Below are 62,358 nucleotides of genomic sequence, written 5' to 3'. Positions count from 1 at the left end.
TTTTCATTACAGGTCTGAAAATACTACATTTTAGTAATCCACTATTACAAAACATTACATTTCAGGAATTACATCACATTTACAAAACACATGTGCAGTGGATTCATTAATATCCCTATTCCCTAAAACTCTGGATTTGATAGTGTGGTCATTCTATTTCATGCTCTAGACCTTCTGGTTGGGGTTAGAGGGGCGTTAATTCATCTGGGTCTCTGTGGCTGAGTTTACACAATTATTGGCAAAAGATCTGATCTGATTGGTCAAAAGACCAGTAATTGGGCAAAAGATCAGAATTGGGCTGCCTGTGTAAACGCCACTTTATTACTTAGTTTTTCACTTGTGTTCACTAAGTCTCGATTGCCATCGGTGAAAATTCTACTTAAGCGGAAGTTAGGATTTGCCCTGATGTGAGCAAGTGGAATGAGTTACAGTAAAAGAGAAATGGAATTGGGCTCTGGGGAGGTTTCATACAAGACTGCCATCTTGTGGCCTCTCTTGTTACCCAAGCCTCAGTTTCTGATTTACTCAACAGTGGCATTCATCAGCCTCTCATCTTATAGGTGTGCTTCCTAGTCTAAATTTGCTTCTTCTTCTAATGGGAAAATCTCAAGCTGACACCCAGCCACGGCTCTTCTCTTGTATGTGACTAAATCATAATGTATATAATGTTGTGTTTTATTGACTATGTTGTTATGAGTTATGTATTAATTTCAACATTATTTGTACAAATTGACCAAAGGCTGCCTTATGGATTCCAATTCTATACTAGATTCCTTGGAGTGTTTTGTCAGCACTTCTCAACCATGTCTTGTATAGTTACCTACTCCTCCTTGTAGCAGATTGGTTTAGCTCCGGGAGCTAACATGAGTCTTTAGTTCTCAGGCAAGGTCACTCATCACACATACCGTAAAGTTTGTTTTTGCACAGTCAAAGGACTGGTTGCACTTGGTGTAGACCTACTGCCTGTACACGGGTAATCTCGATTAATACAACTCTACAGCAAGTGTGCAGCCTGGAGAGATTGGCATTTCTCCCGTCTGAGTGTATGCAGGGTGAAGCAGCTTGATGTACAAGATGGCCCCCAGGACATGGGGTCTGTATATAGAAACATTGGTCTCCCAGCAGGGCTATACCATGTGTTCCCTGATAGCGATACAAGTAATGTGAATAAGTGGTCCAAACAGCATGTAGTCAGAAAGTCAAATGTTGGGATTCATATTTCTTTTACTTGGTAATTTCCAATTCTGACAGCCACATCCATTTTTATTTATCTCTGTGACATATCCTACGAGAATTAGGGTGTGCTGTCCTGCAGTCTTACCATAAAGCTTGAGTAGATAGGAGTCAGTACTCTGTGCTGGAAATTACAACAACCAACACTCCAATTGGAATGATGTAGATGTAATTTACTGTAATATCCTCTGACTATGATGTTGCTTAGGTAAGAGTCATGGAGGAGTTGAGCAAGAAGGATTGGTTACTGTGGAAACGGGGGTAAATGTGTGTTGTGCAAGACCATGACATCAACTTCAAGAAATGCGAGACAACACTGCACGCCAAGCTATTTTGATAAAAAGTCATCCTTTTCTCAGCAGACCCAGAAAAAGTATGTTCTAAAGGATATGGTTCATCCCAACCCTTCCTTCCTCTCTCCCTCGGAATTGTTAAACAGACACGCGTTCTAGTTTTTAATGTACCTACTGACTGTACTGTGTACTGTATGGACATTGAGTGATTTCATCTGAGTAGACTAATGTGCATACACTTGCCAGTCTTGTTCAAACTTATCCAAATAAATTGCTCTCTCGTTGCAAAATCGACCCTGAGACCTATACAATTGGTGTGGTTGTCATTATTGGAGTTTTTTTACTCTGCCATCCACTTACGCATACTCAGGGACAGGGGAGCTGTGATGTACCAATAGAAGGGGAGAGAGAGTGGGGAAAAGGGAAGTGAAAAGGCTGCATCTCAACAGTCTTACACAGCTTCCTCGTCTGGTCTCCTTTCTTTCATTCACTGAAAGAATTAGACAGGTGAAAGCACATTTATTTTAGGCATCCACCATATTGCTTTCATGGGCTTCCAGATCATCATACAAGTGAAGGAAAGCAGACAGGGAGAGGAAGCAACTCTAGACTATTGAGATGTACTCAGGGACATCCTCACTCACTCCTCGTCAATAGCCTTCACTTTAGGCCGGAAGAGGAAACAGTCTGTCCATCCAGGCCCTGGTTGGAAACATTTTAATCTGCAACCCAATGCCATGTGGGGCTGCGGCGCTGCGCTCTGTGGGATTGGATGAGTAACCTTATCCCCACTTTGTGTCCCATTACCCAGCAGTTGTAATGCTCACACCAGTGTAACGTGTCTGGGGGTAGCGGGCGGGGCAAGGTGAGCTGATCTGGCCTGAAATGTAAATGAACCACAACGACAGCTACTGTATGTGCTCGGGAACACGGCGGTGTTACATTACACATATGCCACCCCACATACTCACAAAACAATACATCCAGATACACAAACGCACATGCACAGGCTCACACACACACACTCATTTGTGTTTGTTTACTCTACCACCAAGCCCCCCCCCACACACACACACACACATACCACAGGTGGCTGGTGGCACCTTAATTGGGGAGGACGGGCTCAAAGTAATGGCTGGAACAGAATACTATTGAATGGTATCGAACACATCAAACACATGGTTTCCATGTGTTTAATACCACTCCATTCCAGCCATTATTATGAGGCGTCCTCTCCTCAGCAGCCTCCTGTGACACACAGACAAGTATGTTACTGGGGAGGGCAGGACTGGCCAGCTAGCTGTGTGTGTGTGTTAGGATATGTCAGCGAGGGAGGCTTAACATCTATATTTCAGAACCTCCTGCTCGTCATGGGAGCCTGCTGTATTTGGGCTTCCTTGAGATTAGCTCTGTCAGGATCAATAACACTGTCCTGTAAAGCAAACTCAGCCAGGAGGAGTGCTGTGAATAGAACGCTGATGCACCAGAGAATCTATGTGCTCATATCAAAGCAAACAACTGATAAAAGTTCTTCCTTTTTAAAGTATGTCTTAGTGTCTTTGAGTTTGCCCTCTAAACTAAGTAAAATATAGAGCAAAATGGATGAACAAGCTACTGGTGAGAGAGGACTCTTAAAGCTGAGGTGTTGCCTAAGGGACTAAGGAAGTGTAAGGCCACAAAGATCATCATACACTACTGGGCAGCTCAAGGGCACTCGGAGAGAGCTCTACCCAGACAGGACACCTCCTGGCCAGGCAACACGGAGAGGGCTAGGTGGTCCCCCTTTTTCCTCCTCACCAACAGAACAGGGTCACCCAAGTTGAAGGATTTCTTCCCAGACTTTTTCTCAAGTCTTTTTATGGCCCTCATACATAGTTTATTGGCTTGTTCTACTCTGGAGGCATGTTGTGTTTTCGACCCTTGTTGACAAACCCAGTTACAGGGTTTGCTGCTCTAACAGCCAATTTCATTATTCATCATCGTATTCTGTGTTAAATCTCACCAGTTCCTGTCGAATAGACACAAATGCAACATTTTATATGGTGTTCCTTTACTTGTCCTAATAAGAGATTCAATTAGGTATTTTGTGTCCTTTGTAACCTGCATAGTAATAATAAGGTTATTTAACACAGATAGGAGGTTTCCTTATTCCATCTTGTTTTAATGACTGGTTAAGTTTAGGCAAGAAATTCCAATTGGTTAAGATTAGGTTTAGGGGTTGGGCTACGTTTAGGTAAGACATGTGACTGGTTAAGTTTAGAGTTAGGATTCGAACCAGTGATGTTTTGTGTGGCAACCCACAAGCCTATTGTTTACTTCACTCCTACTGGGCTGACTGTCGAGCTTTCATCCAAATAATCACATTCCAAATGAATAAGGAAGCCTCAACTGAGCATGTTAAACAGGAGTTTCCTCTTGGTTTACCGCTTGCTGTGTCTTGTTCAATCTCTCCTTCTCATCTTCTCTTTCCTCTCCTACACAATTACACAGAGGGGAAATGGACATGCATTTCCTTGTGCCTGAGTCTGTCCAATTAGGCAGTTCATATCTACCACAGCAGCAACTGGATCAGCAGGTCATGGTCCCTGCAATGCAGTTTGAGAAGCCCCAGGGAAACGGCCTCGGCAGACGGTCTGGCTCCCACCATGACTCCAGGCTCTCTCAGAGACACTAGGGGGAAGAGGAGAGCAGGAGGCATCCCAATAATCTAGAGATAGCTTCCTATACCTTGTCTCTTTTTATTTGTGATATGTCTGGGCTGTTTTCCTGATCATTTGACCTTAACCTGGACATTGACCATAACTAGATTATAGGCTATAACTAGGGCCCATAATTTATCCTTGTCAGCGCACATGGTCACCAGTGCTCTTAATGGATCGAACATTTATCCCGTTCTTGTACTTATCAGTGGTATCTAAAGGGAGATATTCAAGAGTATTGGGACAGAGCCCAAGATTAGAATATCATTAGCATTTTCTGGTTTCAGGTTGGCAGTCAGTTTGTGTATTTCAGCTATCAGGTAGACTGACAGACTGGACTGACTATGTCCTACACCCCTGGGTAATAATACGTCAGTCACTGTGTTTCCCTTGTCGAAGAACAACTACGTCAGAGTATCCCAAACAATCTCATATCTCATCTCTTTCTGTTTCTTGGAACACACCACAAGGCTCATTCTGCTGAATAATCAAACTCACACAAGGGCAAGTTATTATTTTTTTTAAAAGCCCTTCGCTTCCAAATATTAAACTTCTGAATGTGTGTATTAGCTCTTATTGCCAATTTTAGTCCCAGTGGACTCAGCCCACAGTTTTGGAAGTGTTGTGCTGCGCCATGATGTGTGATTAATGCACTGTAAACCCCCACAGCAGGACCTTAATGTGCACTTTACAATACGAGGAAACAGAAGGGAACTAAAAGGAACACAGTAGGAGCACATTTTCTCACACTTGGGATGATTTCTGTGTGAAGGATCATTGTGCCCTGGTGTGTAGGCAGGAATGTTCCTGCCTGTACTGGCTGTTTCATTGTCTTGATGAGAATAACCAAAGTTTGTTACAGTACAGCTAGGAGGGGTTTCCTGTACAGACCTTCTACTACACTGTACATAACAGCAATGCAGCTTGTAGGTGTACTGTTTTATAGGTGTGTGTGTGTGTGTGTGGTGTGTGTACATCAATCAGATCTTTTTTACCGGTATGAGTGTTTCATTGATTAATGAGTATCATATTCTAGTACAGTAGCCTGAATACAACATTGACAGACTCAACTGATGGTCCAGTTCACACATGCACATACATTTGCTGAGTTTCTTGAATTTCTTGGAGGTAAAAATAGACCATTTGAACCAACGATAATTTGAAAAGAAACCCATGGAATACATTGTTTTATTGTAAAGAACTACATTTCACTGTTTATAGACCGTGTATACTGTATGGATGTTGTATGGAAAACAATAATTGTACATGGAAGGATATGGAGTGACAGAGTTGTTCATAGTATGTGTTGCTGCATGTTGCTATCCTGTTGTTCTGTTTGCTGTTTGATATGGCCAAAGGACCCTTCACAGGCCCCCTTTTGATAAGAGTGCATCAAGGTTCATGCACCACTGGATAAATCCAATTTCATCCCTTTTAAATCCCATTCACTCAGCCAACACAAACTCTTAAATGGGCCACTCCTGGTTTAATTATTCATATGGGTTACGTACAGTGCCCAGGTCTGGATTGGCTTCCTGCATACATGGACACGAATCCTAGTGCCGCCCACCTAACAGCCACACAGAACTCTCCTTGGCTGGCACTGAATGGCCTGAAGTGTGGGTGCAGCCAGGTTACGGCCCTATAATAACCACCTCCTCTGGCAGACTTAGCCCTCCAGCCTAAACTCCCCTCTGGGTTCTCCTGATCCTGGGTTATACCACAGTGCTGACGGTAGAAGAGGCCTTGGACAGGCCCGGCTTGGTGGGCAGAGACTTGAGGTACTCCAGGTGGCGTCGGGCGTCCTCCGTGTTGTGCCGGACGTAGTAGACCAGGTAGGAGATAACCATGGTGAACCAGCCGAACATGGTGACCAGCATGGCCACGTCCGTGGTCTTCTTCATCACCACGCACAGGTCCAGGTCCTGGGCCAGCAGGAAGGCCACACCCTCTGCCCCCACGTCGGGCGGATCCGACGTCTCGCACACGATGCCCGTCAGCGAGAGCGGCTCCAGATCAATGTGGGGCATGGCCATTTGCAAGCTGCAGTCGCAGTGCCATGGGTTGTTGGTCAGGTTGGCACGCGCCCGCAGCCCCTCGAAGGCCTCGGGGTTAAAGTTGACCAATTTGTTGGAAGACAGGTCCAGGAAGGTGAGTGAGGGCCCCAGGCCCCTGAAGGCCCCTCGCTCCAGCTTGGCCAGCTTGTTGTTGGAGAGGTCCAGCTCGCTGAGCAGGGGCAGACCCTGGAAAGCATTGCTGGGGACCTCGGTGAGCAGGTTGAAGTCCAGGTAGATGCGCCGCGTGTCATTGGGCAGGTCCTGGGGGATCTCGGTGAGACGCAGGTTGCTGCAGCGCACCGTCTTGCCGCCGCCGTCTCTCTCAGAGCAGTAGCAGCCCTGGGAGCAGCTGGTGGCGGCGTGGGGGAAGCAGAAGGTCATCAGCACCAGGCTGTGCAGCAGAAGACACATGACCACCGAGTGGCGCAGTAGCCAGCCGCTCGCCAGCAGGGGCATGGTGGGATATGGGCATGCTCCACGGAAGACCAACCTGGGCGAAGGGGCGGAGCCAGTGTCAACCTCCCCAATAGCTGTCAAGCCTATGGAGAAACAGGAAGCAGGATTGGTGGAGGGAGACAACACAACCCACTGATAGGAGAGGTACAATTGTTGCAATTGGTCACCAACCATGCAAAACATCTATTATAAATAGCAGATGTGCTCAAGAAAATAATGTGTTACTTCAAACACAGATGCAGGATAACTAGCGTAACTGTGGTGAGGAGGCGGAGGGGATATTGCAGTCTTCAGCACAGTTGGCTGACTAAACCATGTTTGATCCTTATGCTTTCCTTAAAGCTGTAAGTATAAAGAGTGCCATCAAGCAAAAAGTGCTTTGGTGTCAGTGTGACTATGATAATTGACATCCCTGCAGTGCTGGCCTGTTTCAGTGCATCAAATCAAATCAAACTTTATTTATCCAGCACATTTCAGACATTGAGTGCAACATAATGTGCTCTACAGGAAAAAAACGAATAAGAAAACAATGAAAATAAAAGCTGAAATATTAACTACACAAAAAACACAAGACAAAAAACAAAAGATTGACACAAACTGAACAACTTAAAAAGCACCCTGAGGAAAAGCAAAGCTAAAAAATAAGAGATCTCTTTTAAATATGTCCACAGTTTCAGCTCCCCTCAGGTCCTCTGGCAGGCTATTCGAGAGGCTGGGGGCATAATAACTAATAATAATACCCTCTCCATGCCTCTTGGTCCTAGGCTTTGGGATAGTTAAAAGGCCAGTGCCAGAGGAGCTGAGGGACCTACTCAGTACATAACTTGAAAGCATGTCTGACATTTATTGGGGTGCACAATCGTGGATTGATTTAAAAACCAATAGAATAATGAATTCTAAAACTCACAGGCAGCCAGTGCAGAGACCATAAAACCGGTGTAATGTGTGGTCTCCGTCTGGTCTTGGTCAGTACCCGTGCTGCAGCATTCTGTATGTTTTACAGTTGACCAGGAGAGCATTACAGTAGTCATACCTGCTTGTAATAAAAGCATGGATGAGTCTGACTGTATCCGCCTGAGAGAGAAACGGCCGCACATTGGCAATGTGGTAAAAAGCTATTTTAGTCACATTCCTAATGTGTGATTTGAAATTGAGTTAAGAATCTAAAATAACACCCATCTTTATTGCACGTGAATTAAAATGTGCCGCCAGATTCTCTCTCTGTGCTTTGGCTCCAACAATAAGTACCTCTGCCTTGTCTTGATTTAGCTGGAGGAAGTTGTGAGCAATCCAAGTATTTAAATCACTAATACAGTCTAATAATTGAAATAGGGTGTAATCATTAGTCCAACAGTTGCAAACAAGAGTTTCTATTGGACAGATTCAGGTATGTTTATCCCCGTTTTGTTCCGTTTGCTTCCATTTAAGAAACGTTTTTTAACAGAATCGGCAGAATGAATACACCCCTGATCACGCGTAAACACAGTTCACTTTCATAGCAGCCACGTTGTATTCCTTCTCGCATCTATGCACTCTTGTCCACTCACCTCTTCCCTTCGATTGTGGACTTCAATGCACAACACATCAGCTGTATGTGACCAGGCGAAAATGTATGTGACCAGGTGAAAAAACCGCTACACGCAGTCTACATCGTTGTCACCATATTAGCTAAAGTAACGTCATAGTCAGCATAGCTAATAGAACTAAAGCGTTAGTAAACCTGCTACAATCATGCAGTAATGTTACAGTGTATTAATTTGTTCAAAACTGTTCAACTACTGTTTTTCCCTCTCTTTGAGTCAACTACTCACCACATTTTATGCAATGCAGTGCTAGCTAGCTGTAGCTTATACTTTCAGTACTGGATTAATTATCTGATCCTTTGATTGGGTGGTCAGTTCATGCTGCAAGAGCGCTGATAGGTTGGAGGACGTCCTCTGGAAGTTGTCAGAATTACTGTGTAAGTCTATGGAAGGGGGTGAGAACCATGAGCCTCCTATGTTTTGCATTGAAGTCAATGTACCCAAAGGAGGACGGAAGCTAGCTGTCCTCCGGCTACACCATGGTGCTACCCTACAGAGTGCTGTTGAGGTTACTGTAGACCTTCTTTGCAAAATAGTGTGTTTTAATCAATTATTTCGTGATGTGATTATATTTAGTATAGTTTTATCTAAAAATGATAACTTTTTTAATGTTTATCAATAAAAAAAAAATATGAAATTCACTGAGGAGGATGGTCCTTCCCTTCCTCCTCTGAGGAGCCTCCACTGGGTAACATATATAAACTGAACAGTACCGGACCTAAAATATTACCTATTTTCTCTGAGCTACAGTGAGGGATAAAAAGTATTTGATCCCCTGCTGATTTTATAAGTTTGCCCACTGACAAAAACATGATCAGTCTAAAATTGTAATGGTAGGTTTATTTGAACAGTGAGAGACAGAATAACAACAAAAAAATCCAGAAAAAAATGTATTTGTATTTTAATAAGGGAAATAAGCATTTGACCCCTCTGCAAAACATGACTTAGTACTTGGTGGCAAAACCCTTGTTGGCAATCACAGAGGTCAGACATTTCTTGTAGTTGGCCACCAGATTTGCACACATCTCAGGAGGGATTTTGTCCCACTCCTCTTTGCAGATCTTCTCCAAGTCATTAAGGTTTTGAGGCTGATGTTTGGCAACTCGAACCTTCAGCTCCCTCCACAGATTTTCTATGGGATTAAGGTCTGGAGACTGGCTAGGCCACTCCAGGACCTTAATGTGCTTCTTCTTGAGCCACTCCTTTGTTGCCTTGGCTGTGTGTTTTGGGTCATTGTCATGCTGGAATACCCATCCACGACCCATTGTCAATGCCCTGGCTGAGGGAAGGAGGTTCTCACCCAAGATTTGACGGTACATGGCCCCGTCCATCGTCCTGTCCCCTTAGCAGAAAAACACCCCCAAAGCATAATGTTTCCACCTCCATGTTTGACGTGGGGATGGTGTTCTTGGGGTCATAGGCAGCATTCCTCCTCCTCCAAACACGGCGAGTTGAGTTGATGCCAAAGAGCTCGATTTTGGTCTCATCTGACCACAACACTTTCACCCAGTTCTCCTCTGAATCATTCAGATGTTCACTGGCAAACTTCAGACGGGCCTGTATATGTGCTTTCTTGAGCAGGGGGACCTTGCAGGCGCTGCAGGATTTCAGTCCTTCATGGCGTAGTGTGTTACCAATTGTTTTCTTGGTGACTATGGTCCCAGCTGCCTTGAGATCATTGACAAGATCCTCGCGTGTAGTTCTGGGCTGATTCCTCATCGTTCTCATGATCATTGCAACTCCACAAGGTGAGATCTTGCATGGAGCCCCAGGCCGAGGGAGATTGACAGTTCTTTTAATAATAATAATAATAATAATAATAATAATAATAATAATAATAATAATAATAATAAATATGCCATTTAGCAGACGCTTTTATCCAAAGCGACTTACAGTCATGTGTGCATACAGTCATTTCCCTCATTAAAATGCAAATCAATTTATAAAAAAATGTACATGCTTTTTTCTGGATTTTTTTGTTGTTATTCTGTCTCTCACTGTTCAAATAAACCTACCAGTAAAATTATAGAATGATCATTTCTTTGTCAGTGGGCAAACGTACAAAATCAGCAGGGGATCAAATACTTTTTTCCCTCACTGTATGTTCACCAAGGGTGACAAAAAACTCTTGACCGCTTAAATAGGTCCTAAACCAATTTAGAACTGGACCGGAGAGACCAACCCACCTCTCCAGTCTGTCCAGAGGACATAATGGTTAACAGTGTCGAATGCAGCACTTAAATCTAAGAGTACAAGGATAGAGAGCTGTTTGGCATCTGTGTTGGCTCTAAGATCATTCACCACTTTAACTAAGGCTGTCTCTGTGCTGTGGTGGGCACGAAAACCAGATTGGAATTTTTCTAAAATACAGCTGGCACTTAAAAAATTATTTAGCTGTTTGAACACCAGTTTCTCCAGAATTTTCTTTAAGAATGGAAGGTTGGAGTTTGCTAAGAGCTGAAGAATCTAGATGACTTTTCCTCAGAAGGGGTTTCACCATAGCAGTTTTTATTGCAGTGGGGAAAGTGTATGTGAACAGGGAGTGATTAACAATAGCTTGCACTTCTTCAGATATGCAATTAAAAACAGTTTTGAAGAACGTTGTGGGGATAGGATCGAGAAGGCAGGTAGAAGGCTTAAGTTGTAATATCACATGTCTGTGTCAACCAGGGAAAATAAATCCATAGTCCCTTTGCGTGGTAGGCTAGGGTACATATCATCAAACTTCTCATCAGGTCTTGCTTGCCTAATGTTGGTTATCTTATCTCTGAAATATGCCGCAAACTCATCACATTTAGATGTGGAGGAAAGTTTACATAGGTTTGCGGGGGTACGATTTATCAGGCCATCAATGGTCGAGAAGAGCACTCTCTAATTATTCTGATTAATAGTGATCAAGTTAGAAAAATGAGCCCGTCTGGCATTTCTAATTGCACTGTATACAGTGCCTTCGGAAAGTATTCAGACCCCTTGACTTTTTCCACATTTTGTTATGTTACAGCCTTATTCTAAAATTGATTAAATTGTGTTTTTGCCCTCCTCAATCTACACACAATACCCCATAATGACAAAGGAAAAACAGGTTTAGACATTTTTGCTAATTTATGACAAATAAAAAACGGAAATATCACATTTACATAAGTATTCAGACCCTTTACTCAGTACTTTGTTGAAGCACCTTTGGCAGCGATTACAGCATTGCTTCTTCTTGGATATGACGCTACAAGCTTGGCACAACTGTATTTGGGGAGTTTCTCCCATTCTTCTCTGCAGATCCTCTCAAGCTCTGTCATGTTGGAGGGGGAGCGTTGCTGCCCAGCTAATTTCAGGTCTCTCCAGAGATGTTCGATCGGGTTCAAGTCCGGGCTCTGGCTAGGCCACTCAAGGACATTCAAAGACTTGTCCCGAAGCCACTCCTGCATTGTCTTGGCTGTTTGCTTAGGGTCGTTGTCCTGTTGGAAGGTAATCCTTCACCCCAGTCTGAGGTCCTGAGCGCTCTGGAGCAGGTGTTCATCAAGGATCTCTCTGTACTTTGCTCCGTTCATCTATGCCTCGATCCTGACTAGTCTCCCAGTCCCTGCCGCTGAAAAACATCCCCACAGCATGATGCTTCCACCACCATGCTTCACCGTAGGGATGGTGCCAGGTTTCCTCCAAACGTGGCACTTGGCATTCAGGCCAAGGAGTTCAATCTTGGTTTCATCAGACCAGAAAATCTTGTTTCTCATAGTCTGAGAGTCTTTAGGTGCCTTTTGGCAAACTCCAAGCGGGCTGTCATGTGCCTTTACTGAGGAGTGGCTTCCGTCTGGCCACTCTACCATAAAGGCCTGATTGGTGGAGTGCTGCAGAGATGGTTGTCCTTCTGGAAGGTTCTCCGATCTCCACAGAGGAACTCTGGAGCTCTGTCAGAGTGACCTTCGGGTTCTTGGTCACCTCCCTGACCAAGGCCCTTCTCCCCCGATTGCTGTTTGGCCGGGCGGCCAGCTCTAGGAAGAGTCTTGGTGGTTTCAAACTTCTTCCATTTAAGAATGATGGAGGCCACTGTGTTCTTGGGGACCTTCAATGATGCAGAAATGTTTTGGTACCCTTCCCCAGATCTGTGCCTCGACACAATCCTGTCTCGGAGCTCTACGGACAATTCCTTCAACTTCATGGCTTGGTTTTTGCTCTGATATGCACTGTCAACTGTGGGACCTTACATAGACAGGTGTGTGCCTTTCCAAATCATGTCCAATGAACTGAATTGACCAAAGGTGGACTCCAATCAAGTTGTAGAAACATCTCAAGGATGATCAATGGAAACAGGATGCACCTGAGCTCAATTTCAAGTCTCATAGCAAAGGGTCTGAATACTTATGTAAATATGGTATTTCTGTTTTAATTTTTAATACATTTGCATACATTTCTAAAAACCTGTCTTCACTTTGTCATTATGGGGTATTGTGTGTAGATTGCTGAGGAAATTGTTATATTTAATCCATTTTAGAATAAGGCTGTAACAAAATGTGGAAAAAGTCAAGGGGTCTGAATACTTTCCGAAGGTCAAAAGTGGTCAAAAGTTTTGAGAATGACACAAATACTAATTTTCACAAAGTCTGCTGCCTCAGTTTTGATGATGGCAATTTGCATATACTCCAGAATGTCATGAAGAGTGATCAGATGAATTGCAATTAATTGCAAAGTCCCTCTTTGCCATGAAAATGAACTTAATCCCAAAAAAACATTTCCATTGCATTTCAGCCCTGCCACAAAAGGACCAGCTGCCATTATGTTAGGGATTCTCTCGTTAACACATGTGATTGTTGACGAGGACAAGGCTGGAGATCACTCTGTCATGCTGATTGAGTTAGAATAACAGACTGGAAGCTTTAAAATGAGGGTGGTGCTTGAAATCATTGTTCTTCCTCTGTTAACCATGGTTACCTGCAAGGAAACATGTGCCGTCATCATTGCTTTGCACAAAAAGGGCTTCACAGGCAAGGATATTGCTGCTAGTAAGATTGCACCTAAATCAACCATTTATCGGATCATCAAGAACTTCAAGGAGAGAGGTTCAATTGTTGTGAAGAAGGCGTCAGGGCGTCCAAGAAAGTCCAGCAAGCGCCAGGACTGTCTCCTAAAGTTGATTCAGCTGCGGGATCGGGGCACCACCAGTGCAGAGCTTGCTCAGGAATGGCAGCAGGCAGGTGTGAGTGCATCTGCATGCACAGTGAGGCGAAGACTTTTGGAGGATGGCCTGGTGTCAAGAAGGGCAGCGAGGAAGCCACTTCTCTCCAGGAAAAACATCAGGGACAGACTGATATTCTGCAAAAGGTACAGGGATTGGACTGCTGAGGACTGGGGTAAAGTCATTTTCTCTGATGAATCCCCTTTCCGATTCTTTGGGGCATCCGGAAAACACCTTGAGCGGTGAGCGCTACCATCAGTCCTGTGTCGTGCCAACAGTAAAGCATCCTGAGACCATTCATGTGTGGGGTTGCTTCTCAGTCAAGGGAGTGGGCTCACTCACAATTTTGCCTAAGAACACAGCCATGAATAAAGAATGGTACCAACACATCCTCCGAGAGCAACTTCTCCCAACCATCCAAGAACAGTTTGGTGACAACCAATGCCTTTTCCAGCATGATGGAGCACCTTGCCATAAGGCAAAAGTGATAACTAAGTGGCTCGGGGAACAAAACATTGACATTTTGGGTGCATAGCCAGGAAACTACCCAGACCTTAATCCCATTGAGAACTTGGGGTCGATCCTCAAGAGGCGGGTGGACAAACAAAAATCCACAAATTCTGACAAACTCCAAGCATTGATTATGCAAGAATGGGCTGCCATCAGTCAGGATATGGCCCAGAAGTTAATTGACAGCATGCCAGGGCGGATTGCAAATATTGACTCTTTGCATAAACGTAATGTAATTGTCAATAAAAGCCTTTGACACTTATGGAATGCTTGCAATTATACTTCAGTATACCATAGTAACATCTGACAAAAATATCTCATAACACTGAAGCAGCGAACTTTGTGAAGACCAATACTTGTGTCATTCTCAAAACATTTGACCACGACTGTATATGCCAAGTTGCTCTCTCAGAATATCATAATGGACCTGCAACTTAGACTTTCTCCACTTCCGCTCTGCTTTTCTGCAATTTCTCTTTAATTGATTAGTTTCTTCACTCTTCCAAGGGGCTCTCCATTTGGATGTGGTCTTTTTCAACTTTACTGGAGCTATGGCATTAATAGTTGCCCTTAGTTTTCTATTAAAGTTATCAATTAAATCATCACGAGGAAGGCAGAATAGGTGGTGGAGTATTGTTCATACACTCAAAATCTGTAGCAAATTCAGAGGTAAAATAGCGTTTTTTTATAATGCGTTCAGTATTACCCTGTGCTATGGGCAACAAGGTACTAGAAAATACACAGAGGTGATCAGATAAATCAACATCAACAATAGAGGATATGTCAATAGAAAGCACCTTGTTAATAACCAGGAGAGTATGGCCGCGGTTATGGGTGGGCCCAGCAACATGTTGGAAAAGTCCATAGAGCTCAAAAGATTAATACATTCAATGGCCTTGGAGTCAGTTTCTTTGTCAACATGAATATTGAAATCGCCCAACACAATGATTTTATCATAGTTCTAAAGGACAATAGACAATAGTTCAGATAAATCAGTAAAGAAATTGGGGCAGTGCTTTGGCGGCATATACAGGGTTATGGCCAGCACTGGTGGCTGACATTTAAACAGTATAGCATGATGCTCAAAAGACCCAAAGTCACCTAATGAAACGTCCTTACAGCTGAGAGCATTAGTAAAAATAGAGGCTGGCCCCCCACCCTTTTCTGATAGAGTATGAAATCTGTAGTCCAGGGGGAGGCTTCAATAAAAGCGGCACTACAGTCTGATGACCGCCATGTAAGAAACATGCAATCAACTTTGCACTCAGTAATGAGGTCATTTACGAGAAAGGTTTTGTTTGTGATTGCTCTAACATTTAAAAGTTTCACTGGGCAATCTGCCTCGAGATAACCAATGGAATAACAACCAAATGATTAACGTTACAACCACATTTTCTGACAGTCTCCAATCTATCACAACGGTAGGAGATGACAGTTTGTATAAACTCACTAGAAGGTGTAGTTAAAGGAACATAAATCAGGTTACTCACAATAACCATTGTGCCATTTCTACAGGAGTATGCTTTCCATGTCCTCTGTTGCTTATTCTGACAGGGAGAACTGGAGCACTACCAGACCCTGTCCGTCAGTCTCTAAAACAGTTTGCGATGTTGCTGGAAATAATCCTGGAACCCCTGTGGTTAGGGTGAATCCCATTTCTTTTAAAAAGTGCTGGTTGTAGAGCTGCTGGTTCTATTAACATAGTCCATGTTTGCACCACAGTGACAGGGATATGAACTAAATGTTATCATCCTTAGACATATTTCAGTAAAATACCTGCCACATTATATTATACACAATGGGTATACCGCTTGTACTGTACCTCTAAATTGACATTCTACCTGCAAGGACTCCAGAATCTATAATTATCTTTGACCTGTATACTCTTTGTGCTATGATGAAATTGTTTACAGTATTTAGCAACACTGACAGAGCCGTTTGGCCATTTGGTCATTCAACGCCACAGCTGTGTTCAGTAGGCTAATCCATAAACTGTTTACACACTCAGAACCGGGGTCAGCGCAAGCAACACTGAGGTAACAACTTGTTTATGTGTCCTGTAATTTACACTTTTTATTTAGCATGTAAGCCTCTAAAAAATAATCTGTCCTCCTACCCTAACACCCTTCATTAATACCTGAACACCAACCATCTGCTATCCCATTACTAATCCTCTTAAGGAAAAACTCACTTTACATCAATGGAACGTAATCGTATTTTGGCCACCCAACAGCATTGTAAAGATAAATGCTAAAGCTAAAAAAGGCAACAAAGGCAACCCAAACAGCCTTTGCATGTTGTGCTAGCAGCTATATCCTCTCCTGTAAAAACAATTGAACTTAAACTCTCTGACTTCGGCTGGTTCTTTAAAATGGCTGGAGACCAGAGCAAGATCCACTTACCGAGATTAAAAAATGAAATCGATCTCTAAGTACCTCTTAGTATCACATGACCGGGGGCGTCGTCTAAGGGACACATCCTAATAAGTCTCATTGCAATAGGCCAGACCAACTGAAAGATCAAGACCGTCCCTATCAGCCCTGAACTTCCAAAAGACACATTCAGATGATTATCCCCATTTCTTCATTAGAGCCAAACAAAGAAGATATAGTGGAACAGCACTGACTACAGATAATACCAAATGCCCAGGGATATGAAAAGGCTGCCTAAAGTGTTACTGTGTAAGAGAAGTAGTAGTTTTCCCATCATGATCCATGCTGCCCTGAGGAGGCGGGGGTGTGGGGAACCAAGGAAATTGGACACATGAGGAGAGAGAGAGAGAGAGAGAAAAAGAGAGAGATTTGAGGAGAGGAGGTAACATGACAATGGAGAAGAACACAGAGGAAGGCCCACTGAAGAGAGATTAATGAGATGCATCGAGGAAAGCGGGAGATATTAGCATGTCATGGGCTGAGGAGGACAGCTGTTAATGAAAGGTGGATGGAGGGATGACGGAGGGAAGGATATGGTGATGGAGAGATGAAAGTGAGTGAGGGATAAAGCTATGGGACAACAAGAGGAGAGAAAGAGAGCAACAACAACCTCATTAAATCAAATGATCAATAAATCAGGTTAAGTTATAAAGACATCAACAACCCAACTATAAATTACCTCTCCTGCTTTTAATTTACACTGTGCTCAAGACAAGTGCCCAAAGGTCAGTTTTGGCAGTTCATTAATTGACTGCAGTCAATATTAGAATAATAGGCTACATCTCAGTCGCCAAGTGCGCAAGAGCAATCATTTAGACAGGTCCTAAATTTGCTTCAGAACTCAGCAAAACCATTATAATCCTGAAGGAATAGAACAACAAAGTCCTCAAAGCAAACGATTGTCAAAACTGTTCATGTACTATTTTGTTGTGATTGTTCATTGAATTATCCTTCAGTCCAGACAACCAATGATAGGTCTAAATTGGCTATGCAGGTCATGAGGATGAGACAGAGACAGAGACAGAGACAGAGACAGAGATAGAGAGAGAAACAGCTTTGAGGAAAATATCTAAATGTTATGTTAAGATGCAGACACTTAGATATGAGTCTAACCGTATTACCATGCTCTCCCAACACCCCTCTTCTGTTCCTATCCACCCCAATTACGAACACATTTCTGTCGGATTAGGGACTCAGATTATTGATGCCTGCCTGCCTGATTTCCATTGAAAGCCCTCATGCATTTATTCCCAGAATAATATATTCTAGTACTGGTGCTTGCCTAGCCAGCCATGTGTTAGAGGAACAGGAACACACGTTTTCATTAAAGGGGCAATCTACGGTTCAAACAATAACTAGGTGCGTCACCCAGCCACTGTTTTAGTAAAGAGCTGAGGGATGGGGCTGGAGAAATATAACCAGTCTCAAATTTATAGACAGACCTATGGATGCAAGGACTGGCCATCCTTAATATCAACATTATAGTTCTAACCATGTTTTGAGGCTATACAGTGTTTGTTTACAATTACATTGTTTACAAACAATGGTGTAAAACAAGCTTATAGTTTGGGATCTGATGGGGTAAGACAGTTTAACTAAGCTCATGAGGCATTTATACATTATATTTCTCAAGAACCAATGGGTACATATCATTAATTTAAAAGTCAAAAATGTTATTTAGCAATCGCAGATTGACCCTTTAAGCAGAACATAATTTTGATTAATCGACGTGACAATTTAAAGCTGCAGGAATGAATTTACATGTTTAACTATGTGGTATCAACTCAAATGGAAGCAATAATTAAAGGATTAATAATCACGTTTCTTTTATTTAAATTCAGTTGTTCACTTTGAAGGGAATTCAGATATACAATAAATTAATGAATACAAATAATGTTTAGACTATTACTTGGCTATTAATCTACTACTGTTACTTACACACACAAATATTTTACCTACTCCTTTTCTTTGGTGTATTATTCACTATTTTCATTGTAAGCAACAAGCGTGTCAATAATAAACTCTTATTGAGTGTAGGCTACACCAATGCCTCCTGGGGAATTGATAGCCTTTTGAAGTTAGTCTTCTATCTTGTCAGGCTAAATATGGTAGGTAATAAGTTCTGTTCGCCCCATTCTTCAACAAGCATTTTTGGAGCCTGAATGTATTAAACAAGCTGCAGTTATTTCCCGTTATTTCCACAATCATAAAAGCCTTATAAATAGCCTATATCACCGCGTGCTGTATTTAAAAGTAGATGTAAATGTATGTCTATCAAATGCATGCATTTTGAATAAGAACATGCAGAAGCATTACTTACATCTTTACCGTTCTCCCTCTACTTCGCATGGCGTGTGTCACACAACAGAATCACTTTAGTTTCAAGACGCCCACTTTCAAATCTTCAAAATAGATCATTATTCATTCCACTCCAAACTGCAATTAGGTCACTATTTTCGGTCGCTTCCATGAGGTCCTCTGTTGCAGATCGCCCAAACAACGGCGCGCAATGCACCTTGATTTGAGTGCTCGCTCAATGCAGCCTTTTAGTTTCCACGCAACCAGAACACTAATATTGCTGTAGCCATCGGAAAATTGGCAGGGACACAACACGCAAGGGTACCCGCCTATGGATGGCTTCATCCAAGTGTGATCCTGCCAATTATGACAAATAATTATACTGCAAGTGCAGCCACGGAGCGCAATGCATTTTAGACACTGAAAAGACGTAGTCTTCTGAAATCTGAAATCATTGTCCTAAGTGGGCACATAATAATGAAACCCCATTTGTTTGGTATTATACTCTTGTCTTCCATGAGCTTGTGTTTTGACCAACAGTTTACAGATTTCAATATATATTTGAGTTTTATTAGAACACACATACACAAAGACACACAATATAACTTATAAATGCCTCATGAGCTTATTAGTTCAACTGTCATTCCCCATCAGAACCCAAAATATAAGCTTGTTTTACTCCAATGTTTGTAAATAAAGTAAATGTAAACAAACTGTATAGCTTCAAAACATGGTTCAAACTATCATTTTCATCTCATGGATGGTCAGTCCTTGCATCCATAGGTCCATCTATGAATTTGAGAGTGGTTACAGTATGTTTCTGCAGCCCCATCTCTGAGCTATTTACCAAAACACTGGCGGGGTCCCCACTTTGTTATCGTTTGAACTGTAGATTTCCCTTTTAAGAAAGTGGGGTTTGACTAATCATGTTTGATCTGCAGGTTGTTGTTTCAGTACTGTGTTGCCAGTGCTGTCTATCTTTGGCTGTCTCCGGGTCTCTTCCTGTGTGCTGCCAACCGATAAGGAAGCCATCCAATCAAAACCACAGTGTGATAACAGACACAGGCTGGGGTCCGAGAGTGGCTGCCAAGCAAAAAGGGTATTAATGGAATTTAAATCAATTGAAACACCCCACCTAAGTCCCCCTCAATGTCCCCTCAAACCATCAAATCAATGTCAATGACAGGATGTGTGTGTGCGTGTGACTGAGTGATGAATGTATGTTGCTTTTGCATAATAGCTCAAGAATAGACTTGATGGGAATTAATTTGTGTTTTATCACCCGGGAAGACTAAAGATGCTATTGTGATGTATTGGCCACATAATTACAGTGCTCCGTGAGAGTGGATTATGCAGTTTTTCCTTGTCAATTAGATACGGATTAGATATGAGGACGAGCTTATGAAGATGAAACAGCAGAACATTTGACTAGTTTTTTTATCATCGACAGGTTTTATCATCGACAGGTGCTGCGTCCCAAATAGCACCCTTTTCCCTGTATAGTGCACTACATAGGGAAAAGGGTGCCATTTGGGATGCAGAGGGAGAGGAGGAGATAGCAGCACTTCCAGTCAGTCAAATGCCTTGCCTTCATCTTCTCCATGCAGCATCAGATTACTTCAAAGGCTCGCAATGGTGGACGTAGTCATCCTGCATTAACAGAGTATACCTAACAGTGGAGGCTGCTGAGGGGAGGACGGCTCATAATAATGGCTGGAAAGGAGCAAATGGAATGGCATCAAACACATGGAAACCATGTGTTTGATGTTGTTTTTACTGTACCTTTCCCCCTATTTCGCTCCAGCCATTACCACGTGCCTGCCCTCCCCAATTAAGGTGCCACCAACCTCCTGTGATACCTAATACTGATAGACTACACTCCAAGTGTTCCAACTCCTTCAAGTGAATCAAAGTTAATTCTCCCCTCTCCGATCCAATCAGCTGAGCCCCTAAGGAGGAAGAGTAGCCTGGATCGCTCACTCCCATCAACATGGTGGTGCTGGAGTGCTGCTAAGTGTGAACTCAGCTGAGGTGCATACTGTATGTGTTAGGACATCCCTGGGAGGTTGCTGTAACGTTGTATTAACAACGGCATGGGAACGTTGTGCCAAGATTAGCGAGGCTACGCTTCGCTCTCTCTGGCACAAGAACAAAAGGAGAGTTATTAATGAGATCCAGGGTCTGTGGTCCTCCCCTCCGTCTCTCCCTCTCTCTCTGCTCTCTCTCCGTCTATCTCTCTCTCTCTCTCTCTCTGTCTGTCTGTCTGTCACTCTCTCTCTCTGTCTCTTTCTCACTCTCGTTCTTTCTCTCTCTCTCCCTCTCTCTGTCTCCTCACTGCTCCCAGCTCACTCCAAGATCAAAGCCGTGGCTTGTCTTTGTGAACATGACATTACTTCCAACTTATTTATTTATTTCCCTGGATGTTTCACATTTCTTTATCAAAAGCGACAAAAGAGTATGTACAAATAATTCCCCCCACCACCTTGGGGAACAGAGTTACTCCAGGTCAGCCTATCTGTGAGGAACGCTCGCATCAAAGTCTACAATGCAGTTAAACAATGCACCTCACTGTGAAAATTGGACATAGTTATACTTAGTTTCCTTTGAGTTGTTATATGAATTCCCCATTGAGGCGTTGAGCAATCTAAGTCTTCTTCCAGATGTGACAGAAATAATATGCCATTTAGCAGACGCTTTTATCCAAAGCGACTTACAGTCATGTGTGCATACATTTTTACGTATGGGTGGTCCCGGGGATCGAACCCACTACCCTGGCGTTACAAGCGCCATGCTCTACCAATTGAGCTACAGAACTAGAATTACATTGACAATGTCAGCTACCATGTCAGCCATATTGAGTGTAAGGCTATGGTCTAAGGGGCTTTACCCGTTCTAGTAATTCTATATTTATATGGGATAGAGCGACCTTGTTCCTAGATAGTTTATCATATCTCAGGATGATTCCTTCATCACAAGGGAAATGTTCAGTGTGCTATATGACAAGCTTATGACAACGCTATTCAAACTTCTGCACATATGACGTGAGAAGCAGAGGCAATCAGGGTTGGGGTCAATTTATTTGAAGGCAAACTGAAATTACAAATGAATAATTGAAACAAGGGCATTTATTTTCAATTTCTCATTTAAACTGAAAAGTAGAACCTATTTAATTGAAATTATTTTAATTCAAATCACTTCCTGAATTGACTGCCTTTAATTCAAATTGACCCCAACCCTGCAGGCAATGTAAAAATGATGGAGACCCGAATGGATTTGTGAATCAAGTGTTGGTGTCTTATAGTTTGTTAAGGGCATGTAGAGATGGGGATTCGATTGACACAGACACGATGACACACGCACACATCCACTCCCAGACTGTCTAATTTAGCTTCATCTCCCTCCGAGCCTTAGTCAGACATAATCTGTCAACAGGAGTGGAGGGAAAATGTTTGTCAAAATGTGTCAAAATCAATGCAAAACAACGTCTGATTTTTCACTTCTATATTATGGCCTTGTTGAAATCCAGTCCATGCACTCGTGTTATGTTTAAATAGTGGGACAACAGTAGGCTTATGTGGCTAATGGACTTACATTGACTGGGTTGGTTTCAGTATGGGTCTATTATGTAAAGAGTGACTGAGGTTGTAAGCTAGTGCACAGTACCTCAAAGGTGAAATTATTATGGTAGCCATTGCCATCGCCTGGCCCTGTTTCCTAATGCCCTTTCCTATGCGCATTGTGTCAAGCATATTCACAAAGGGAGGCAGGGAGGGGCATGCACTTCAAAGGTCACTGCATGCATACCTCTCCAAATATACTTATTCTGGGAGTGACTTGGTCAAAACAGGAGTGGGACTTAAAATGTTGTCAGGTCAGATTTCAGGATGTATTAACTTTGTATATGATATTGGATAATTATCTATTTACAATGGTACTATCTACATGACTCTGTTAAAGAGTGGAGACCCTCGTGTGAGCTGAATTACATTTGTACACACCCTGAACTTTTTTCATAGACATTTCTGACATGTTTCAAAACTGCTCAGTAAAACGCTTTTGGAGAGTTCATTGCAAGCAGATGCTTAAAAAAACGTTGGTCTACCTCTATCCCCAACACCCATTATCCTTGTCTGACAGAGGACATCAAGCAACTCCAGAGATCGCTGTTAGACAGCTATATCCAGCTATCCGCAGATCTGCGACAAATCCCATTTCCGTCTCCCCTGCTGCTACAACAGTCAGACTGCATCAAGGCCCAAAAAACACGCCATCAATAAGTAAACAGGAAGGGAGGCAGGCAGCGAGTGTCCATCTCACTACATTACCAATGTGCCTCTTCAACTTCAAATGGGATTCTATTTTCAGATGCTTAGCGTGCTTCTGTACTCTGAAGTCTACCCCCTGGTCTGTGTCTGTGAGAGACTGTGTGTGTGTATGTGTGTGTGTGTGTTTTTGTGTGTGTGCTTTTGTGCGTGTGTATGTGTGTGTCTGTGTCTGTGTGGGTGTTTGCCCCTCCAGTATTGGTTCATTCAGAAAGTGGATAGTCTGTTGTACTGATTGAAACAACCACACACGTTGCCACTGAGTACACAAAGTCTCACTGCACCACTTTATACATGGACATGCCAGCTAACATTCTGTAGGTGAATAATTAATCATGCAGTTCATTTACAGCTGCTAGGGGATCCTTAAGGACCATTAACAAATTAGCATCTTGGAGTTTCTCTTGAGTATGCAGTCTGCATCATATCTGTGTATCTACAGTATTTTGTGTTGCACAGGAGGTTGGTGGGACCTTAATTGGGAGGACAATTAAGCGGAATTGGTGGAATGGTATCAAATATATCAAACATATGGTTCCATGTGTTTGATGCCATTCCATTTACTCCATTCCAGACATTATTATGAGCCGTCCTCCCCTCAGCAGCCTACACTGTTGTGTAGGTAGAACCTGCACTTTCAGCCATATATACAGTATATACTGTATTATATGGGTCACAGCATCATCCAGTATAGTCTTCACTATAGTTCTGATATAAAATAAAACATTGCCAAGACTTTGACATTATAATTCTTAGCAGGAAAACAAACCATGAAGCCATGGCCACTGACTACTAGTGAGATAAACCCATTTAGTACTGAGGGGCCTTGAGCCATGGGTAAAAGCAGAGGCTAAAAGGGCTCCCTCTCCTGGTCAGGCAGCACTCACAGTAGGAAACAAACTAGGAAACAAACTCACTCTCTGAAGATTATTTGTAGGCTTCAACAGTAGGTTAACTAAACATTGGAATGCAATTTCTGGTAATTTGCACTCATGTAAAGATAATGTCCCCCTCCCTACTATCTAAAGAACAAGTGCCTAAAGTCCCTGTCAAGTGATCCAGTACCTTTCTTTACTACTACTGCTAATTTATCGATCCTGAATCGAAGGCATTCGATTGATGTGATATTCCAGTCTCACTGATTGGGCGACAAATTCAAAGTAGGTGGAGTTTATATTTTCCCTCATTATTTTAACGTTCTTTGTTCTAGAATTGGGCGGTCCAGTGATGCTCCTGGTTAGAGATCATTGGCTTACGTTGGAGGGAAAAAATCTTGGATCTGATAGGTCCATCTTGTTGGCGGGAGCAAAAACGTTCGAAGTTTGAACATTTCAAATGTGCTGAGGGAAGGAATACAAGCGCACGTTAGAGTTTGCAGATATTAAGTACAGAAAGTGAATAACGTTTAGGGATATAAAAACTAGCTAGTTAAATAGGTCAGAGGCTCAGAAAATTCAAGTTGTCAAGCTTACGGGACAGAATACAGCAGAAGAATGGCTGAACCATTGAAGGTAAGATAGTTAACGTTAGCTAGCCAACTCGTGTTTGAAGGTTGATACGATAGGCTACAACTTTAAACACGATGTACATGTATTTTGCATGAAAGTTAATTTCTTTCCATTTTAAATTGTTCATGGCTTTTCTGATGACTTACTACATTTTAGCTAGCTGGTAAGTGGTAGTTAGCTGGCTAACTATTATTGACAGTAAAGTAACGTAAGCTAGGTAGCTAACTAGTCATCTCAGTAGCGACAGTAACGTTAGCTTTATGTATGGCATAAACGTTTGTTAACTTTATGTATGGCATGTTTTGACCTGATGCATAACAGTCTGGCCCATCTAAGGTAACCAGCTAAACAATCAGCCTGGCCTCAGACTAGACGTAACACGGTAAACGAACATCTGTGACACTCACATTAACATATGTTACGTTTGGTATGGTTACATAAGACTAGGGATGGTTATTTGAAATTAAAGTATTCGAATTTCTAGTTTTTATTTTATACTTCAATGGAGACTTGCTCGAACGACTCCTCTGCTTGTTTCAGCAGAAGGGTGGGGGAGGGGCGAGAGAAGAGCAGGGGCCAGTGTGTTACTGTACAGTCTGTGGCATGGGGGGAGAAAGAACAGAGACAAACCGACTCGCGCTAGTAACACAAACTTCGTGCAGCCATAACGTACCTATCATGCCATCTAGTGCCTGTCTTGACTGCATCAAATCGTTGTAAAGAAACTAGCTTCAGTAGCCATCAATAGCTAAAGTGGCTATTTTTCTGCGCTCCCTGTTTTTTATTTTGTATTTTATTTAACCATTATTTAACTAGGCAAGTCAGTTAAGAACAAATTCTTATTTGCAATGTATACAACTCCATTCATATGAAACAGGCTACCTACCTGTTAGTTGATCATTGTAGCTTAATCCTTCTCATTTAGCCAGCTAAATTTAAATTCCATTTAGCATTGATTAGAAATCTCCCACTTCACTTCCTACACATGGAGCCTCTGACTGTAGCGCCCCATTTATTGACGAACAATAACAACAAGCGAAATGTGTAGGCTACAGGTACTTTTTTTTAATGGGGTGCACGCATAAAAAACGGTATAAACCTGTTTTATAAAAATGGCGAATGGAATGGTCTGCCCTTGTAGGCTTTGTAGCCATGTCACTGATCATTTTAGACGATGCCCCCCCCCCCCTTAAAAAAAACGTATCTCCCAAGTAATCGAATACTAACATCCATTCGGATAACAATGCCCATCTCTACATAAGACCGAATGTTACTTAAGCCCCCCCCCCATTGATTTCATACAGAGCTTGTTTGAGAACAAGGCGGTAGAGAAGACCAAGAAGAACCCTAACCGCCTGTCAGTGGAAAGGATATACCAGAAAAAGACTCAGCTGGAGCACATTCTGCTGCGTCCAGACACCTACATCGGCTCTGTGGAGCCTGTCACACAGGTAACGAGTGCCACACTGCCTCAATTTTCACCCAGGAAACCCAGAGCCCTGTTTGTACAGAGGCATACACATATTTCATTGTGGGGCAGGTGTGTCAAATTGGAGTAAAATATAGGCAGACAATGCTTGTCTTTAGAACACATCCCATGGTTGCTGGTTCCCGTTTATTGTTAGAATTGTCACTAACGCATACTGTCAATTTCCTCTCCAGCAATTGTGGGTGTTTGATGAGGATGTTGGAATGAACTGTCGAGATGTGACCTTTGTACCAGGTCTCTACAAGATCTTTGACGAGATCCTTGGTGAGTAAACTACTATTAAATGAGTAATGTTACTGTATTCATTTCACGGATGGTGTACTGTACAGTTAAATCATCACCATATGAAAATCCCGTAAAAGATTGTGAAGTGACTATTCTCATATTTCTTCTAACCACAGTGAATGCCGCCGATAACAAGCAAAGAGATAAAACCATGTCCTGCATCAAAATAAACATTGACGCGTGAGTATTCTCGCATATTAAACATTACACTGTTTAATATTAATCCTGAAATATTAAAGCAGGGATGACGGCTGTCCTATGAAATGGAAACATTCAAGTGTATTATACCATACTGTATATGTCACTATTGGGCTATACAAAGTTAATTAGCTGTTTAACGGTTGAAGGACAATGCATCTGGTGTATTAGAAACTATTATTAATACCATGATTGTCTTTTAAACATTTTGTTATTTACGTATAGATTCAACACCAGATTGTTATTTTTTTCCATTCGCTGTAATGGGGGATCCTGTTTTCTGCTAACAATGCCTGCAGCAGCGTCCGTGGTTTAATGAGAGGAGACAGTCGTTATTAGAAATGCCAGAACTATGCATCTGAAAAAATGAACTGTGCCTAAAACTCTTCAACTCTTTCAATGGTGCTATCCAACACCTGACATCAATGTAGTTAATTAGGGGGGGGGGGGGTTACCCTGACCAGGACTCAAACTGTGGTCCCTGTGACGGTCATTCCAAAACCCTTACACCAAAAGGCTAAAATCTCTTGGTAAGGTCACTGTTGTACTAGGGTTGCTTTAGTATTTTTTACAAGGGGTCACATTTTTTTATTCGCTCGCTCGTCTCCATTTTCAAAACATGAAATCCGTTAAACAGTTAATGGACTTTGTATGACCTTACTTAGCCTGTGCTTGGTGTTTCAGTGAGAACAACTCCATCAGTGTGTGGAACAATGGGAAGGGCATCCCTGTGGTGGAGCACAAGGTGGAGAAGGTCTATGTGCCAGCTCTCATCTTCGGACAGCTCCTCACCTCCAGTAACTATGATGACGACCAGAAGAAGGTCACCGGTAAGACTAATGCAATCAGACACTTATTGTCAATCATTCTTTACTCTCCCAGAAAAAGCGTAGAGAAGTCTCGCATAGTTTTTTGTTGCTGTTCCGATGGTTAGCTTTCTATTTCAGAAATATGTTGACGTAATTGGGCGTATTAAAAACCTGCAATCTATATCTTCACATGTTGTTGTACTCCATCTTTAGGTGGACGCAACGGATATGGTGCCAAGCTTTGCAACATTTTCAGCAACAAGTTTACTGTGGAGACTGCCTGCAAGGAGTCCAAGAAGACCTTCAAGCAGGTCAGTCAAACTAGGCCAATGGCACCATACAAAACACATCCATTTCTTGAAGTCTGCTCAGGTTTGTGACGATGTATCCTATTACCTAAACCTTAATTCTATTTGTTCTTACCTGTGCTCTTTGTGCCCCTGCAGACGTGGTATGACAACATGGGGCGGGCTGGGGAGCACAAGATCAGGTCGTTTGAAGGCGATGAGTTCACGTGCATCACCTTCCAGCCGGACCTGGCCAAGTTCAAGATGCAGACCCTGGACAAGGACACTGTGGCTATCATGACCCGACGGGCTTACGACATCGCCGGTGCCACAAAGGGGGTCCGCGTGTTCCTCAACGGCAAGAGGCTACCTGTAAGTGCAGGCTAACCTACTAGTAATCTAAGAACGATTGCCACACAACAATTACTCTGCACTATAGTCACTTTAAAAAGACTCCAACAAGAGGATAACCTTTATTAAACGACAATCTGTCCATACTGAAGTCTCCAAATGTATTCCTTTGACGGTTGAAATGCTGTTGGACTACAATGTTTGTTTTGATTACCAACATCTCTCTGTCCCCCTAGGTGACGAGTTTCCGTAACTACGTGGACCTGTACCTGAAGGACAAGTTGGATGAGCTGGGCTCACCCCTCACAGTGGTCCACGAGGTGGTGAACGAGCGCTGGGAGGTGTGCCTCACAATGAGCGAGAAGGGCTTCCAGCAAGTCAGCTTCGTCAACAGCATCGCCACCACCAAGGTAAAAAGGACAGTTGTCTAAGGGGCATGTGGTTTTGTGACGTGTGTACAATGTTGTGTTTTGGATTGAGCTGCGGTATGGAAGCTAAAGGCAAATGTGAATTTTACTCTAACTGGACAATAAGGTTACGGCTTACCAACCACTTGGTTTAATAATCGGAGTCATTTCCCATTTTTGGCAACAATATGTCACCATATTGAGTCCTTTTCCAGATCTCATAATCTCAATATAGTATGTGGGACTGCTGTACATGGTTTCTTACTGTTCATGTTCTCTGGCCCCAGGGTGGAAGACATGCTGACTACGTGGCAGACCAGGTGACATCCAAGCTCATTGAAGTGGTCAAGAAGAAGAACAAGGCTGGAGTGGTCGTCAAGCCTTTCCAGGTATCTATGCCATTTAGCAGACACTTCTATCCAAAGTGACTTAGTCATGCGTGCATACATTGTACGTATGTGTTGTCCCGGGAACCACTACCAACTAAGCTAAAAAAGGACTGGGTACCCCACCATACTGTCAACCTGACCATTCTCCCTGAGATCAGATAAAACCTTATTCTCCAGAACATTTTCATAATATGGCCAATTTAATAAGATTGTACTTTGTCCAACTCTCCCCAGGTGAAGAACCACATGTGGATTTTTGTCAACTGCCTGATTGAGAACCCTACCTTCGACTCCCAGACCAAGGAGAACATGACCCTGCAGCAGAAGAGCTTCGGTTCCACCTGCCCCCTCAGTGACAAGTTTATCAAACAGGTAAACAAAGCCTTGAGTTCATTCTCACCATAGAAAGTCCATTGACATTCGTACAAAACATACTCGTTTGTATTCTTGATTGATTTTGTACATGGCTTATTTTCAATCAACCAGGCCAACTCCTGTGGGATAGTGGAGAGCATCATGAACTGGGTGAAGTTCAAGGCCCAGACGCAGCTCAACAAGAAGTGCTCTGCCGTCAAGCACACCAAGATCAAGGGCGTGCCCAAGCTGGACGACGCCAACGACGCAGGTAAATCAAATTCGTTTTGATATGCTTTTTAGTCAAGTCTGTCATGCAGCAAATGACTTCTCTTCAGCGGTTAGCCCTTATAGTTTACGCCTAGTTACTTATAATCTATATAGCTGTTTTAAAACAAATCAATAAAGTTGTACATTTAGTAATGACGTCATACGAATCAAAATGGTTAAGTTGTGGTGTTTCCCTGCCACCAGGTGGTAAGAACTCCAGCGGCTGCACTCTAATCCTGACGGAGGGTGACTCGGCCAAAACGCTGGCCGTGTCTGGTCTGGGCGTGGTTGGCAGAGACCACTATGGGGTCTTTCCTCTCAGGGGAAAAATGCTCAACGTGCGGGAGGCCTCGCACAAGCAGGTCAGAACAGGCGTAACAAAATGCGTTACTAAAACCATTGTTAACTATTAATAAAAGTTGGTGCGCACCATAGCCATCTTATACGGCTCTGCTGGGCGTAATTGGGAGTGCAATTAATAATGACTGTGGGGAAATTTAGTTCGGTGTTGAATCGATCCTCACCATATGTTTTACAAAGGCCCTCCCCTCTTGCATGTTAGGCATTTCTGTGGTCGTCCACTATTGAACTAGTTGTTAATGGTTTGATCCCTGTCTGTCCCCTGTATCAGATCATGGAGAATGCTGAGATCAACAACATCATCAAGATCCTGGGGCTGCAGTACAAGAAGAACTACAGCGACCCAGAATCCCTCAAGTCCCTGCGCTATGGCAAACTCATGATCATGACCGATCAGGTCTGCAGTCTAATGGCAAATTCTCAGTGGAATTTAGAGCTTCTTGTCTGTAAACTCATTTATTTGTGTAGCTCATTGGAATGTATTTTCTAAAATGTAACCTTTTTATGTAGTCATGAAGTCTTATTGATTGAGATTAGTTTTCCGATGGTGACCTAGCCAGTAAAGCAGCTCTACTCTAGAACTGAAATAATACTTTTTGTCAGTGTAGACTAGTTTTCTCACTGACTAAACATTGCTCCGATCATTGATGCTCTCCTGTGTGGTTGTCTGACAGGACCTGGATGGCTCCCACATCAAGGGGTTGCTCATCAACTTCATCCACCACAACTGGCCCTCGCTGCTGCGCCACAACTTCCTGGAGGAGTTCATCACCCCCATCATCAAGGTACATGGTACGGTCCAGCTGAGACCAACGGTTGCTGTTTTGGGCACTGTGATACTTCAAGGCAACTCCCCATAGTGAACATCAATTTTTAATACAGCTATATTAAATACAGCCACGCCAACTCTGTGTACAGAACTAAGATAACGTAGAAGCTTGCTTGTACAGTATCCTGAACTAGTCTTTACATGCGACACCAGTGCCATCTGTTGGTGACACATGTAACAGTAACAAACACATACTGTATATTATAGTTTTACAGTAGCAAGCATTTTGAGATTTTTTGCAAATATAGAGATACCAGCTAAATCGGGTAATATTTACAAGTATAGCGACGAGTCAAATGTCCATTTGAATTTTTCACAGGCCACTAACAAGAAGCAGGAGCTACCCTTTTACAGCATCCCAGAGTTCAATGAGTGGAAGGAGATGCAGCCCAACATCAAATCTTGGAAAATAAAATACTACAAAGGTTTGTGCCCTGTGGTAGTGAAGCTGAACACGTAAGCAGCCACTTGATATTTTTCCCATACCTGCCCCAATATAAGGCGGCGTTTCCAATAAACCCCCCTGTATTTAGATGTGCTTCTAACATCACCACCTGTATCTGTCCAGGTTTGGGTACCAGCACTTCGAAGGAAGCGAAGGAGTACTTCTCTGACATGCACAGACATCGCATCCCCTTCAAGTACGCTGGACCTGCCGACGACGAGGCAATTACCCTGGTACGTTGACCATTTACCCTCATTTGAATCCCTATATAAATAAAGGTTACATAATTTTTGCGTCTTACTGAAACAGGCAAGGTGTTGTAGCAAACGAGTATTCGGTTGTCTAGGCCAGGGTTTCCCAAACTCTGTCCTGGGTACCCCTTTGGATGCACTTTTTTTTTGTTTTTTTGCTCTAGTACTAGGGCAAAAGAGTACTAGTACTACACAGCTGACTCAAATAACCAACTCATCAACAAGCTTTGACTAGTGCTAGGCAAACATACCCAGTGACCGGGTTATGTACACCACCCCATTCACAAAAATGCTTTGCTCCTACAGACATTGAGTCACGTGGCTTGCTGTATAAAGCGGGCATCGAGGCATTCAGTTACTGTTCGATTCGACGTTAGAATAGGCAAAAACGAGTGACCTAAGCGACTTTGAGCCTGGTATGATCGGTTGTGCCATGCGCGCCGGTTCCAGTATCTCAGAAACGCCCGGCCTCTTGGGCTTTTCACGCACGACAGTGTCTAGGGTTTACTGAGAACGGTGCGACAAACATCCAGTCAGTGGCAGTCCTGTGGGTGAAAACCGCTCGTTGATGAGATGTTGAAGGAGAATGGCAAGAATTGTGCAAGCTAACAGGCAAATAACGGCGCAGTACAACAGTGGCGTGCAGAACAGCGTCTCGGAACGTACAACTCGGCGGATGGGCTATTGCAGCAGACGACCACACTGGGTTCCACTCCAATCAGCCTGGTACTAGATGTGCTATTCAAACGGTTATTGAGGTGACCGTGTTCATTTGGATGACCAATAACGGTCAACCAAAATTCCATGACTGTCACAGCCCTACCAGTAGGGGGATGTTTGCGATTTTATTGCAACAGTGTTTTTGACATCAATCGGTAGAGTTGAAAATGCGATGGAAACATTGAACTTCTGCTTTTTATTTGGTACATGGTAACTTAAACCCCCAAAAATGCTTTTTATGTGCATTACGTCATCACGCACACCATCTTATCCACACGTCAGTTTGATGGAAACACCACTGGTGGTTTTTTTTTATGCCGATTTTAAGAAAAAGAAAAAAATCCAAAAAAATATTTCGCATGAGCTCTGTCGCCAATTTGGATTGAAACCTAGCTTATGATTCTGTTAGCAGTACTTTTTCCATCTGTGATGGACTCTTACCCTTTTCTATTTCTCTCCCCAGGCCTTTAGCAAGAAAAAGATTGAGGAACGTAAAGAGTGGCTGACCAGCTTCATGGTCAACAGACGCCAGCGCAGAGAGCACAACCTGCCTGAGGTACGTCACTGGTGACCTTTGACGCTTTAGAGCACAGCCCAACCATAGAAATTTAATTAGTAGAACAGATATTCCCAGTCAAGTCAACGTTCCGTGATGGGTGGCTCATTCTAGTAATTCTATTTCTGAGCCTAATTCTACCCTCTGATGTCATACCACCTGTCTCTTTGTGTCCCAGGAGTACCTGTATGGTCAAGCCACCAAGTCCCTGTCCTACAACGACTTTGTCAACAAGGAGCTTGTGATGTTCTCCAACTCAGACAACGAGAGGTCCCTCCCCTGCCTGGTCGATGGTTAGTGGCGGAAGGGAGTTATGTCAAGTTGAGCTTAAACAGTAGCTGTGAAAAAGAGGGTGGTGCCTGCAGCAAACATGTATAAAAAAAATAGTTTGTATATTTTGTGTGCGAACCACCCTCTTTTTCTCACCGAACTGTTTGTTGGTTTTACATTGCACCAGCCAAAGTTCATCGCTATAAACAGTTACTTAGTTCATCCAGAAAATATATAAATCTATGCCACTTGAAACGTTAACGATGTAGACTTCAACTAGGAGAGGTAAATATGACAGTATATCAGTTTTGATTATGTGTGTCTCCCAGGTCTGAAGCCGGGCCAGAGGAAGGTGCTGTTCTGCTGCTTCAAGAGGAATGACAAGCGGGAGGTGAAGGTGGCTCAGCTGGCTGGTTCCGTGGCTGAGATGTCAGCCTATCACCATGGAGAGGTTAGACCCACGGAACTGTGAAATGTAGAGGGAACTTTCAAGATCCCTCGATTCAATTTGTGGTGTTCTATTTTGTATTTATTGTTTCATTGGTATTGTAGTCGAATGAATGCAATACTCTATCATTATTGATGGTGTGACATACCATGATAAAAATCAGGCATTATATTATAAGTGAGACTATTACAACATGTAGACTAGAGTTTGCCTACAACCTCTTTCTGAATGGACTGTCATCCTCTGTATCCTTCTCTTTCAGGTCTCTCTCATGATGACCATCATTGGCTTGGCCCAGAACTTTGTGGGCAGCAACAACTTGAACCTGCTGCAGCCACAGGGTCAGTTTGGCACACGGCTGCACGGTGGCAAGGACTCTGCCAGCCCCCGTTACATCTTCACCATGCTCAGGTCAGCTCCACAACATGCCCTGGATATGCCACTCCCTGTTAAGTTGGCGTTATGATGCAGCGTACTTTGTTCCTTGGCTATGACTCCATAAAGAGACATGAAGCTTTTAGAATCGCCTCCATACGAAATGACTAGCCTAAACTACTGCTGCGGTCTTGGCAATGCATGGATGGTGGGCTTAGTAGGTCACTTCAATTCCAGAGATTTACATTAGCACAGTTTCGACCACTGTCTTCGTCAGGCTGCCGTGTTTCAGTAAGTGACGTAGGACTACTCTCTCCCCTCCTCCCTACAGCCCCCTGGCTCGTCTACTCTTCCCCCAGGTGGACGACAACCTGCTGAAGTACAACTATGACGACAACCAGCGCGTGGAGCCCGAGTGGTACATCCCCATCATCCCCACCGTGCTAGTGAACGGCGCCGACGGCATCGGGACGGGCTGGGCCAGCCGCCTCCCCAACTTCGACGTCCGCGAGATCGTCAATAACCTCCACCGCATGCTCAACGGGGAAGAGCCACTGCCTATGGTGAGGAGGGGAGATTAGTTAGTAAGGGCCTATGGATGGGAGCTAGGAGTTGGGGTGGGTTTTTAGATCAAATGCACTATGTGCATTCAGAATGTGTACAGGACAAGTCAATCATCAAGACATAATCAAGAATCCCATACTCAGTATTTCTTCTTTCAGATATGAAATCTAGATAAATTATGTTTATGTGAAGGTTTGGGATTGGCCCATAGTTTATCAGAGCCAGTTATAGGTTATTGACATTTGGTTACAACCAAGTTCTCGAATCAAACTGTTCCTTCTCAATGATTCAAAAATGACTTGTTCTGTTCAGCTCCCCAACTACAAGGGCTTCAAAGGCACAATTGACCAGCTGATGACCAACCAGTACATGAACAGTGGAGAGGTGGCCATCATCGACAGCACCACCATCGAGATCTCTGAGCTGCCCGTCAAGACATGGACACAGGTTGGTACATATTAATACCCTGGTCTTGGGTAGATCAGTTGGGTGGTTTGTCTTTACTTGATAGAAGTCTGTGTCAAGTCACTGTCCTGCTATATGAATATACAGTAGCATATGGTATTGCTGTAGGGCCTTGGATCCATAAGGATAATGTTTAGAATCTAGTCATCTGTGTTTGCGTACAACGGAAAACGTAAATCTCTGTTCTTATTTGACAAGTTCAGGTAGTACCTCTCTGTTTCAAACATTTTTCACCTACTGAATACAACCCATGTACATTTCCATGTCTTTTTTTTCTCCTCTCTGCCCTCACCCTCAGGCCTACAAGGAGAACGTTCTGGAGGCCATGCTGAACGGCACAGAGAAGGTCCCGGCCCTCATCACCGACTACAAGGAGTACCACACGGACACCACGGTGCGCTTTGTGGTCAAGATGACCGAGGAGAGGCTGAGGGAGGCCGAGGCGGCTGGCCTGCACAAGGTCTTCAAGCTGCAGCAGTCCCTCACCTGCAACTCCATGGTAATGATCACCCTACCCTACCACAAACATGCTACTACGCCCTTGAATAATGTTTAGTCCTAACCATATAATGAATTATTCGCTACTGTCTCTGACTCCATTTTGTAATGATTGTTTTAAATTGATACTCTGAAGGGCACTACTCATTCCCATGAAATATAATACTGCAACAAGGCCTTTTATTTTATTTTTTAAGTGTCTATAATTATAAGAACATCATCATTATAAAAATATGTATCTGAATAACCTCTCTCCTTGCCCCTCAGGTGCTGTTTGACCATGTGGGCAGCCTAAAGAAGTATGAGTTGGTGCAGGATGTGCTGAAGGACTTCTTTGAGTTAAGGATGAAGTACTACGTTCTGAGAAAGGACTGGCTAGCCGGCATGCTGGGAGCCGAGAGTGCCAAGCTCACCAACCAGGCCCGTTTCATCTTGGAGAAGATCCAGGGAACCCTGGTCATCGGTGGGTACCAGCGCCCTCTCCTTCCCCTATAAGGGAAATGTTTGCATATCGGTCAGGTGACACCAACATGTGGGAGCCATATTGGGACTCTGCTGGGACCCCTCAGATCTGCAAACATCCAACAGTTGATTCTGTGTTTAATCCTCAGCATGTTCAAGTCCACATAAAAAGGATCTGTTTTCATTCAGCCTCGGATTGGCATAGGCAATGTAGTATTGAAAGTATTGTTAGCTGTTGTACTATTTCTGTTAATTTCCTGAAACGCCCATACCGTTGTCTCAGGTGACATTTTGTTTCTTGCTTTTAAAAGGTAGCTATTGTATGTCTCTCTCCCTTTCTCCAGAGAACAAGCCAAAGAAACAGCTGATCCTCATGCTGACGGAAATGGGCTACGACTCTGACCCCGTCAAGGCCTGGAAAGAGGCTCAGGAGAAGGACAAGGTAGTTAATTTCATTCCCCCTTATCTGGCCATACTCCTAATTTAAAGTGTTCTTGTTTTTTGTCATATAATCCAATGTACAACCCACAGTTGCTACGATATCATGAGCATAAATGGTAGCTTTTATCCTGGAAAGTAAGTTGATTTCTCAACATACATTGACTTTTAGAAGGGATTGCATGACGATTAGATTAGCAACCGCGTGACGCAGCATGACAACATTAACGCGATTGGTTGACTTTTATTTTTCTCCCCTATTGAAGACTGTGGAGGAAACGGGGGATGATGATGATGAGGAGAAAGAGGAAGACACCACTGGACCAGACTACAACTACCTGCTAAACATGCCAATGTGGTACCTCACCAAGGAGAAGAAAGAGGAGCTGTGCAAACAGAGGGATGCCAAGGTCTGTCCTCTTGCTGTCCTGTCCAGTGGCCATGTATCAGTTAAAGGGAAAAATCCACTCATGCTTTTAATTTACAATCTTTTTTTGTGAACAAATGTTTCATTTTGGTGTTATATTAAGGTTGGTAGCATCATGGGAAATTGTTGTGGAAATCTGTTGCAGCTCAAGTCGACTACAAAATCCGCAATGCTCTCATTGGGCTGGCTAGGTAGCTAGCAAGCAAACGTAGCTACACACAATAATACCAAAGACAATATCAGCATGTAAAGTAGCTAGTTAGTTTAGTTTAGGTGATTTTTACAGCTATCAATTTAGGAGTCTACAATCTCACCATGTTCAACCTGCAGATCGATGTGCCTCAGAGCGGAGTTTGAAATTCTCAACGGTAGATATACTTTTGAGGAGAACGTTGCCCATGCTACGTCAATGGGCTGCGCGGTGCATTCTGGGTGATTCTGGGACAAGGAGTTCTCTCCTTCAGAGTGAATGGGAGTCTATTGGGTGCTAGCTCAAAAACCCAACATTGGCACGAATTTCATCAACAAGAAGTACATTACAAATCTTTTTTGAGATGTGAAATAATTAACTTGCTATCTGAGATATCGTATAGCTTTGGAATCGTGACATTATGTACTTTCTAGGAAAATAGGCACATTTCTCGACATATACATTGACTTTGAGGAGGGATTGCGTGACGATTAGTTTAGCAACCGTGTGACACAGCATGACAACATTAACGCGATTGGTTGACAATCTGCTGGGTGGGGCGTAATACGTTCCTTCATTCATTGGATTCCTATTCCCTTTCTATAATATCTCTGGCAACAGCACCATGCAATGCACCCTGGATTAAAGAGGCAGACAAATAGGAAACATTTGCTAGACCCTCCTTTTAAATTACAAGTTTCTCGGTAGGAATATCGCACAAATATGATAAATGGCTCTTTCGAGAGAAGACATCCTCCCGTGTTATGACATCAGCCAGTATTGAAATTTGACATGTATGATGTACATCTTCGCAGTCTAAAAGTCGTATTCCTGTTAACTTCCAATGTAGTGAGAGCGACTTTATCACAGTGCTACGTCATAGCGAACTGATTTCTGCCTGCTTTAACGCCAATAACTGAGAACATCAAATGACCCAGGGAATCGATAGAACATCACTCAGATGCAAAAACAATATAACATTCAAAATGTGTGAACCTTTCCTTTTAACAGTACATCATTTTAGTTCCTTGTGGCTACATTCTGATCCTGTTACGTGGTGATGGTTCTCACCATCATAACTTCTATCCTCTCATGCAGTTGACTGAGCTGAACACCCTAAAACAGAAGAGCCCGGCTGATCTTTGGAAGGAGGACCTCGCGGCCTTCACTGAGGAGCTGGAGGTAAAACAGCATCCCCAATCAAATGTCATTCCGTAACAACACTCGTTCTTATGGCATGAATGTTACAGAATGACTATTCATGGGTTGCACGTTTCGTCACTATTGTTTTGAATACTGGGCATTCTACTCAATGCATCTCAATGAGCGCTGATTAGTCTAAAGTGCATTACTGTGGCTTGGAAACGAATGACAATTAGTAGGATAAATTATCATTGTGATGTCACCAGACTGACTTTAGATGGAGTTTAACTCTAGTTAGCTAAGATTGAGGGGACGGCACTGAATTTTAGCTCGCTAATGTTAGCATTCCAAGCAATTTTTGACAAACTTTGCTAGTTAATGGCAACCTTGCCCTCTCTATAAAGTAAGTTTGACGACAAAGACGGAACATTTGTTTTTCTGTAACATTGTTATGCTGTAACGACACCACTTATTCTGTAACATGCTTTATCATTCCATAACACTTAATGGTTTGAACCTCGGTCTCATAGTTGCCATTGTTATGAACGTTCTACAGACGCCGGAGCCATATTGGTGCCCGACTGATGTCTGAACGGAAGCTGTTTCATCTAAATTACAGATGGCTTGGAAATATGATGACTGTGCTAAAGTAGGCAAATAATTAGTAGGAAACAACTTTTCCGTCATTGTCGTCAAATTTACTTTATAGAGAGGGCAATGTTGCCATTAACTAGCAAAGTTTGTCAAAAATAGCTAGGAATGCTAACATTAGCGAGCTAAAATTCGGTGCTGTCCCTTCAATCTTAGCTAGCTAGCTAAAGTTATACCCCATCTAAAGGCAGTCTGGCGACATCACAATAATAACAAACGTTTTTCCTACTAATTGTCATTGTGTTTCTACGCCACAGTAATGCACTTTAGATGAATCAGCGCTCATTGAGATGCATTGAGTAGAATGCTCAGTTTTGCATCGGTCCTAAAACGAACATTCAAAACAATATAGTGACGAAACGTGCAACCCATGAATAGTCATTCTGTAACATTCATTCCATAAGAACAAGTGTAATTCCGTAACGTTCTGTCGTTTCATAACACCTGGGTCAAGTAATCTGCACTGTCACCGTAACATTTGACTCTCTCTCGGGTTACTTCCACAGCGTGTGGAGGAGAAGGATCGGGAGAACGCCACCATGCCTGCGGTGAAGGGCAAGGCTGGCAAGGGCAAGGTGGTGAAGGTGAAGCAGGAGACCATGCCCACACCCCAGGGGCGCCGCGTCATCCCACGCATCACCAGCACCATGAAGGCTGAGGCCTCCAGGAAGGCCGTTGTCAAGAAAGGCAAAAAGGTCAGTGCCTCTTCTGGAAACTGGTGTCAAACACTAACTAGAGTACAATAATAATTGTAGACTTTATGTAGTTCACTGGTAATGGAACTTGTTTGAGATGGTAATTGACTTACTATTTGCTACTTCTGTATTTTTTTTATAATTCCATTTTGATATTTGTGTGTTTTTTAGGGTGAGGAAGTGGTGATGAAGATGGAGTTTGAGGATGGAGGAGAGAATGGAGAGGCTGCTGCTGAGGAGATGGGTCTGGCAGCGCGACTGACCAAGAAACCCAAAGCACCAGCCAAGGACAAAGGTGAGGATTATGATTCCAGCAGAAATGTCTTGTTTATTGGTTAATTGAAACCAACAAGGACAATATTCCTGAATGGGAAACTCTGGTTTATTCTGTTTCAATGGTAGATTCTCTATGGGTCATTATTGAAATCCTGTGGCATTTGCGTCCCTTGCCTTTGCAACCATGAAAAACACTTTAAAATGAAAAATAGTTACACATCAATGGTTTTGTTTTATATTGAAATGTTTACTAATTATAAAACATAATGCAAGTCCTTTTACATTTACATTTTAGTCATTTAGCAGACGCTCTTATCCAGAGCAACTTAGTGAGTGCGTACATTTTTCATACTGGCCCCCCGTGGGAAATGAACCCACAACCCTGGCGTTGCAAGCGCCATGCTTTAAACTGCAAAACCTTTTTTTTAATGCATTGTTTAAAGTAACTAGGGCAAGCAAATGGGCTTCTCCCAGTATTGATGAGTAGAGGTGTAGTGACATGTTTTGGGGATTTAGAGATCTATCTATTATTTTGTATGCTAGGAAGTAAACAAAAGTATTTAATTTGTTATATAGATCAGGCGTGTCGAACATACATGTTCAATCCGGCCCACGGGTGGTTTGAGTAAAACGATCTCAATTGACATTGAAATGACTAAAACCAAATCGAAACTGTGTAGAAATGATAATGGTCCTACATCTATACTCTTCACTCTGTCCTGCTTGTTAACAGTCATGGAAATGAAAGCAAGATCGGGTGTATCAAATTCAATACGTGATGTATAGAGGACTGCTTTTGCTAATATTGATGTAGAGGAAATGTAATACATTTTAGATTCGGCCCTCCAGACCTCGGTGGAGACCGAATGCGGCCCCTGGGGCAAAATGAGTTTGACACCCCTGGTATAGATCAATAAAACAAAGGCTATTAAAATACAAATTTGTCAATACAAAAAAAAAATACATTTGTTTTTACAAATATTGTGTCCATATGTCATTGGTGTTACAGCCTACATCATTTACAAAGGTATGTGTATGTAAATCTATTTATTTATATATATATATATATGGATGGACCTTGAGCATTCCTTCCATTGGCAAACTGTTATTGGGAGAGGGTCACCGTCTATATTAAATAAATTATAGACAGGGATGTAGCTCAGTTGGCAGGGTTGTGGGTTCGACTCCCACAGGGGGCCAGTATGAAAAATAAAAAAGAATGTATGCACTCACTTAACTGTAAGTCACTCTGGATAAGAGCGTCTGCTAAATTACTAGAATGTAAATTATTAATCGCACCATTTTAGTATGTCAGAAATTTTAGGATTCTGTTGATTTTGTATAAATAGTGTCATTGGTGTTGCTCAATTTAAATGAAGAGGCAACAACATAGTGAGAAATGATTAGTAATAGCACTTTAGTAAATTATTTATGACCTGAGATTCCTCAATTTGTCATTGGTGTCACTACTCCTACTTGTGGCATAATGTTATCATAATGGTTAAAACAATGTTACATTTAAACAAATGCCACCGCAATTCAAGAATGACCTCTATGTATGTACCAATCTGTGATTCACTGACTAACCAAAGACCATATTCCCCTGCAGTATCAAAGGCATTGGGCAAACAGACCACCCTGTCGTTCAAGCCCATGGCAGCCAAGAAGGCCAAGAGGAACCCGTGGTCTGACGCATCTGGCTCAGACAGTGAGATGGAGATTCTGCTGGAAGTTGACCCAGTGGTACCCAAGGAGAAACCTGAACGCAAAGCCAAAGGTGAGACGCTATCCAGAGAGGAAGAGGCAAACTTTAGGCTACTTTGGTGAATTTGAGGCATGCAAGACAATTAAGATGCAGATTACCAAGACATGCACACAGTTCTGCCTGCCCCTCTCTCAGCCTACCTGCTCTTTCTCTTCACTAATGACGCTAGTGTGTGTTCAGTCTTCGGTCTGTTGCGTGTAGAATATCCTAGTTTAGGCTATTCATGGGATCAACGTCACCGGGCCAGTCTTGCGAACACAGGCTACTCTTCGTTGCTGAATGGGTGGGGGTGTTTTTGTCTCATATGAAATTACAGTAGGTTACCGGTATAGCCTGTATCGATGACCCTTTTCACGTATAATTGTATGTGGATGTGGCCCCTTGAAAGCGCTATGGCATATGTGTCTGTTACGGTAGGCTACACTACAGCTTTTTAAACTCCGACAACTTTCTCTGGAGACATGAATGGCATTTTACTTGTCTGTAAAGCAATGCCCCTTCTGAAGCGGGACTAACTTCCATCAGTAGGTGTCCAGAACTGTCAATCCACAGACCTCTTTCCTAAAAAAAAAGTTTGTTAAATATCGTGACTTACCAAGACATTTTGTAGAAAGAAAGCACATCTAGCTATCCTACCATTTAAAAAAAACTACATAAACATAGCAGCACATCAATCATCAACGTTTATTGTTGTCAGGGAAACGATAGAACATTCTATGCCAGAGCAGAATTCTACTGTCTGAAAAGGTACAGACGCTTCTGATGCAGCACTTTTTTAATTGTCTGAAAAGTAATCAGTTATCGACATGTTACTACTGTAATGAGTTCTGTCTGTAAAGGGTCCGGGTAGATATAACTTCATTGCCAGGCCCTAGCGGTAACGCATGCGTAATAGGACCATTATTCTGCATTGTGAATTGATGTGTAATTATGTTTTTTTCTTTTTCCTTACCGATTTTTATTTTGTTTTATTTTAATGTCAGTTTTAAACATTAAGATTGTATTCCCATTTGTCACATCCCTATTCGGAACCACCCAAACTGAGTTTAAATCGGCAATTGCATTATCCAGCAGTCACTTATATTCTCATTAGCATCCCATGCTCGCGTGTAATTCATCAAGCCCACCAGGCAATAAGACAGTATGGACAGTCCCGGTGCCCCAAAGTGTTATGTCTGGCTGCTTGTTCTGTTTCATGATTGGGGATCTTTGAAGACTCGACCAGAACATGCCAATGTATCTATAGCATCACTTCCTCTGCGTAATTAGCTGCACTACTCACTTCTGATTAGGCTCGTCTCAGACCTTAGATAGCTTGATTACTTCCCCATGACTCTCCTACATCCATACAGGAAGCTGTTATTTTAGCTCAACATAACAACGACATTTTGTCTAACAGTTGCCATTTTCTACAAGGGTAGAAAAGGAAGCCTACCTTCAACACCATGCGTTGCACTAAGTTGATGGGTGGCCTGATTAGTAAGAAAATAAAATGTAGCCAGCTAGCCGCACTTTGTGGCTCTGATCGAATACATTTATTAACCAACTTTTCAACAAGCTGCCTTCATCATGGGTTTGTGGTTTGACTCCCGAGTGGCGCAGTGGTCTAAGGCACTGCATCGCATTGCTAGCTGTGCCACTAGAGATCCTGGTTCGAATCCAGGCTCTGTCGTAGCCGGCCGTGAACGGGAGACCCATGGGGCGGCGCACAATTGGCCCAGCGTCATCCAGGGTAGGGGAGGGAATGGCCGGCAGGGATGTGTGGGTTCGATTTCCCCCCCCCCCCCCCAAATTGTAAAGTGGTTATCCCACTGGCTATAGGGTGAACGCACCAATTTGTGAGTCGCTCTGGCTAAGAGCGTCTGCTAAATGACGTTAATGTGCCCTTGAGCAAGGCACTTAACCCTAATTGCTCCTGTAAGTCTCTCTGGATAAGAGCGTCTGCTAAATGACTAAAATGTAAATGTAAAAATGTATGCACTCACTAACTGTAAGTCGCTCTGGATAAGAGCGTCTGCTAAATGACATAAATGTAGTAGTGTTCATGCAGTGTTAATGCAACAAGTGTTGTCTTTTCCCAAAGCTGCTGTGAAGTACAGCATGTCCAGCAGTGAGGATGAGTTTGACTGTGGGATGAGCGCCCCCAAGGCGGCAGCAGCCATTAGTGGCGATGACGACGGCTTTGTCCCCGAGCCCAGCGCTGCAGTCGATAGTGAGGCGGACTCTCCACCCCCTAAGGCTCCTGAGCCCACGTGAGTCTATATACAGTATAGTTTAACAGGAGTTTTGTAAGCTTGGTGATAATTGTTGGGGCTAATGCAGTGAGTTAAGCCTACACAAGCAATAGTCTAAACTCTGCACATTTTATTTAATTGCGAATCCTGACAGCAGTGAAACTGTTGCTCTCTCTTCATATAGAAAGAAAGTGGTGAAAAGCAAATCAGCGACTGTAAAAGAAGCTAAAAGCAAATCCAGCTGTAAGTATATTCCATACCTATTCAATCAAAATCACTACCTCAACTGTATAACTGAATTGATCTAACATCACAAATTTGCCACACAATTAGATGCTGACTTTCAAAATACAACATTCTGAAATGGCACACTGTTGCAGACAACTGGGGAGATTCTCTGACTAGCACAGTTGAAAATGTAATCTGAACTCGTTTCTGTGTTCTGCAGCTCAGTCTGATGGCGACGATGCGACGGCCTCTAAGCCTCCAGCCAAGCCCAAGGCAGCCGCCAAGAAACCAGCAGCTGCCAAGAAGCCAGCCGCCCCCAAGAAGAAGGCTGCAGGTACTATAGAACAGCACCTCCAACCCTGTACTAATAATGCAGTAGTTGTGACATTAGATTTCTGCTTCAATGAGTAATAAAACATATATACAGGTAACTGCCAAAATAAAGGAAACGCCAACATGGGGTCTTAATGGGGCGTTGGGCCACCAAGACCGCCAGAACAGCGTCAATGCGCCTTGGCTGGATGCGACACCATTCATCCACGACAAATTCCATTAGTCAGTAATATTCATAAAAATATACACTACTGTGCAATAGTTTGGGGTCACTTAGAAATGTCCTTGTTTTCGAAAAAAGCTTCTTTTTTTTTTTGCCCATTTTTAAAATAACATCAAATTGATCAGAAATACAGTGTAGTCATTGTTAATGTTGTAAATGGCTATTGTAGCTGGAAACTGCTTTTTTTTAAATAATTTTTTTATGGAACATCTAGGCGTACAGAGGCCCATTATCAGCAACCATCAGTCCTGTGTTCCAATGGCACGTTGTGTTTGCTAATCCAAGTTTATCATTTTAAAATGCTAATTGATCATTAGAAAACCCTTTTGCAATTATGTTAACACAGCTGAAAACTTGTGCTGATTTGAAAGAAGCAATAAAACTGGCCTTCTTGAGACTAGTTGAGTATCTGGAGCATCAGTAATTGTGGGTTCGATTACAGGCTCAAAATGGCCAGAAACAAAACTTTCTTCTGAATCTCGTCAGTCTATTCTTGTTCTGAGAAATTAAGGCTATTCCATGCGAGAAATTGCCAAGAAACTGAAGATCTCGTACAATGCTGTGTACTACTCCCTTCACAGAACAGCGCAAACTGGCTCTAACCAGAATAGAAAGAGGAGTGGGAGGCCCCAGTGCACAACTGAGCAAGAGGACAAATACATTAGAGTGTCTAGTTTGAGAAACAGACGCCTCACAGGTCTTGAACTGGCAGCTTCATTAAATAGTACCCAAAAAACACCAGTCTCAACATCAACAGTGAAGAGGTGACTCCGGGATGCTGACCTTCTAGGCAGAGTTGCAAAGAAAATATGTGTTATGGACAGACTAATTGAAGTTCAAGGTGTTCGGATCACAAAGAAGAACATTTATGAGATGCAGACCAAATGAAAAGATGCTGGATGAGTGCTTGATGCCATCTGTCAAGCATGGTGGAGGCAATGTGATGGTCTGGGGGTGCTTTGGTGGTGGGAAATCTGTACAGGGTAAAAGGGTTCTTGAAGAAGGAAGGCTATCACTAAATTTTGCAACGCCATGCCATACCCTGTGGACGGTGCATGATTGGAGCCAATTTCCTCCTGCAACAGGACAATGACCCAAAGCACAGCTCCAAACTATGCAATAACTATTTAGGGAAGAAGCAGTCAGCTGGTATTCTGTCTATAATGGAGTGGCCAGCACAGTCACCGGATCTGAACCCTATTGAGCTGTTGTGGGAGCAGCTTGACCGTATGGTACGTAAGAAGTGCCCATCATGCCAATCCAATTTGTGGGCGGTGCTTCAGGAAGCATGGGGTGAGATCTCTTCAGATTACCTCAACAAATTGACAACTAGAAGCAAGGCTGTACAGTGAGGGGAAAAAAGTATTTGATCCCCTGCTGATTTTGTACGTTTGCCCACTGACAAAGATATGATCAGTCTATAATTTTAATGGTAGATTTATTTGAACAGTGAGAGACAGAATAACAACAAAAGAATCCAGAAAAACCCATGTCAAAAATGTTATAAATTGATTTTCATTTTAATGAGGGAAATAAGTATTTGACCCCTCTGCAAAACATGACTTAGTACTTGGTGGCAAAACCCTAGTTGGCAATCACAGAGGTCAGACGTTTCTTGTAGTTGGCCACCAGGTTTGCACACATCTCAGGAGGGATTTTGTCCCACTCCTCTTTGCAGATCTTCTCCAAGTCATTAAGGTTTCGAACCTGACGTTTGGCAACTTGAACCTTCAGCTCCCTCCACAGATTTTCTATGGGATTAAGGTCTGGAGACTGGCTAGGCCACTCCAGGACCTTAATGTGCTTCTTCTTGAGCCACTCCTTTGTTGCCTTGGCCATGTGTTTTGGGTCATTGTCATGCTGGAATACCCATCCACGACCCATTTTCAATGCCTTGGCTGAGGGAAGGAGGTTCTCACCCAAGATTTGACGGTACATGGCCCCGTCCATCGTCCCTATGATGCGGTGAAGTTGTCCTGTCCCCTTAGCAGAAAAACACCCCCAAAGCATAATGTTTCCACCTCCATATTTGACGTTGGGGATGGTGTTCTTGGGGTCATAGGCAGCATTCCTCCTCCAAACACGGCGAGTTGAGTTGATGCCAAAGAGCTCCATTTTGGTCTCATCTGACCACAACACTTTCACCCAGTTCTCCTCATTCAGATGTTCATTGGCAAACTTCAGACGGCCCTGTATATGTGCTTTCTTGAGCAGGGGGACCTTGCGGGCGCGAGTTTGGAATCTGATTGATTGCTTCTGTGGACAGGTGTCTTTTATACAGGTAACAAGCTTAGATTAGGAGCACTCCGTTTAAGAGTGTGCTCCTAATCTCAGCGCGTTACCTGTATAAAAGACACCTGGGAGCCAGAAATCTTTCTGATTGAGAGGGGGTCAAATACTTATTTCCCTCATTAAAATGCAAATCAATTTATAACATTTTTGACATGCGTTTTTCTGGATTTTTTTGTTATTCTGTCTCTCGCTGTTCAAATAAACCTACCGTTAAAATTATAGACTGATCGTTTCTTTGTCAGTGGGCAAACGTACAAAATCAGCAGGGGATCAAATACTTTTTTCCCCTCACTGTAATTGCTGCAAATGGAGGATTCTTTGACGAAAGCAAAGTTAGGACACAATTTATTATTTCAATTAAAAATCATTATTTCTAACCTAGTCAATGACTACATTTCCTATGCATTTTGCTATATTTCCTATTCAAACTCATTTAGTGTATATTTTCATGGAAAACAAGAATTTCTAAGTGACCACAAACATTTGAACAGTAGTGTATATATTTTGATCTGGCCTGGACCACACTTTGAGAGTCCCTGCTTTAAACCCCCCTATGCTTCGAGACCCCTCTTTCAAAGTCACAGAGCTCTTCTAGCCATGGTAGCCAAAATAATGGGAAACTGGGCATTTTTTATACATGACCATAATCAAATTGTATTGGCCACATACACATATTTAGCAGATGTTATTGTGGGTATAGCGGAAGGCGATGTTCCCTCTAAGCTGCGCCTGTGTGGGGCCGCGCACGTCCTCCAGGACTGCCAAGCAGAAGAAATGCCAGGCCGTGCGGAGACGCAAGAGATTGAACTTCACTGAGTTCACCCTGTTAGTTTACACTATATAGATCAATGTTTTTTCTGTGATCGAATCAACATTATAAACAGTGGTTTGAGCCCTGAATGTTGATTGGCTGACAGCCGTGGTATATCACACCGTATACCACAGGTATGACAAAACATTTATTTTTACTGCTCTAATTACATTGGTAAACAGTTTATAATCGCAATAAGGACCTCAGGGTTTTGTGGTTTATGGCCAATATACCACAGCTAAGGGCTGTATCCAGGCACTCCGCATTGCGTCGTATACCACACACCCTCATGCCTTATTGCTTAATTATATCAGCCCCTTTTCAATGCAACAAAACAAATGTAACTTTGCAAGATTGAGTCTGTTGTATGCAAAGCCAGAGCACAACTGAGTAGAATTATATTGGCTGGGGTAGGCCATGAGCGGTCTTTCAGAGCCACACATGTGCACATTTGTTGATATTCTTTGCTAGTTAGCGAGTTATTAGCCCAGTTATAGATCATTATAGGTCAGCAATGGGGAGTTACTGCTTCCTACAAGAGCACAAAATGTGTAGGCTACATTTCAAGCTGTCTTTGAAAAGCCAGTCAGGTAAAAAGCTTATGTCTTCATTAAAGGGGCAGTGTTATATTTTGATACAGGCTTGAATAGCCTATATTGTCGAATTATCTGTATGGTAATAATAATGAATCGTATTTTGTAAAGTGGTTTATTACATCATAAAACACAATGCAATTTACAGTCACCTATTTGGCATGTCGTGTTACAGACAAGTAAAGAGCCATTCATGTAGGCCTGCATTGAACACCACAGGCTACTGTAGGCTGTCATAGAAATCTAAAGCTATTTCCATGTGAAATGTTATGGGATTTGCTCTACATTATGCTCAAATAGCCACAATAGCCTATTGGCCACTGTCTAAAACTGTAAGGGTACAGCTTCAATGTTCACTGTAAATGCGTGCTAGAAGAGGCACAATTCTCACAGCTTTCAAGTTTCTGCTCACAAGACCAAAAATTAGCTCAGTGCCCCAAAAATTTGAGGGAACATTGACTGTAAGAATGATGGGATGTTAATTGCTTAATTAACTCAGGAACCAAACCTGTGCGGAAGCACCTGCTTTCAATATCCCTCATTTACTCAAGTGTTTCCTTTATTTTGGCAGTTAGCTGTATATTTACATAATGTTGTATATTCTGGATGATGTTATATTGAGAGGGGTTATGCTTTGAGCGTATAAAGCATTATCAATAATACACTTATTCTGAACAGACTCCTAACACTATCTCCCTATCAGCCCCTCTAGATGCGACGCAGCCGTCCATCATGGAAGCTCTGTCCAAGCCCAAGCCAACCTCCAAAACTGCTGCCATGAAGATCCCGTCGTTTGACTCCAGTGGCTCGGAGGGCCCGTCCAATGCCCCTGCCCCATCTAAGGCCGCGCCGGCCAAGCGCAAGGCCCTGGACAGTGATGACTCGGACAGAAGCTCTGAAGACCTCATGTCCCGCATCAAGGGCAAGAAGACTTCCATCGCCAACAAGGTGAGTCCAAACCGAGTGGAGGTTCTAGCATTGACGTGAGCCAAGTTGTTGATAATGCAATGATATGCTGAGACATTGTTTGCCAGCTTTTACAATTGAAAAGGTGCTGGAAAATATAAACTTAAGCTTGTTAACCATGAATTCAGGTTTGCACCCTCCCACCCTGTCATATGTCAGATCCATCACTCTGAAATAAATGAACTTCAATTTGGATGATGTATTCTTCTTCCTGCGTGTCCTCGTAGAAAACCAAAGTATGGGACGATGAGAGCTTCCAGATGTCAGACCAGGAAGCTGTAGCTCCCAGGAGCAAACCAGTCCGTGCCAAGAAACCAATCGCTTATAACTTTGACTCAGACTCTGAAGAAGACTTTTAGATTGGAGCTTCCTTTTCTCTTATGATCAATGTCTCCTGTTATCAAGGATATTACAACTGAAGTCCCTTTTATTGAATCAATGCTTTTATTTACTCTACTGCCACTTGGCCATTTATGGCTTTGCTTTGTAACATTAGAAGTCTTGACAGCTTTTGCACAGCAGACAGTTGGTTATGTTAGAATTTTATCATAACTGGGGGGGGGATATTAAATTTAAGAATTGTTTAACTCATAGGAAGGATTATTCTTGCATTTTGCAAATAGCAATATATTTGACATGTTATGCTGAATAATTTCACTAGTTTTAATCTATTTGTTACATGTTCAGTCTTCGGTTTTCATCTTTTTATTCATGTTGTGTCTTGTCATGTAAATATTTCATTGGATGTCTTTTGATATTTGTTTTGTTAAATAAAGTAGTTGCTTATGTTATCATGTGGTTGTGTGGTTGTTAGTAACTGGGAGGAGTCCCATGTAAATTTAAAATCACTCAATGTTTAACATCTTTTGGAATTTAGCGTTCCCTGTGTTATTTGCTTTGACACGTCTCAGTACAGATGTGCACCTTATCCCAAATGGGCAGAAGTGTATTCAGTGATGTGGAAAGAATAGAGCTGACATGATCCCCCTATTCTGTTACACACCTGTTCTACATGATACAGAATGTTCAGATAGAAATGTAAGGTTACATCCTCCCGAGCAGGCCCCTGAAGGAGTTGAGCTTGCCCATTCCGATCAGGCAACCATTTCAACAGTTCTACGACTCATCTTCTCTACAAACTAATTCCGGGTGAGTACTGTATCATAAGAAGTTTTGAGTCCGACAAGGATTAGGTATTGTTACCCTGTGAAATGAGAACTCATACCCTACTTGCGTCATGGAACATGGATAATCTTGAGCTGATACCTTTTGCACTGATTTGCTATGGCTGTTTTCATCAATCTAGCAAGAAGGCAATATTTTGAGTAGTTGTCGTCCCCGTCCCATATGGGTTGAAAATACACATTTCAACCCATATGATTTATTACGAAAGTATAACCAAGCATATACAAATATGATATCATAGTGAGTTCATGACGTGAATGAATAAACCATTTCATACGTTATACACTGTAGAAAACATTAACACCTGTTCCTGATGTAATAACAGCCCCACTTCAGAGGCAGGATGATGTACATGAGGCCTGGAACTTGGGCAGAGGCATGAGCAGTATGAGGTTCATGAGCAGAGGCATGAACGGTATCATGGATTCCTGGTACTAAATTTGATGTAGCCTACCCTTAGCAAGAAAAGCCATTTAATAAAATAATTCACAAACGTATTTGTCTCCCTTTTTATGTGTGACAAATGTACCTACTGGTTTCTTGTTCACATACCTGCTCCCCGTATCATATAGCTGAGACCAATTATGCTAACATAATACAATATACACTGTGCACAAAATATTAAGAACACCTGCTCATTCCATGACATTGAATGACCAGGTGAAAGCTATGATCCCTTATGTCACTTGTTAAATCCACTTCAATCAGTGCAGGTGAAGGGGAGGAGACCGGTTAAAGAAGGATTTCTAAGCCTTGACACAATTGAGACATGGATTGTGTATGTGTGCCATTCAGATGGTGAATGGGCAAGACAAAATATTTGTGCCTTTGAGGGGTATGGTAGTAGGTGCCAGGTGCACTGGTTTGTGTCAAGATCTGCAACGCTGCTGGGTTTTTCATGCTCAACAGTTTCTTGTGTGTATCAAGAATGGTCCACCATCCAAAGGACATCCAGCCAATTTGACAACTGCGGGAAGCATTGGAGTCAGTCAACATGGGCCAGCATCCCTGTGGAATGCTTTCAACACCTTGTAGAGTCCATGCCCTGAATAATTGAGGCTGCTCTGAGGGCAAAACTAAATATTAGGAAAGTGTTCCAAATGTTTTGTACATTCAATGTATGTCTATATATAATTTAGTTACAATCAGTTTAAGGAACATCTACACAAAATATTTCACCTTTATTACTTTATCCAAAATATCATGACAGTAACCATGTTTCCATACACAGTTTTTATAGCCTCGTACGAACCATCCTGATCTCGCAAGCTTAGATCAGGATGGTTTGTAAGGCTACAGTTTTTATGAGTAAAGTAATGTTGTATAAAAAAAATGACAGCTGTGATGAAAACAGGAAGTTTAGGGGTCATTTTATAAATAGAGACAAATAGTAATGGCGTCTGTCTTTTTGTTGGCACTAACTCTTCCATGGTTCGTTGGACAAAGCCTATGGGGAAATGAATGGAGTTTTTGGATAAATGCCGAAAATAAGGTCTGTGGTCAACACAGGTTTAGGAGATTTTATACGTTTTGTTCTATGATATAATCTTCATCAGCTAATGTAACTTTTTGTTAATTTTGAAGCATTTGTCATTTAAAAAAGCACATAAAAGGCTTCATAATTAATACATGTCATGTTAACTGCATGATATTATCTCATAGATCAAAACGTATAAGATCTCCCAAACCTGTGTTAACCTCAGACCCTATTTTCAGCTTTTGACCATAAGCATACTGCTAAGGCAACACTTGAGTGGTTTAAGGGAAAACATTTAAATGTCTTGGAATGGCCTAGTCAAATCCCAGACCTCAATCCAATTGAGAATATGTGGTATGACTTAAACATTGCTGTACACCAGCGGAACCCATCCAACTTGAAGGAGCTGTAGCAGTTTTGCCTTGAAGAATGGGCAGAAATCCCAGTGGCTAGATGTGCCAAGCTTATACAGACATACCCCAAGAGACTTGCAGCTGAAATTGCTGCAAAAGATGGCTCTACAAAGTATAGACTTTGGGGGGGTGAATAGTTACAGTTGAAGTCGGAAGTTTACATGCACTTAGGTTGGAGTCATTTAAACTTGTTTTTCAACCACTCCACAAATTTCTTGTTAACAAACTATAGTTTGTCGGTTAGGACATCTACTTTGTGCATGACACAAGTAATTTTTCCAACAATTGTTTACAGACAGATTATTTCACTTATAATTCACTGTATCACAATTCCAGTGAGTCAGAAGTTTACATACACTAAGTTGACTGTGCCTTTAAACAGCTTGGAGAAATCCAGAAAATGATGTCATGGCTTTAGAAGCTTCTGATAGGCTAATTGACATCATTTGAGTCAATTGGAGGTGTACCTGTGGATGTATTTCAAGGCCTACCTTCAAACTCAGTGCCTCTTTGCTTGACATCATGGGAAAATCAAAAGAAATCAGCCAAGACCTCAGAAAAAAAATGGTAGACCTCCACAAGTCTGGTTCATCCTTGAGAGCAACTTCCAAACGCCTTAAGGTACCATGTTCATCTATACAAACAATAGTACGCAAGTATAAACACCATGGGACCACGCATACCGCTCAGGAAGGAGATGTATTCTGTGTCCTAGAGATGAACGTACTTTGGTGCGAAAAGTACAAATCAATCCCAGAGTAACAGCAAAGGACCTTGTGAAGATGCTGGAGGAAACCTACAAAAGTATCTATATCCACAGTAAAACGAGTCCTATATCGGCATAACCTGAAAGGCCGCTCAGCAAGGAAGAAGCCACTGCTCCAAAACCACCATACAAAAGCCAGACTACGGTTTGCAACTGCACATTGGGACAAAGATTGTACTTTTTGGAGAAATGTCCTCTGGTCTGATGAAACAAAAATAGAACTGTTTGGCCATAATGACCATCGTTATGTTTGGAGGAAAAAGGGGAACGCTTGCAAGCCGAAGAACACCATCCCAACCGTGAAGCACGGGGGTGGCAGCATCATGCTGTGGGGGTGCTTTGCTGCAGGAGGGACTGGTGCACTTCACAAAATAGAATGCATCATGAGGAAGGAAAATGATGTGGATATATTGATGCAACATCTCAAGGCATCAGTCAGGAAGTTAAAGCTTGGTCGCAAATGGGTCTTCCAAATGGACAATGACCCCAAGCATACTTCCAAAGTTGTGGCAAAATGGCTTAAGGACAACAAAGTCAAGATATTGGAGTGGTCACAAAGCCTTGACCTCAATCCTATAGAAAATTTGTGGGCAGAACTGAAAAAGCGTGTACGAGCAAGGAGGCCTACAAACCTGACTCAGTTACACCAACTCTGTCAGGAGGAATGGGCCAAAATTCACCCAACATATTGTGGGAAGCTTGTGGAAGGCTACCCGAAACTTTTGACCCAAGTTAAACAATTTGCAGGCAATGCTACCAAATACTAATTGAGTGTATGTAAACTTCTGACCCACTGGGAATGTGATGAAAGAAATAAAAGCTGAAATAAATCATTCTCTCTAATATTATTCTGACATTTCACATTCTTAAAATAAAGTGGTGATCCTAACTGACCTAAGACAAGACATTTTTACTAGTCAGGAATTGTGAAAAACTGAATTTAAATGTATTTGGCTAATGTAAACTTCCGACTTCAACTGTATGCACGCTCAAGTTGTCAGTTTTTTTGTCTTATTTCTTGTTTGTTTCACAATAAAAAATATTTTGCATCTTCAAAGTCGTAGGCATGTTGTGTAAATCAAATGATACGAACCCCCAAAAATCTATTTTAATTCTGGGTTGTAAGGCAACAAAATAGGAAGAATGCCAAGAGGGGTGAATACTTTCGCAAGCCACTGTAAATCCATTTTACCTCATTTCTACCAGCATGTTAAATGTGCAACCAGAGGGACAAAAACTCTAGACCACCTTTATTCCACACACAGAGACACGTACAAAGCTCTCCCTCGCCCTCCATTTGGCAAATCTGACCATAATTATATCCTCCTGATTCCTGCTTACAAGCAAAAACTAAAGCAGGAAGCACCAGTGACTCGGTCAATAAAAAAGTGGTCAGATGAAGCAGATGCTAAGCTACAGGACTGTTTTGCTAGCACAGACTGGAATATGTTCCAGAATTCTTCCGATGGCATTGAGGAGTACACCACATCAGTCACTGGCTTCATCAGTAAGTGCATCGATGACATCGTCCCCACAGTGACTGTACGTACATACCCCAACCAGAAGCCATGGATTACAGGAAACATCCACACTGAGCTAAAGGGTAGAGCTGCTGCTTTCAAGGAGCGGGACTCTAACCCGGAAGCTTATAAGAAGTCCCGCTATGCCCTCTGACGAACCATCAAACAGGCAAAGCGACTAAACACCTCCCTCTTCAACTGGATCCTGGACTTCCTGACGGGCCGCCCCCAGGTGGTAAGGGTAGGTAACAACACATCCGCCACGCTGATCCTCAACATGGGGGCCCCTCAGGGGTGCGTGCTCAGTCCCCTCCTGTACTCCCTGTTCACTCATGACTGCATGGCCAGGCACGACTCCAACACCATCATTAAGTTTGCCGATGACACAACAGTGGTAGGCCTGATCACCGACAACGACGAGACAGCCTATAGGGAGGAGGTCAGAGACCTGGCCGTGTGGTGCCAGGACAACAACCTCTCCCTCAATGTGATCAAGACAAAGGAGATGATTGTGGACTACAGGACAAGAAGAGGGCCGAGCATGCCCCCATTCTCATCGACTGGGCTGTAGTGGAGCAGGTTGAGAGCTTCAAGTTCCTTGGTGTCTACATCACCAACAAACTAACATGGTCCAAGCACACCAAGACAGTCGTGAAGAGGGCACGACAAAACCTATTCCCCCTAAGGAGACTGAAAAGATTTGGCACGGGTCCTCAGATCCTCAAAAGGTTCTACAGCTGCACCATTGAGAGCATCCTGACTGGTTGCATCACTGCCTGGTACCTCATCCCTATATTGTTATTTATTTTGCTCATTTGTACCCCAGTATCTCTATTTGCACATCATCTCTTGCACATCTATCATTCCAGTGTTAATACTAATTGTAATTATTTTGCACTATAGCCTATTTATTGCCTTACCTCCATAACTTGCTACATTTGCACACACTGTATATATATGTATTTCTGTTGTATTTTTGACTTTGTTTTGTTTTACCCCATATGTAACTCTGTGTTGTTGTTTTTAATCGCACTGCTTTGCTTTATCTTGGCCAGGTCGCAGTTGTAAATGAGAACTTATTCTCAACTGGTTTACCTGGTTAAATAAAGGTGAAAATAAAATATAAAAAAATAAAACACTAAATGTAATTTTTCGCTTAAGTTTTCATGTACCGAATAAAAATCTAACGTTCAATGTGTTTCCATTACATTTTCAACTCTACCGGCAGGATTAAATAAACTAATATCCAGTCTTTGCTCTTTTCTTCGTTAGTATGCTGATGATTTCAAGTTCTATCGGATTTATGACATTGAACACATGTTGTTTTGTATATTTAGTACATTTAGTATGTTTAGTTTAGTTTTCTCTGTGAAAAGCAAGCTAATTTTAGTTTACTTTTCTCTGTGAAAAGCAAGCTCATTTAAAGTTATATGTGATTTGGTTTATGTAGATACAAAATGTAAATGTTAACACATAGTAACCAAAAACCTGATCTAATTTGCATTTCATACTGAGTTTGCAGCAAATTTGCAGCAAACAGTAGAATGTTAATCACAAGTTGGGGCCCCGTGTAGCTCAGTTGGTAGAGCATGGCGCTTGCAACGCCAGGGTTGTGGGTTCGATTCCCACGGGGGGCCAGTATGAAAAAAAATAATGAACAAAAAATGTATGCACTTACTAACTGTAAGTCGCTCTGGATAAGAGCGTCTGCTAAATGACTAAAACATTTTTTAAATATACGTTTGCCAGAAGTTCACAAGTCGACAGTTTGCCACAAAACTAATTTGCATGTGAAAATATGAGCTTGTGGCAAATTGGCCAAAGGTTTGCCACAACTGTTTGCCAGAAGCCTGTTTTTTCGGTAAGGGTGTCTGTGTTGTGAGCGAGTCGACCAGGAGAGCAGCATTTCTAAGGACCGCTTCTTTGACATGACGTGGAAACGAGCTGACAAAATTGATTGTAATGACGCAGCTGACCACTGGATGGAGCCAGAGACATGTTTATTTGACGGAGAAGCCTCCGAGTGTCCTATAACTGTCTAGTTTTTGTTTTCTGACTTACATTATCAGTAATTACCAGTAAATCTAGTGGTTGAAATCGGCACTGTAGTCTTCAGAGGTTATAACCTGTTTAATTCTTTGAAGTATTTTTAGTATTTAGTAATCGATTGTTGGGGGTGAATACTATTTTTATCATTCACATTTTTACATTTTAGTCATTTAGCAGACGCTCTTATCCAGAGCGACTTAGTGAGTGTATACATTTTTCATACTATCATGGATAAATCAAAATAGACTTAGTGGTAACCCTTTTTGAATGGCATGACCACATTATTCTAATTTACCAAGTTGGCTGCTCTGTACTTTTTCTTATCTGTCTAGGTTTTCAGCTCTGGAGAAATGTCACCTTCTGCAAGCTGAATTTGTCTCCCAACTTCAGCCAAGTAACAACAGCTGGTTGACTTTTATTGGGATGTCCTGGAGGCAGAGCTGAGCGGTTTCCGCTAGATGGGCCAGCCACAAAGTCAAAATTGTCTTTATGGTAAAAAATTCATGAAAACAAAAATTTGCTTTTTGGTCATAATTTAAGGTTAGGGTTAGGCATAAGGTTAGCAGTGTAGTTAGGGTTTGAAATCAGATGTTATGACTGTGGCTAGGCCAGCACGTGACCACTGCAGAGCAGCATCCCAATAAATGCCAACCTGCATATCGACATGGAAGGCTATGATACCAAACACGGTTAATGTAACTAAATAATCTAATCTGTAACAGGGCAAGTAGCAATTAAACAATTCACCTCAGCCCACAGTTTCAGCTGATACTGACAGAAAACTAAATTTACACCTCCCACACATGATTATGGGCTTAAAAACAGAAGACACCTGTACTATGTCAGATATAGAGTTGAAATGTGTTCCATTTTGAGTTTGCATCCCAATATTACACTTCATATATATCACAGAAGATTGAAATATAACAAAACAATTCGTTTGACATAGAAACACCGGATTTTAAGCAGGTTGTTTGAAATAATGTTGATTAATTATGAAATTATGAAAAATATTAATAACATTCCACCCATGAGGCCACTAGAGGGCGAATTTTTCATTTGACTGCAAGAAAGGGGTGTAGCCTATTTGAAACCTAAAACAAAGTCAGGGACTGGCCGGCCCACCCAATTCCAATACAAAAGCACTGGCAGCTGTTGTAACAGTAGGTCTACCAGTGCCCACTGGGCACAGACTTCAGTTCAACGTCTAGTTTTGATTTACATTTGGTTGAGGTGTCAACTAACGTGAATTCAACGTGAAATCAACAAAACATTTCACCATGTCATTGGAGTAAGGTTAAAAGTTGGGTGAAAAAATATGAATTTCCCTTATGTTAATAACTTTTTTCAAACCCAATTAGTTTTCCACGTTGATTCAACTTCATCACATTACATTTTTTTGGGTTGAGATTACGTGGTAGCAACGTTGATTCAACCAGTTTTTACCAAGTTGGTGGTTTATTGATGCTTGGGTGTTCCTGTGTTCTCCCTTGTGAACTGCTCAGGCCTGGCCGATTGGGAAGTGCTGACTCTTCCTGCCATTAGAAAAAGCTGTCTTCAATCAAGAGTATGCACTCTTGGGTAAACATTAATTATGTTTGTGTACTTTGATATTCCAGATAGGACATGACAGGAATTTCCTTCACCGTTGACGCCCTAGCAAGCCAACTATTAAAAGCCAACCATTATCACTGTCTAATGTGGAGTTAGACTGTGGTAATAGTCGGCTTGCTAGGAGAAGCACACTGAGGGAACCAACACAAGTTGGCTCCAATTTTTGTGATTGCACCTTTAATAGATGGACGATATAATTCCAAATGATTCAACTTTTATCCTTTTTATTGACTGACAATATCTTGATGACTCATTGATTGCTACCAATTGATTCAAGGCTGCCTCAGGCTGAAGCACCAAGTCAAAGAAGGCACCTTCCCCCTAAACAAGGCACCCAGAGCGTGTATACCAGAGGCTAAAGTGTACTTCTACCAGCCTTTTACAGGAATCGGCTTGTTATGACGATCTACGATGTATATGGATGAAAAGTTTGGTATGTTCTCTCAGTATGTTTAACCTCTATGTGAGCAAGTTAATTATTTGTGTGGATGGTTTTGTATGTAATATTAAGTACATTCAAGAATATACCTATGTTGTGTTGCCTATGTGCTTCTTAACGAATCCAAACCTCTGTTTTTCAATCTCATTTAAGATCACATGAGGAGCAGAGGTTTTCACTGAATTGGTTGATTTCCTAAGCTAAAAAGGAGTTGAAGCAACCTCTCATCTCCTACAGGTATTTGCTTGTGTTAATTAATTAAATGTAATGTGGATGAGGGAATATATTGGAATAGCTATTTTTATAAGTTACATACAAACTAGCTGCTGGTATTGAAAAAATACTAAATACTTGTTTCTGCATGTTACACAATCAAATATTTGATCTGTCTTGTTTCAGGTCATGTGAAGGACACATGTCCATGGAATTAGCCTTTGATCTGTAAATGAATCTGTTCAGATTTTATAATCCATTTTAGTACTTCTTTAAGGTAGGGCTTTTGAGCAGACTTGGCATTTTGACTTGGAAAGCTGACACATGACAAACCTCCGTGCCAGTAACTCATGAGGGATAACTATTTCTGAAAATGGACTGAATATAAGTTCCACTAGACCTCCAGAGACCCCCAGAGAGCCAGGAGGAGTAGCCCAGGCCGAGTCCTCGCATCATGGGTGAATGGAGCTTCCTCAGCGGCCTCTTCGATGCCCTCCAGGTCCACTCCCCCATGCTGGGCCGCTTCTGGCTGCTGCTCATGCTGGTCTTCCGCATCCTAATCCTGGGCACTGTCGCTGGTGACCTGTTCGAAGACGAGCAGGGGGAGTTTGCCTGTAACACCCTGCAGCCGGGCTGCAAGCAGGTGTGTTACGACGATGCCTTCCCCATCTCCCAGTACCGCTTCTGGGTGTTCCACATTGTCCTCATCTCCACGCCGTCCCTCATCTTCCTCATGTACGCCATGCACCACCACAACAAGAGGACCACGCGGTTAAGCCAGCCAAGGTTCAGCCAGCTGAGCAGAAACGCCGCCAGGGAAGAGCGCCACCTCCGACAGCTCTATGTTATAAACGTGGCCTTCCGTTTGGTGACAGAAGTGGGATTTCTGGTAGGTCAGTGGTGGCTGTACGGCTTCCGGGTGGAGGCCCAGTTCCCATGCAGCCGCTTCCCATGCCCCTACACAGTGGACTGCTTCGTGTCACGCCCCATGGAGAAGACAGTCTTCCTCTGTTTCTACTTTGCAGTGGGAGTGGTGTCTGCCTTGTCCAGTTTCGTAGAGCTCCTCTACGCTTCATTGAAGTGGTTCCGTCCCACCAGGGAGCAGCCCGAGGAGCAGGTATGCGTCTGTCAGAACCTCCGGAACCTGCAGCAGGAGGAGGCTGAGAGGGGGATGGAGGAGGGGGAGGAGCAGAAAAGGAGGGGAAGGACCATGTCCGAGGGTGGGGGTAGTAGCGTCAGAATGAAGGAAGGGCCTGTGAGGGGCAGCGCCAGCAGGAAGGTGTCCAGCATTGGACGTAAGAGCATCGGATACCAGGGCAGCAAGACCAGTGTTTCTCCTATATTCATTTAGCAGATGTGGAAATTGTTGCCATTGCTACAGAAAATGATGATGGACTTTTTTGTTTTAATATATGTTTCTGCCGAGACACACTTTTAAATGGATGGTCGTTGGCTCAATGACTGGAAGTCTATGGGAACAGCTAGCATGTCATTGCGCTAACGCTAGTAGAAATGCACCCCCACTACCTTTGCCACCACTGCTGAAAAAAATCCTTTGGGAAACACTGAAGACACATTGTGTAATTTAGATTAATTTGAAAGAAGTCATATTCAATCAGACAGTGGATTTGAGTACATTTTGATTTGATTTATTATGATCCCCATTAGCCGACGCCAATGGCAACAGCTAGTTAATGCATTGTTGGTATTACTACAATAACTGTAACTGCAGTAACAACTTCTTCCCTTTTCGATTACAAGACGGGGAAATGAGAGGAAAGGAAATTGGCCCACACTTAAACTTATTTGCATTGGATTTACACCAATGAAGGCCCTGTGATAGGCTAGTTCCTGTCCAGGGGGTGTATTTGTCCTTCAAACTGCATCACGCTCACGCTACAGATACAGGCGATAGGCTCCTGCCCAGTGGGCCATTCTGGCTTGGACAAGGCTACTTACTTACTTTACACAAAGGAAAGGAAAGTGATGTAATGTTATTAGGGTACGTAACAGGTTTGCAATTTCATGCACTTGGAGTACTTATTCCGTTTTTTGTTGTTGTTGGTATTTAGACATAAGTTATTCCCCTAAAATGAACATAAAGGAAATACTATTTTCTCTAATGTAAAGTGTAGCCGGAAAAGGTTTGTGTCAATACTCCATACAGGAACTGCTTGGAGACAAGACCTGTAAGGAAGTCATAACAAGACCGATTGGTCAACACTCAGCAGGATGTATGAACAACAGGGGGGACTGATATTTGGAGCATGGACACAAATAATCTCTGAAGTGCGTACAGTATTTGGCACTGTCATAACCGTGGCTCCTTGGTTTTCAATAAGACCTTCCTACATGTTTAGATTGATGGTACATCCAGCAAATGTATTTCAGGATTCTTTTGTATGGACAGTGATATTTTCCAATGGCATTCAAATGTGCTGGATTATACCAAAGTATTCTGCTGTTGGCGTTACAGCACTGTCTTATTAATCTTCATCAATTTTATGCAGAACAAGAGTGAGTTAAAATGAGGTGCAATACAGATCAAATAACTTGAATTTAATATACTGTAATTTGATATGTGTGGTTTGTATGAATCTAGCGTGCCAAATATTACCTATATGAGATCCATGGTTACATAATTGTAATCATTTAATCACTGCTCGACTGAACCTTTGCACCTGTGGAAAGAGCTAGCTACATAGTACTATGCGAGGTTTTCCATTGAGTGAGTTAAGAATGTTGCACACTGTCTGATACCATCGGTATTGTGAGACTGAGAAATATCTTTCACTGACAGTATAAAAAATGTATTGTGTGTGAGTGTGCACGTGTGTGCATGAATATGCACAAGGGTATGCAAAGCTGTTTTTGTGACATGGAAATAAAGGTTTTAGAATCAGTCTTGTGTACCTTTGTCTTATTTTAAATAGATACAGTTTGTAGGACTCTCAAAATAACATAGATGTACCTTTGTTATTACGACTATGTAATCAACTTGAATGCAAGAAGGAAACAACTTTCCTTTCCTTTACTCATCAAGCTGAGAGGCTAGGCCTGACCAGTAGCTGGTTTCTGTGGACTCAGCTAGTGTCTTTTGTTAACTGCTGTGTGTATCAGGGAACAATAGGGGTCAGCAGAGTCATAGCTATGTGGCCTGGCCTCATTTCTCATAGGCTGCGTTTAGACAGGCGTCCCAATTATTATATTTCTTTCACTAATAGGTCTTTTGACCAATCACATCAGATCTTTTCGCATCAGATATTTTTCAGAGCTGATCTGATTGGTCAAAATACCAATTAGTGAAACAAAGATCAGTATTCGGCATGCCTGTCTAACGCAGCCACGATAAATTAGAATTATACTCAACAGCAGTTACACTGAACCTGACACAAACTGCCTGGGTTTTCAGACCTTCAGAAAGTATTCATACCCTTTGAATTATTGCACATTTTGTTGTGTTGCAGCCTGAATTCAAATGGATTAAATATATTTTTCTCACCCATCTACACACAATACCCCATAATGACAAAGTAAAAACATGTTTATATAATTTTGTACTCATTTATTGAAAATGAAATACAGAAATATCTCATTTTCATAAGTATTCACACCAGAGTCAATACTTTCTGGAAGCACCTTTGGCAGCGATTACAGCTGTTAGTCTCTAAGAACTTTCCAAACCTGGGTTGTGCAACATTTGCCCATTATTCTTTTCAAAATACTTCAAGATCTATCAACTTGGTTGTTGGTCATTGCTAGACAACCATTTTCAGG

The 62,358-nt window shown here is 42.4% G+C and overlaps 3 protein-coding genes across 3 annotated transcripts; 2 read left to right on the top strand and 1 right to left on the bottom strand.

Annotated features, from left to right (window-relative positions):
- Positions 1-5,381: 5,381 nt before the first annotated feature.
- Positions 5,382-18,961, bottom strand: LOC311120438 (leucine-rich repeat-containing protein 3B-like). The gene is made up of 2 exons (XM_084157847.1): positions 18,751-18,961; positions 5,382-6,821 (listed from the first exon to the last, which is right to left on the bottom strand). The coding sequence occupies exon 2, from the start codon at positions 6,736-6,738 to the stop codon at positions 5,941-5,943; it is 798 nt and encodes a 265-aa protein (XP_084013973.1). The 5' UTR covers positions 6,739-6,821; positions 18,751-18,961; the 3' UTR covers positions 5,382-5,940.
- Positions 18,962-24,367: 5,406 nt separating this feature from the next.
- On the top strand, positions 24,368-49,696 carry top2a (DNA topoisomerase II alpha). Its single transcript, XM_084170403.1, has 35 exons — positions 24,368-24,561; positions 25,863-26,009; positions 26,221-26,311; positions 26,449-26,512; positions 27,215-27,360; positions 27,553-27,650; positions 27,786-27,998; positions 28,214-28,387; positions 28,672-28,773; positions 29,008-29,145; positions 29,260-29,398; positions 29,602-29,759; positions 30,029-30,154; positions 30,432-30,542; positions 30,906-31,011; positions 31,155-31,264; positions 32,466-32,558; positions 32,737-32,851; positions 33,158-33,279; positions 33,539-33,687; positions 33,983-34,214; positions 34,528-34,662; positions 34,979-35,179; positions 35,446-35,641; positions 35,985-36,082; positions 36,345-36,488; positions 37,794-37,877; positions 38,996-39,184; positions 39,356-39,479; positions 41,070-41,237; positions 43,309-43,477; positions 43,644-43,702; positions 43,908-44,021; positions 48,643-48,887; positions 49,133-49,696. The coding sequence occupies exons 1-35, from the start codon at positions 24,544-24,546 to the stop codon at positions 49,262-49,264; spliced, it is 4,710 nt and encodes a 1,569-aa protein (XP_084026529.1). The 5' UTR covers positions 24,368-24,543; the 3' UTR covers positions 49,265-49,696.
- An 8,306-nt stretch (positions 49,697-58,002) lies between these two features.
- Positions 58,003-61,478, top strand: LOC311132346 (gap junction delta-3 protein-like). Its single transcript, XM_084165591.1, has 3 exons — positions 58,003-58,362; positions 58,522-58,605; positions 58,768-61,478. Exon 3 carries the CDS (start codon positions 59,036-59,038, stop codon positions 59,930-59,932), a length of 897 nt encoding a protein of 298 aa, XP_084021717.1. The 5' UTR covers positions 58,003-58,362; positions 58,522-58,605; positions 58,768-59,035; the 3' UTR covers positions 59,933-61,478.
- The last annotated feature ends 880 nt before the right edge of the window (positions 61,479-62,358 follow it).

The sequence above is a fragment of the Coregonus lavaretus genome, assembly GCF_964263955.1.
Source record: "Coregonus lavaretus genome assembly, chromosome: 1".
Lineage (NCBI taxonomy): Eukaryota > Metazoa > Chordata > Actinopteri > Salmoniformes > Salmonidae > Coregonus > Coregonus lavaretus.
Note: the sequence above shows the minus strand (reverse complement) of the source record. Positions and strands in the feature narration are given on the sequence as shown.

What these genes read in the sequence shown, in the direction of transcription:
- LOC311120438 (XM_084157847.1), bottom strand. Translation starts at nt 6,738, where the DNA reads ATGCCCCTGCTGGCGAGCGGCTGGCTACTGCGCCACTCGGTGGTCATG.
- top2a (XM_084170403.1), top strand. An exon ending in ACGACGAGGCAATTACCCTG is followed by an intron (nt 31,265 to 32,465) that starts GTACGTTGACCA and finishes TTCTCTCCCCAG; the next exon opens with GCCTTTAGCAAGAAAAAGAT. An exon ending in CCTAAGGCTCCTGAGCCCAC is followed by an intron (nt 43,478 to 43,643) that starts GTGAGTCTATAT and finishes CTCTTCATATAG; the next exon opens with AAAGAAAGTGGTGAAAAGCA.
- LOC311132346 (XM_084165591.1), top strand. Translation starts at nt 59,036, where the DNA reads ATGGGTGAATGGAGCTTCCTCAGCGGCCTCTTCGATGCCCTCCAGGTC.